A 72,089-nucleotide genomic window follows, 5' to 3' on the forward strand; every position below is an offset into this window, starting at 1 on the left:
TTCTGTTGGGATTTATGATCGATCTAGTGAAGTTAGTTACTTGACTATTTAAATAGAATAATACATATGTATACTGAAATATTTAACATTTTTTGCCTAATCAATTAATCTTTCTAAATTTGGTTGTGACATCAAAGGTAAGGGTATGTTATTATTTTGATTCTTGTCTACCAAATTTATTGTTATATGGAATATTATATTTTGCTAAGTTGTTTAACTAGCACTTGTGAGCTCTATTCACTTTGAATGTTTCTATCTTGATGTAGGCCAAAAAAAGAATGATGAACAAAACTTGAGGTTTTTGCTTAACTTGATGCAGTGAATACATACAGTAAAAAGATCACCAATGAGATGGATTGAACTTTAAGCTTTTGTTGAACTTGTTGACAGCAAAATAACAATGTGGTACCTTGTGGAGTATGAGTAGTACATGGAATCATTGGAGTTAGCTATAGGTAGGGTTTAGATGAAGAGCATGCAGTAGCAGATGGGATATGACAATGCTTTGGATATGATGTTGCCCTAGAGAGATGGTTTTGCAACAAGTTCCCAGGTCATGTGTCCTCCAGTTGGGTGCAATTACCAAAATATCCTCCATATATCTCTCTTGTCCACAAGCACTGACACTCTGTAGGGTTAATTAGTACAGTAGCAAGTGTTGAGAATTGTAAACCCAATCTATCTGACTCTTAGTTGGTTCCAATATTTTGTTTTTTTGGGTATATAATAACTGATTTATGCCGTTGTAACTTTTTCGCTTATTTACATTTAGATTTTAGTGACTTGTATTACAGAGTATTATTATTTGGAAGTGATATGTACACAACTATATTTTACACATACATAATCAAACACGCTTTACAGTGTTGTACTTTACAATACTGTGAAATATATTTGGTTGTGTATGTGTAAAAAGTGGTTGTGTACACATATCATCACCCATTATTATTACTAAGTAATCCTAGTTACTACTACGTAAATTATTATTATTATTATTACTTGCTACTAATTTGCCTTGTACTATGAATGGTACGTACTGCTTCTGTATTGTGAAGTTATGACTTAGATAACTCGTATCGGTACTGCCCTTGGTACCGTGGTTGAATCCGTGGCGCCGTTGGGTCCGCGGTTGTAAACCGTGATGGTTTTTTTGTTGAACGACATTTGAAATCACGGACTGTTGCACGGTGTAACGTTTGAAGTTGCAGACTTTGGAAACGGTAAAATAATTTGAACTGCACATAGAGGCTATATATACATGCATGAACACAAACACAACACACTACAAATCATTTTCAATATATAAAACACACACACAGTCACACTTCTTCTGTTAAAAAATACACACACTCAAACATCAAACTCATGGCTCGTTGTCTTGTTTCGATGGATGTTTGGTACGGGGATCACTAAGAGAAGATTGGAAGATGTATATGGACGGGCAGTGCAAGTTGTTCGAGTCACTCGATATCACCTACTGGGACACGGGGCGTTTGTTTGACTACATACGCGAACATGTTGACTTCGAGGCCTCAAATTTTGCTTGGTGTGATCCAGAAACCGATAAGTTTGAGTTTATCATGACTGAAAAAGAATGTCATGAAATTGTCTGGAGAGCCTTACTCAAATGCAACCGAATCGAGTTGCATTGTATTGGTATTTGAACCCGATAATTCAACACCCGACCTCATCCTCACTACCTATAGTGACCCGAACTTTTCCATGTTTATATATATTAATTGAGATTGATATTTACATGATTAAATGTTTCCAACATGTTAAGCAATCAAACTTGTTAAGACTTGATTAATTGAAATATGTTTCATATAGACAATTGACCACCCAAGTTGACCGGTGATTCACGAACGTTAAAACTTGTAAACACTATATGATGACATATATATGGATATATATATAGTTAACATGATACTATGATAAGTAAACATATCATTAAGTATATTAACAATGAACTACATATGTAAAAACAAGACTACTAACTTAATGATTTTTAAACGAGACATATATGTAACGATTATCGTTGTAAAGACATTTAATGTATATATATCATATTAAGAGATATTCATACATGATAATATCATGATAATATAATAATTTAAAATCTCATTTGATATTATAAACATTGGGTTAACAACATTTAACAAGATCGTTAATCTAAAGGTTTCAAAACAACACTTACATGTAACGACTAACGATGACTTAACGACTCAGTTAAAATGTATATACATGTAGTGTTTTAATATGTATTTATACACTTTTGAAAGACTTCAATACACTTATCAAAATACTTCTACTTAACAAAAATGCTTACAATTACATCCTCGTTCAGTTTCATCAACAATTCTACTCGTATGCACCCGTATTCGTACTCGTACAATACACAGCTTTTAGATGTATGTACTATTGGTATATACACTCCAATGATCAGCTCTTAGCAGCCCATGTGAGTCACCTAACACATGTGGGAACCATCATTTGGCAACTAGCATGAAATATCTCATAAAATTACAAAAATATGAGTAATCATTCATGACTTATTTACATGAAAACAAAATTACATATCCTTTATATCTAATCCATACACCAACGACCAAAAACACCTACAAACACTTTCATTCTTCAATTTTCTTCATCTAATTGATCTCTCTCAAGTTCTATCTTCAAGTTCTAAGTGTTCTTCATAAATTCCAAAAGTTCTAGTTTCATAAAATCAAGAATACTTTCAAGTTTGCTAGCTCACTTCCAATCTTGTAAGGTGATCATCCAACCTCAAGAAATCTTTGTTTCTTACAGTAGGTTATCATTCTAATACAAGGTAATAATCATATTCAAACTTTGGTTCAATTTCTATAACTATAACAATCTTATTTCAAGTGATGATCTTACTTGAACTTGTTTTCGTGTCATGATTCTGCTTCAAGAACTTCGAGCCATCCAAGGATCCATTGAAGCTAGATCCATTTTTCTCTTTTCCAGTAGGTTTATCCAAGGAAATTAAGGTAGTAATGATGTTCATAACATCATTCGATTCATACATATAAAGCTATCTTATTCGAAGGTTTAAACTTGTAATCACTAGAACATAGTTTAGTTAATTCTAAACTTGTTCGCAAACAAAAGTTAATCCTTCTAACTTGACTTTTAAAATCAACTAAACACATGTTCTATATCTATATGATATGCTAACTTAATGATTTAAAACCTGGAAACACGAAAAACACCGTAAAACCGGATTTACGCCGTCTTAGTAACACCGCGGGCTGTTTTGGGATAGTTAATTAAAAACTATGATAAACTTTGATTTAAAAGTTGTTATTCTGAGAAAATGATTTTTATTATGAACATGAAACTATATCCAAAAATTATGGTTAAACTCAAAGTGGAAGTATGTTTTCTAAAATGGTCATCTAGACGTCGTTCTTTCGACTGAAATGACTACCTTTACAAAAACGACTTGTAACTTATTTTTCCGACTAGAAACCTATACTTTTTTGTTTAGATTCATAAAATAGAGTTCAATATGAAACCATAGCAATTTGATTCACTCAAAACGGATTTAAAATGAAGAAGTTATGGGTAAAACAAGATTGGATAATTTTTCTCATTTTAGCTACGTGAAAATTGGTAACAAATCTATTCCAACCATAACTTAATCAACTTGTATTATATATTATGTAATCTTGAGATACCATAGACACGTATACAATGTTTCGACCTATCATGTCGACACATCTATATATATTTCGGAACAACCATAGACACTCTATATGTGAATGTTGGAGTTAGCTATACAGGGTTGAGGTTGATTCCAAAATATATATAGTTTGAGTTGTGATCAATACTGAGATACGTATACACTGGGTCGTGGATTGATTCAAGATAATATTTATCGATTTATTTCTGTACATCTAACTGTGGACAACTAGTTGTAGGTTACTAACGAGGACAGCTGACTTAATAAACTTAAAACATCAAAATATATTAAAAGTGTTGTAAATATATTTTGAACATACTTTAATATATATGTATATATTGTTATAGGTTCGTGAATCAACAGTGGCCAAGTCTTACTTCCCGACGAAGTAAAAATCTGTGAAAGTGAGTTATAGTCCCACTTTTAAAATCTAATATTTTTGGGATGAGAATACATGCAGGTTTTATAAATGATTTACAAAATAGACACAAGTACGTGAAACTACATTCTATGGTTGAATTATCGAAATCGAATATGCCCCTTTTTATTAAGTCTGGTAATCTAAGAATTAGGGAACAGACACCCTAATTGACGCGAATCCTAAAGATAGATCTATTGGGCCTAACAAACCCCATCCAAAGTACCAGATGCTTTAGTACTTCGAAATTTATATCATATCCGAAGGGTGTCCCGGAATGATGGGGATATTCTTATATATGCATCTTGTTATTGTCGGTTACCAGGTGTTCACCATATGAATGATTTTTATCTCTATGTATGGGATGTGTATTGAAATATGAAATCTTGTGGTCTATTGTTACGATTTGATATATATAGGTTAAACCTATAACTCACCAACATTTTTGTTGACGTTTTAAGCATGTTTATTCTCAGGTGATTATTAAGAGCTTCCGCTATCGCATACTTAAATAAGGACAAGATTTGGAGTCCATGCTTGTATGATATTGTGTAAAAACTGCATTCAAGAAACTTATTTTGTTGTAACATATTTGTATTGTAAACCATTATGTAATGGTCGTGTGTAAACAGGATATTTTAGATTATCATTATTTGATAATCTACGTAAAGCTTTTTAAACCTTTATTGATGAAATAAAGGTTATGGTTTGTTTAAAAATGAATGCAGTCTTTGAAAAACGTCTCATATAGAGGTCAAAACCTCGCAACGAAATCAATTAATATGGAACGTTTTTAATCAATAAGAACGGGACATTTCAGTTGGTATCCGAGCGTTGGTCTTAGAGAACCAGAAAATTTGCATTAGTGTGTCTTATCGAGTTTGTTAGGATGCATTAGTGAGTCTGGACTTCGACCGTGTTTTCTTTAAAAATGATTGCTTAACATTTTTGTTGGAAACTATATATTTTTAACATATGAATATTATGTGATATATTAATCTCTTAACGTGTTTGATATTATGTGATAGATGTCTACCTCTAGAACAAGTCCCATTGACTCACCTAATAATAATGAAGAGTCAAATGTAAATTGGAATGATTTGTGGACTGATTCACAAGTTCCCGAAGAGGAACCGGAAGAAGAGTCGGAACCGGAAGAAGAATCGGAACCGGAAGAAGAATCGGAACCGGATGAAGAAATAGAACCGGTGGGGGAAATAATAAAACGGTTAAGTAAAAGAAAATCCTCAACCAACCGACCAAAGTTAATTATGGTCAATGGTGTTTCCGCCAAGGAAGCAAAATATTGGGAGGATTACCAATTCTCCGATGAATCGGATTCCGACGAGAATTCCGATGATGTTATAGAAATTACCCCAACTGAATTTAAAAAGGCAAAAGAAAATAATAAGGGAAAGGGCATAAAAATAGAGAAATCTAATTCCAACCCCGATGAACTTTATATGTATCGTCAACCCCCGAAGTCCTTAAGTTGTAACAATGACCCGGGAACCTCTAAACCACCAGGTTTTTCTAAACCAATGTGGACAACGACGGCTCGTATTAGGGGAACATCATATATCCCTATAAACTTGGCAAAACGAACCAAAACCGAAGAAGAAGAAACGAGCGAGTCAGAATAAGATAGTTGTATTCGTGTGGTGTAATATATGTAATATAGTGTTCTTATGCTTTATGATATATGTAAAAATTGCTTGTATTAATAAGTATTTTTTTATGAAACTAACTCTTGTCTATTTTACAGTTTAAAAACACAAAATGGATAGACAACCCAATATTTTAAGAGACCTACCCGGAGACATGATTGATGAAATCTTGTCTAGAGTCGGCCAGAATTCTTCGGCACAACTATTTAAGGCGAGATCAGTTTGTAAGACATTCGAAGAACGTTCCAAGAATGTCTTGGTTTATAAGAGACTTTCGTTTGAAAGATGGGGGATATCACATTGGGAAACCCATAAGTTACGATGTGTTTACTTTGACGCATATATTGCGGGGAACCCAAATGCTATTTTACGCAACGGGTTAAGAAATTATTTTGACTCAATATATCCGAATATTGGACTTCGTGATTTAGAAAAAGCGGCTAACATGCAACATAAAGAAGCATGTTATGCTTACGGATTAGTAATGTTCGCTTCTCACCAAAGTGAGAACAAGAACATCGGGCTACAACTATTAAACAAAACGTTTCCACAAGTGACGGAGTCGGTAATTGGGGTAAGAAATGAGGTTTTTAGATTATTACGGGACTGTTGGACATTACGTAACCCTCGTCCCTTTGATGACGTTACAACACGCTGTCTTATCAACGGCCATAACGGTTATGTTGCACAAGACCAAGGATGGGAAGTAGTCCTAGTAAAACCAGAATGCATGACTTGTTTCTGGACGTATGAATTACGTGTCTTTATTGCCTTTGCCGAACGACTTGTGTACTAGCTAGAATTGTCTTCACAACTATCTTGTATCAAAGTTATTGTGTGCTATATTTCATGCTTTATGTAAAATAAGCGGTATTGTAAGTTTGTAAAATATTGTATAAAAGTTTGAACGCGAAATATTATTATAATCAGTTTTTCATATAGAATTGTAGTAGTTGAATTGTATATTAGCTACTAAGTATGAACTTATCGGGTAGGTACTACCCGAATTTAAACTTATAAAACGCTAATATGAAGAAAAAGCTTTTATAAATGAGTTCATATTATGCTACAAAATACTATTAACTACTCTTAATATTCTGTATGATTAACTTGTTCCATTTAACTATTTTGAAGGAAATGGCACCGACTACTCGACACACCGTGAATATGAATGAAGAGGAATTCCGTACTTTTCTAGCTTCAAACATAGCCGCAGTACAGGCTGCGCTACATACCAACAATAACCTTGGATCTAGCAGTACAGGAAATCGTGTAGGATGCACCTACAAAGAATTCACTGCCTGCAAACCTTTGGAATTTGATGGAACCGAAGGACCGATCGGATTGAAACGGTGGACCGAGAAGGTTGAATCGGTGTTTGCCATAAGTAAGTGTACTGAAGAGGACAAAGTGAAGTACGCTACGCATACCTTCACAGGTTCTGCGTTAACATGGTGGAATACCTATCTAGAGCAAGTGGGACAAGATGATGCGTACGCACTACCGTGGTCAGCATTCAAGCACTTGATGAACGAGAAGTACCGTCCCAGAACCGAGGTCAATAAGCTCAAGACAGAACTTAGAGGGTTACGAACCCAAGGATTTGATATTACCACGTACGAAAGACGATTCACAGAATTGTGCCTATTGTGTCCGGGAGCATTCGAAGATGAGGAAGAGAAGATCGACGCGTTTGTGAAAGGATTACCGGAAAGAATCCAAGAAGATATAAGTTCACACGAGCCCGCCTCCATACAACAGGCATGTAGAATGGCTCACAAACTAGTGAACCAGATTGAAGAAAGAATTAAAGAACAGACTGCTGAAGAGGCCAATGTGAAGCAAGTCAAAAGAAAGTGGGAGGAAAACGGTGATAAGAATCACCAATACAACAACAACAGCAATTACAACAATAATCGCAACAATTATCCCAACAATCGCAACATCAATCGCAACTACAACAAACGGCCCAACAACAACAACAACAACAACAACAACAACAGAAACTACAACAATCATCCCAACAACAATAATAACCGCAACAACAACAACAATCAGAAGCAGCTATGCCAAAGGTGTGAAAAGAATCACTCGGGGTTCTGCACCAAATTTTGCAACAAGTGTAAAAGAAATGGTCATAGCGCGGCGAAGTGTGAGGTCTACGGACCAGGGGCTAATAGAACGAAAGGAACAAATGGTGTCGGAACGAGTAATGGCGGAGCAAGTAGTGTCGGAGCAAGTTATGCCAATGTAGTTTGTTATAAATGTGGAAAACCAGGCCACATTATTAGAAATTGCCCGAACCAGGAGAACACGAATGGACAAGGCCGTGGAAGAGTTTTCAATATTAATGCGATAGAGGCACAGGAAGACCCGGAGCTTGTTACGGGTACGTTTCTTATTGACAATAAATCTGCTTACGTTTTATTTGATTCGGGTGCGGATAGAAGCTATATGAGTAGAGATTTTTGTGCTAAATTAAGTTGTCCATTGACGCCTTTGGATAGTAAATTTTTACTCGAATTAGCAAATGGTAAATTAATTTCAGCAGATAATATATGTCGGAATCGAGAAATTAAACTGGTTAGCGAAACATTTAAGATTGATTTGATACCAGTAGAGTTAGGGAGTTTTGATGTGATAATCGGTATGGACTGGTTGAAAGAAGTGAAAGCGGAGATCGTTTGTTACAAAAATGCAATTCGCATTATACGAGAAAAAGGAAAACCCTTAATGGTGTACGGAGAAAAGGGCAACACGAAGCTACATCTTATTAGTAATTTGAAGGCACAAAAACTAATAAGAAAAGGTTGCTATGCTGTTCTAGCACACGTCGAGAAAGTACAAACTGAAGAAAAGAGCATCAATGATGTTCCCATTGCAAAAGAATTTCCCGATGTATTTCCGAAAGAATTACCGGGATTACCCCCACATCGATCCGTTGAATTTCAAATAGATCTTGTACCAGGAGCTGCACCAATAGCTCGTGCTCCTTACAGACTCGCACCCAGCGAGATGAAAGAACTGCAAAGCCAATTACAAGAACTTTTAGAGCGTGGTTTCATTCGACCAAGCACATCACCGTGGGGAGCTCCTGTTTTGTTTGTCAAGAAGAAAGATGGTACATTCAGGTTGTGTATCGACTACCGAGAGTTGAACAAACTTACCATCAAGAACCGCTACCCACTACCGAGAATCGACGACTTATTTGATCAACTACAAGGCTCGTCTGTTTATTCAAAGATTGACTTACGTTCCGGGTATCATCAAATGCGGGTGAAAGAAGATGATATTCCAAAGACTGCTTTCAGAACACGTTACGGTCATTACGAGTTTATGGTCATGCCGTTTGGTTTAACTAATGCACCAGCTGTGTTCATGGACCTTATGAACCGAGTGTGTGGACCATACCTTGACAAGTTTGTCATTGTTTTCATTGATGACATACTTATTTACTCAAAGAATGACCAAGAACACGGTGAACATTTGAGAAAGGTGTTAGAAGTATTGAGGAAGGAAGAATTGTACGCTAAGTTTTCAAAGTGTGCATTTTGGTTGGAAGAAGTTCAATTCCTCGGTCACATAGTGAACAAAGAAGGTATTAAGGTGGATCCGGCAAAGATAGAAACTGTTGAAAAGTGGGAAACCCCGAAAACTCCGAAACACATACGCCAGTTTTTAGGACTAGCTGGTTACTACAGAAGGTTAATCCAAGACTTTTCCAGAATAGCAAAACCCTTGACTGCATTAACGCATAAAGGGAAGAAATTTGAATGGAATGATGAACAAGAGAAAGCGTTTCAGTTATTGAAGAAAAAGCTAACTACGGCACCTATATTGTCATTGCCTGAAGGGAATGATGATTTTGTGATTTATTGTGATGCATCAAAGCAAGGTCTCGGTTGTGTATTAATGCAACGAACGAAGGTGATTGCTTATGCGTCTAGACAATTGAAGATTCACGAACAAAATTATACGACGCATGATTTGGAATTAGGCGCGGTTGTTTTTGCATTAAAGACTTGGAGGCACTACTTATATGGGGTCAAAAGTATTATATATACCGACCACAAAAGTCTTCAACACATATTTAATCAGAAACAACTGAATATGAGGCAGCGTAGGTGGATTGAATTATTGAATGATTACGACTTTGAGATTCGTTACCACCCGGGGAAGGCAAATGTGGTAGCCGATGCCTTGAGCAGGAAGGACAGAGAACCCATTCGAGTAAAATCTATGAATATAATGATTCATAATAACATTACTACTCAAATAAAGGAGGCGCAACAAGGAGTTTTAAAAGAGGGAAATTTAAAGGATGAAATACCCAAAGGATCGGAGAAGCATCTTAATATTCGGGAAGACGGAACCCGGTATAGGGCTGAAAGGATTTGGGTACCAAAATTTGGAGATATGAGAGAAATGGTACTTAGAGAAGCTCATAAAACCAGATACTCAATACATCCTGGAACGGGGAAGATGTACAAGGATCTCAAGAAACATTTTTGGTGGCCGGGTATGAAAGCCGATGTTGCTAAATACGTAGGAGAATGTTTGACGTGTTCTAAGGTCAAAGCTGAGCATCAGAAACCATCAGGTCTACTTCAACAACCCGAAATCCCGGAATGGAAATGGGAAAACATTACCATGGATTTCATCACTAAATTGCCAAGGACTGCAAGTGGTTTTGATACTATTTGGGTAATAGTTGATCGTCTCACCAAATCAGCACACTTCCTGCCAATAAGAGAAGATGACAAGATGGAGAAGTTAGCACGACTGTATTTGAAGGAAGTCGTCTCCAGACATGGAATACCAATCTCTATTATCTCTGATAGGGATGGCAGATTTATTTCAAGATTCTGGCAGACATTACAGCAAGCATTAGGAACTCGTCTAGACATGAGTACTGCCTATCATCCACAAACTGATGGGCAGAGCGAAAGGACGATACAAACGCTTGAAGACATGCTACGAGCATGTGTTATTGATTTCGGAAACAGTTGGGATCGACATCTACCATTAGCAGAATTTTCCTACAACAACAGCTACCATTCAAGCATTGAGATGGCGCCGTTTGAAGCACTTTATGGTAGAAAGTGCAGGTCTCCAATTTGTTGGAGTGAAGTGGGGGATAGACAGATTACGGGTCCGGAGATTATACAAGAAACTACCGAGAAGATCATCCAAATTCAACAACGGTTGAAAACCGCCCAAAGTCGACAAAAGAGCTACGCTGACATTAAAAGAAAAGATATAGAATTTGAAATTGGAGAGATGGTCATGCTTAAAGTTGCACCTTGGAAAGGCGTTGTTCGATTTGGTAAACGAGGGAAATTAAATCCAAGGTATATTGGACCATTCAAGATTATTGATCGTGTCGGACCAGTAGCTTACCGACTTGAGTTACCTCAACAACTCGCGGCTGTACATAACACTTTCCACGTCTCGAATTTGAAGAAATGTTTTGCTAAAGAAGATCTCACTATTCCGTTAGATGAAATCCAAATCAACGAAAAACTCCAATTCATCGAAGAACCCGTTGAAATAATGGATCGTGAGGTAAAAAGACTTAAGCAAAACAAGATACCAATTGTTAAGGTTCGATGGAATGCTCGTAGAGGACCCGAGTTCACCTGGGAGCGTGAAGATCAGATGAAGAAGAAATACCCGCATCTATTTCCAGAAGATTCGTCAACACCTTCAACAGCTTAAAATTTCGGGACGAAATTTATTTAACGGGTAGGTACTGTAGTGACCCGAACTTTTCCATGTTTATATATATTAATTGAGATTGATATTTACATGATTAAATGTTTCCAACATGTTAAGCAATCAAACTTGTTAAGACTTGATTAATTGAAATATGTTTCATATAGACAATTGACCACCCAAGTTGACCGGTGATTCACGAACGTTAAAACTTGTAAACACTATATGATGACATATATATGGATATATATATAGTTAACATGATACTATGATAAGTAAACATATCATTAAGTATATTAACAATGAACTACATATGTAAAAACAAGACTACTAACTTAATGATTTTTAAACGAGACATATATGTAACGATTATCGTTGTAAAGACATTTAATGTATATATATCATATTAAGAGATATTCATACATGATAATATCATGATAATATAATAATTTAAAATCTCATTTGATATTATAAACATTGGGTTAACAACATTTAACAAGATCGTTAATCTAAAGGTTTCAAAACAACACTTACATGTAACGACTAACGATGACTTAACGACTCAGTTAAAATGTATATACATGTAGTGTTTTAATATGTATTTATACACTTTTGAAAGACTTCAATACACTTATCAAAATACTTCTACTTAACAAAAATGCTTACAATTACATCCTCGTTCAGTTTCATCAATAATTCTACTCGTATGCACCCGTATTCGTACTCGTACAATACACAGCTTTTAGATGTATGTACTATTGGTATATACACTCCAATGATCAGCTCTTAGCAGCCCATGTGAGTCACCTAACACATGTGGGAACCATCATTTGGCAACTAGCATGAAATATCTCATAAAATTACAAAAATATGAGTAATCATTCATGACTTATTTACATGAAAACAAAATTACATATCCTTTATATCTAATCCATACACCAACGACCAAAAACACCTACAAACACTTTCATTCTTCAATTTTCTTCATCTAATTGATCTCTCTCAAGTTCTATCTTCAAGTTCTAAGTGTTCTTCATAAATTCCAAAAGTTCTAGTTTCATAAAATCAAGAATACTTTCAAGTTTGCTAGCTCACTTCCAATCTTGTAAGGTGATCATCCAACCTCAAGAAATCTTTGTTTCTTACAGTAGGTTATCATTCTAATACAAGGTAATAATCATATTCAAACTTTGGTTCAATTTCTATAACTATAACAATCTTATTTCAAGTGATGATCTTACTTGAACTTGTTTTCGTGTCATGATTCTGCTTCAAGAACTTCGAGCCATCCAAGGATCCATTGAAGCTAGATCCATTTTTCTCTTTTCCAGTAGGTTTATCCAAGGAAATTAAGGTAGTAATGATGTTCATAACATCATTCGATTCATACATATAAAGCTATCTTATTCGAAGGTTTAAACTTGTAATCACTAGAACATAGTTTAGTTAATTCTAAACTTGTTCGCAAACAAAAGTTAATCCTTCTAACTTGACTTTTAAAATCAACTAAACACATGTTCTATATCTATATGATATGCTAACTTAATGATTTAAAACCTGGAAACACGAAAAACACCGTAAAACCGGATTTACGCCGTCTTAGTAACACCGCGGGCTGTTTTGGGATAGTTAATTAAAAACTATGATAAACTTTGATTTAAAAGTTGTTATTCTGAGAAAATGATTTTTATTATGAACATGAAACTATATCCAAAAATTATGGTTAAACTCAAAGTGGAAGTATGTTTTCTAAAATGGTCATCTAGACGTCGTTCTTTCGACTGAAATGACTACCTTTACAAAAACGACTTGTAACTTATTTTTCCGACTAGAAACCTATACTTTTTTGTTTAGATTCATAAAATATAGTTCAATATGAAACCATAGCAATTTGATTCACTCAAAACGGATTTAAAATGAAGAAGTTATGGGTAAAACAAGATTGGATAATTTTTCTCATTTTAGCTACGTGAAAATTGGTAACAAATCTATTCCAACCATAACTTAATCAACTTGTATTATATATTATGTAATCTTGAGATACCATAGACACGTATACAATGTTTCGACCTATCATGTCGACACATCTATATATATTTCGGAACAACCATAGACACTCTATATGTGAATGTTGGAGTTAGCTATACAGGGTTGAGGTTGATTCCAAAATATATATAGTTTGAGTTGTGATCAATACTGAGATACGTATACACTGGGTCGTGGATTGATTCAAGATAATATTTATCGATTTATTTCTGTACATCTAACTGTGGACAACTAGTTGTAGGTTACTAACGAGGACAGCTGACTTAATAAACTTAAAACATCAAAATATATTAAAAGTGTTGTAAATATATTTTGAACATACTTTAATATATATGTATATATTGTTATAGGTTCGTGAATCAACAGTGGCCAAGTCTTACTTCCCGACGAAGTAAAAATCTGTGAAAGTGAGTTATAGTCCCACTTTTAAAATCTAATATTTTTGGGATGAGAATACATGCAGGTTTTATAAATGATTTACAAAATAGACACAAGTACGTGAAACTACATTCTATGGTTGAATTATCGAAATCGAATATGCCCCTTTTTATTAAGTCTGGTAATCTAAGAATTAGGGAACAGACACCCTAATTGACGCGAATCCTAAAGATAGATCTATTGGGCCTAACAAACCCCATCCAAAGTACCGGATGCTTTAGTACTTCGAAATTTATATCATATCCGAAGGGTGTCCCGGAATGATGGGGATATTCTTATATATGCATCTTGTTATTGTCGGTTACCAGGTGTTCACCATATGAATGATTTTTATCTCTATGTATGGGATGTGTATTGAAATATGAAATCTTGTGGTCTATTGTTACGATTTGATATATATAGGTTAAACCTATAACTCACCAACATTTTTGTTGACGTTTTAAGCATGTTTATTCTCAGGTGATTATTAAGAGCTTCCGCTATCGCATACTTAAATAAGGACAAGATTTGGAGTCCATGCTTGTATGATATTGTGTAAAAACTGCATTCAAGAAACTTATTTTGTTGTAACATATTTGTATTGTAAACCATTATGTAATGGTCGTGTGTAAACAGGATATTTTAGATTATCATTATTTGATAATCTACGTAAAGCTTTTTAAACCTTTATTGATGAAATAAAGGTTATGGTTTGTTTAAAAATGAATGCAGTCTTTGAAAAACGTCTCATATAGAGGTCAAAACCTCGCAACGAAATCAATTAATATGGAACGTTTTTAATCAATAAGAACGGGACATTTCACTACCCGCACAACAGTAGCAATGAGGGTTACGTGAGTGATGACACGATCGGGTCGTATAAAACTTGTTTTTTAAGGACTTTGTAGTCGTTTTTTTTTTTAATTTTAGGACTTTGTAATGTTTTTTTTTAGGAATTTGTAATGTTTTCTTTTTTAATTTTTAAGAATTTGTAATTTTTTTTTATATCTATTTTAAGGAATTTGTAATATTTTTTTATTGATAAAATGTTAATTTTTTAGAATTTTAAATGTTATATATAAGTTAAATATATAAAAGTTTAATATAAAAAAATAGAAGGTGAGACCAAGTGATGTGTACGTCATGGATGTTAGCAGTTTAGTGGTTGGTTAATGATGAGAAGTAAGTGCTGATGTGACGCTGATGTGGCAGTCAGTTATCTTATGACGGACCGTCATGGTTAAGAGTGGTCTTATGAATTGGTATATAAGAGCTCTAGGAGTGAACCAAATTGTCACCGTTAAAGAGATTTAACACCAGGGACACCGGTGCGCATGACTCCCCTCCGGTGTTAAATAATCGTTAAATTGATGTTAAATACATTACCGTTACCAGGCTAACGCTGTGTTAAAAGATTTAACATCGGGGACACCGGTGCACACGACTCTCCTCCAGTGTTAAATCACCGTTAAATCACCAACCAAACAAATAATATTATTAAAAAACAATTAATTAATGATTTAACACTGAGATTTAACACTGAAGGATTTCCTCTGTTTTGACCTCAGTGTTAAATCCTAGTGTTAAGCTTAACACCGAGATTTAATACTGAACGACTCCTGATACCTCTGTGTGTTCTTTCTTACATTGTCTTTGTTTTCATTTGTCTTTTATTCTGGAGGGTTTTTGATAATATATCTTCTGGAAATAGATAAATTTCAGATTAAGTTACACATTAAGTGATCAAGAAATAATTTTACTTATTGAATTATAAATTATTTAGAAACAGGCCATTAAGTGAAAAGTAAACAGATCCTAACTCACAAGCATACGTGTGAAAATTGTTTTTGTACCTTGATTTTTTAAGCAAACAATATATATATATATATATATATATATATATATATATATATATATATATATATATATATATATATATATATATATATATATATATATATATATATATATATATATATATATATATATATATATATATATATATATATGTATATATATATATATATATATATATATTGTAACACCGACAAATTTTTTTTTTTTTTAAACACAGCGGAAGACTTTATTAACAAACACACTATAAGTCGCGTCATTACATTAATCTGAGTAATTAAGTTTAAGTTTACACAACGGTGTTACGTTATCACAAAACATTATTTATACAAAAGACCACATCAGAGTTGGGTTGTCAAACATGTCTTCTGCAACAGCACCCATCCCGACTAGCAGTACCTAAACCTGCAAGGGGGAAAACATGTGGGGGATTAGCGCACCGCTAAGTGAATGGAATCTATCTAACAGATATAGCTTAAGCCACACACAAGCTATATACAAACAACAATACATACTAACCACCAACTAGCATACAATAAGACAATACGAGGATCGGCGGCTTGTACGAGCACACGACTCCCAGCTGATCGGGCCTGAGTCTACCGATAGTCCCTGCTACTCAATTCACAGTATAGTTATCCAGATGCAGGGGGTGCATCGTTCACACTATACTCCACAATTAGTAGCCTATGGACCCAACCTCCCCTAGGCACGGTTGACCTCATACGGACTCTAACCTCTCCTAGGCACGGTCTCGAGTCCCCAGTCTCCCTAGGCCCGACTGGTGCCATTCACACAGTGTACACAAAATTCACATACAACATCAGGCAACGATATTATTATTCTAACATGGCAATTTCTACACTATGCATGGTAAAAGAGTCAACCACAGTAGCATGATATGCTACTTAAACTCTATCCGTAGATAGACTCACTCACCAATTACCAGCAACTGCTCAGTTATTATTTCTGAGCTTCTTCCTTGTCCTTATCTCCTGAGAACAGCAAAAACCAAGTTAGAATAGTGTTCCCATCAAGATTAGACACACTGACAGCGAATTATAGCAAATTAGTAAAAATTTGCGTCCGCTAAAATTTTCATGCTTAACACTTATGCACTTTCAAAATTTACATCCTGAACACCAAAATACAAACGGGCAGCATAACGGCTAGAATTCCACACTTAGTAAGAATTTCACTGTCTAAGACCATCGGTCGATGGTCCCATCCATCGGCCGATCGTCAACACACCATCGGTCGATGGTCTCCCCCAATCGGTCGATCGTCAAAATTACATCCGCTGGTCAGAAATCATACACCATCGGTCGATGGTCTCGTCCATCGGCCGATCGTCCTCACCATCGGTCGATGGTCAACGACCATCGGCCGAAGGTAGTTCATCAGCTGCAACAGCAGCAAAGTGACGGGTTTCAACCCAAAATCACCAAATCTCGACTTTGGACACGTTTTTGACCTCAAAACTGGTTACATCTTTTACACTAGACATTTAGAAACATAATCCCACAACTTTTATGCACAAACAACAACAAATTGAACCAATTTTACACAAAACCTCATTTTAACAAAAACTAACTTAAAAACCCATTTAATCACAGATTTGATCATGAAATTTTACAAACTTTACCTTGTTAGAATCACAATGACACAAGGAACGTTTTGACACCAAAATCAAGCTTCAATTCGAGATCAAATGATTTAGGGTTGTTTGAAAGGATGAAGATGAGGTTAGGTGAGAGTGAGAATGGGAGGAAGGTTCAGGAACAAAATGAGGGGAATTAGCTGCCTCTACACTTATTTTGGGGTTAAAACCCATACCCCACAACACACGGGTATTTACCAGTTATCTGATATCTTTCGCACAAGATTAGGTAGCCCAAACGAGGTCCAAATAAAATAAACAAACCTGTTCTGGGACCCTTGTCACAAGCTGGTCACAACACAATTATAATAAAACACTAATAAAATAATTAAAATAAAAGCACTTAAGACTTAGCACAAACCCTAAGTGCAAAATAGTCCACTTACAACTAGCCCGGGTTTCAGTCTGTTACAAATCCACCCCCCTTAAGGAGATTCCGTCCTCGGAATCTGGTCTTGGTCAAACAAATGAGGGTAGCGGTTTCTCATCAACTCTTCCGTTTCCCACGTAAGATTAGAACCCAAACTGTGTTTCCACTCAATCAACACCATCGGTATCTCTTTATATCTCAACTTAGTCACCTTTCGGTCAACTACACGGACCGGCTCTTCTACCAATTTCCTATTCAAATCGACCCTTAAATCTTCTAAAGGAAGAAGTTGCGTTTCATCATCGACTTTACACTTACGAAGATAACACACGTTAAATGTATTATGAATACCGGCTAACTCTGGTGGAAGATCTAATACCACAGTCTGATCATTCAACACTTCACTGATCTGGAAAGGACCAATAAATCTCGGTGCTAACTTACCACGTTTACCGAATCTGATAACCCCTTTCCACGGCGAAACTTTCAGATACACTCGTTCACCCACATTAAAGGTTACCGGACGTCTACGCGGATCAGCATACATTTTCTGCCTATCTCTAGCGGCTTTCAACTTTTCTCTCGCAATTGCAACTTTTTCGGCTGTCATTTGAACAATTTCGGGACCTGCAAACTGCTTCTCCCCGGCTTCTAACCAACAAGTCGGAGTTCTGCAACGACGACCGTACAACATTTCATAGGGCGGCATTCCTATACTCGAATGATATGAATTATTATACGCGAATTCGACCAACGGTAAATGTGTATCCCACGAACCACCGTATTCTAACACACAAGCCCTTAACATATCCTCCAAAGTCTGTATCGTTCTTTCACTCTGACCATCTGTCTGAGGATGATAAGCTTTACTTAAATTCACACGTGTACCCAAATTTTGTTGAAGACTGTTCCAAAAATTCGACACAAATCTGGAATCTCTGTCTGAAACGATCGATAATGGCACACCATGTCGACTAACTATCTCGTTTATATACAATTCAGCTAACTCACTTAACGAAGCTGTTTCACGAGTAGCAAGAAAATGAGCACTTTTAGTTAGGCGATCCACTATTACCCAAATCATATCATGTCTTTTCTGAGTTCGAGGTAATTTGGTCACAAAATCCATCGTTATATGTTCCAATTTCCACTCTGGAATCTGTAACTGACGTAACAAACCATAAGGTTTCTGATGTTCGGCCTTCACTTGAGCACATATATGACACTTTTCGACATAACGGGCGATATCTGATTTCATTGTTGGCCACCAATACACTGTTTTCAAATCATGATACATCTTATTACTACCCGGATGTAGTGTCAATCTGGATTTGTGAGCTTCCGTCATGATTAAATCCCTCAAATCTCCAAGCTTAGGCACCCAAACACGATTGTTTAAGGTCTTTAGTCCACGTGAGTCATCAATTAAGTCCACTTTTCGTTTGGTCATTTGTTCAGATTTAATATGTTCGTCCTCTAAAGCACAGGCCTGAATGGTTTTTAAGCTGTTAATCAAATCTGAAGTTATATTCAAACGAAGAAATTTCACATTTTCACTTGACTTTTTACGACTTAGCGCATCTGCAACCACATTTGCCTTACCCGGATGGTATTTAATTTCACAATCGTAATCTTTGATCAACTCTTGCCATCGTCTCTGACGCATATTCAATTCTTTCTGTGAGAAGATATACTGCAAACTCTTGTGATCTGTACATATAACACAATGGGTTCCATACAAATAGTGTCTCCACAGTTTCAAAGCAAACACTACTGCAGCCATTTCAAGCTCATGCACTGGATAATTCTTCTCATGAACTTTCAACTGTCGCGAAGCGTAGGCGATTACTTTATCTCTTTGCATTAATACACAACCCAACCCAGCATATGATGCATCACAGTATACCACGAAGTTTTCTGAACCTTCTGGTAAAGCTAACACTGGTGCCTGACACAGTAGCTGTTTCAAAATCTGAAAAGCCTTTTCCTGTTCATCAGTCCATCGAAAGGCTACATCTTTACGAGTCAACTTAGTCAACGGACCCGCTAATTTAGAAAAATCTTTGATAAACCTGCGATAATACCCAGCCAATCCCAGAAAACTCTTAATCTCAGTCGGAGTCTTCGGAGAATTCCAATTCATTACCGCTTCTATCTTTGTCGGATCAACTTTTATACCCTCGGTACAAATCACATGACCCAAAAACTGCACTTCACGTAACCAAAATTCACACTTTGAAAATTTTGCAAATAGTTGCCCACGTTTTAACAAGTTCAAAACCAACCTCAGATGTTCAGCATGTTCACTCTCTGTTTTCGAATACACCAATATGTCATCAATAAACACAATCACAAACTTATCTAAGAATGGACGACACACTCTATTCATTAGATCCATGAAGACTGCTGGCGCATTCGTCAACCCAAAAGGCATGACAAGAAATTCATAATGACCATACCTTGTTCTGAACGCTGTTTTCGGTATATCTGATTCAGCAACACGAACCTGATGATATCTGGATCGTAAGTCTATCTTAGAAAAGAATGAAGCACCCTGTAACTGATCGAACAAATCATCTATTCGAGGTAATGGATACTTATTCTTTACTGTTCTTTTGTTCAATTCACGATAATCAATACACATACGCATTGACCCATCTTTCTTTTTAACAAACAATACTGGAGCACCCCACGGTGAAGAACTCGGTCGGATAAACCCACGATCTAATAGTTCTTGAATCTGTGACATCATTTCACGGATTTCAGATGGCGCTAATCGGTATGGAGCTTTTGCAACTGGAGTTGTTCCAGGAACCAATTCAATCTTATATTCAACTTCCCTTACCGGCGGCAGACCTGGTAACTCATCTGGGAACACATCGGGAAATTCTGATACTATCGGAATATCGGCCACTGTTTTCTTTTCTTTCTTCGCATCAATCACATACGCAAGAAACGAATCACAACCCTTTTCCATCGACTTTTTCGCTTTCATCATGGTTATCAACGGAAGATTATACCCTCCCGGCTCCCCTCGGGCCACAACACGGGTTCCATCGGTCGAACGAAAGGTAATCATTTTCCTATCACACTTAATATTAGCCCTAAGCGAGCTTAACCAATCCATTCCTAATACTACATCAAAGCTAGGAATAGGTAACACTAAACAAGTCACCGGGAACGACTTCCCTTCGATCTCTATACAAACCCCAGACACATATGTTGTGACGGGTGTGGTCTTACCATCGGCTACTTCTACACTAACCGGCTTGGGTAACACAGTAGCTGGTAAATTCAACTTAGCACAGAAATCTAGGGACATAAAACACCTATTGGCACCACAATCAAACAATACGCGAGCAGGTATTGAGTTGATTAGAAACATACCGGTGATTACTTCGTCGGTTGCCACAGCATTTTCCACCGACATCTGAAAAGCTCTAGCCTCTGCTGTTGGAGGGTTCTTCCTCTTCTGCCCACTCGAGGCAGTTGACCCTCCAGCTGATGCTGAACGCGCCCCTGACCCTGACCCTGCCCCGGAACTACCACTCTTCGACGGACAACTAATTGCACGATGCCCTGGTTTGTGACAACTCCAACATACACTATTCGGATACGGGCATGCTGAAGACTCATGCCCAACAACACCACACTTTAAGCATCTTCTTGTAGCCTCGGAACACTGACCACTGTGAGAAGATCGACACGTGTGACACCAATTCCCTTTACCTGATCCAGATCCAGAACTATTCTGACCACTTTTACCCTTCGATTTAAACCCACTAGACTTCTTGGATTTAGATCCTGATTGACCAGATACTTGCCCACCTTGTTGTAGCACATTACCAAACATTCTGTTTCTGGCGGCCTGAACATCACTTTCTACCATCTTAGCCATCACAACCGCTTGAGACAACGACGTAGCCGTTCTAACAAAAGTTCGGTACTCTGGCAAAATGATATTAACAAAATGTTGTATACGAGACGCTTCGTCTGGCACCCACTGTTGTACAAACCTTAGTTTATCCATATACTTCTCTACTACCTCGTCGATCGTCATTTGAGGTGTCATCTTCATTTCAAGAAACTCAGTCTTGATTCGGTTCATATCAAAAGGATTACAATACTGTTCACACACCTTCCCATGAAACTGCTCCCATGTGATCATACTCACTTGCTCTTTTGATATACTAGAAATCAAAGAATCCCACCAAATCATAGCCCTACCTTTCAACAGTCTACTAGCATATGTTACCTTCAGCTCGGGTTCACACTGACACGCTTCAAATACCCTTTCAACTTCTCGTAACCAATTGAGAGTTACAGTCGGATCAGTACTTCCAGAGAACTCGGAGGGTTTGCAATCACGGAAGTTCTTATACGTACATCTTTTGGGTGGTTGCATGTAAGGTTGATGGAACATTTGCATTTGGTATGGATTCATCATCATGAGATTTTGGTAAGTAAAGGTGTTTTGTGGTGGCATATAATATTGGTTAGGTATTTGATTCTGAAACTGGTTCTGGGGCACATTAGGTATCGTTTGGGATTGCGCGGTTGGGAATCCAGGTGGTGTATCATCATTTCCAGAATGCCTTGCCAATTCAAGCTCATTAATTTTATCCTCGGCCTCTTTTAGCTTACTTTCTAATTGAAGGATGTAACTACTCTGATCATCATCAGACTCAACACCCTCTTCTGGTGCTCTAAATGTTTCGGGGTTGGATGGGCCAGTTGCGTTTCTATCAGCCATACCTGTGCTACAAAACAGCTTACACAAAAGCTTAGTGGATAACAGTTAGTTCAATCACAACTAACACACGTATATCCTATTTTCACTTAGCCCCCACTCCCACAGACATGTTTGACTTGCCTCAGGGTTTGGGAACAAAATACGCGCACGTATTTGCTGCCAAACCATGCTCTGATACCAACTTGTAACACCGGCAATTTTTTTTTTTTTTAAAAACACAGCGGAAGACTTTATTAACAAACACACTATAAGTCGCGTCATTACATTAATCTGAGTAATTAAGTTTAAGTTTACACAACGGTGTTACGTTATCACAAAACATTATTTATACAAAAGACCACATCCGAGTTGGGTTGTCAAACATGTCTTCTGCAACAGCACCCATCCCGACTAGCAGTACCTAAACCTGTAAGGGGGAAAACATGTGGGGGATTAGCGCACCGCTAAGTGAATGGAATCTATCTAACAGATATAGCTTAAGCCACACACAAGCTATATACAAACAACAATACATACTAACCACCAACTAGCATACAATAAGACAATACGAGGATCGGCGGCTTGTACGAGCACACGACTCCCAGCTGATCGGGCCTGAGTCTACCGATAGTCCCTGCTACTCAATTCACAGTATAGTTATCCAGATGCAGGGGGTGCATCGTTCACACTATACTCCACAATTAGTAGCCTATGGACCCAACCTCCCCTAGGCACGGTTGACCTCATACGGACTCTAACCTCTCCTAGGCACGGTCTCGAGTCCCCAGTCTCCCTAGGCCCGACTGGTGCCATTCACACAGTGTACACAAAATTCACATACAACATCAGGCAACGATATTATTATTCTAACATGGCAATTTCTACACTATGCATGGTAAAAGAGTCAACAACAGTAGCATGATATGCTACTTAAACTCTATCCGTAGATAGACTCACTCACCAATTACCAGCAACTGCTCAGTTATTATTTCTGAGCTTCTTCCTTGTCCTTATCTCCTGAGAACAGCAAAAACCAAGTTAGAATAGTGTTCCCATCAAGATTAGACACACTGACAGCGAATTATAGCAAATTAGTAAAAATTTGCGTCCGCTAAAATTTTCATGCTTAACACTTATGCACTTTCAAACTTTACATCCTGAACACCAAAATACAAACGGGCAGCATAACGGCTAGAATTCCACACTTAGTAAGAATTTCACTGTCTAAGACCATCGGTCGATGGTCCCATCCATCGGCCGATCGTCAACACACCATCGGTCGATGGTCTCCCTCAATCGGTCGATCGTCAAAATTACATCCGCTGGTCAGAAATCATACACCATCGGTCGATGGTCTCGTCCATCGGCCGATCGTCCTCACCATCGGTCGATGGTCAACGACCATCGGCCGAAGGTAGTTCATCAGCTGCAACAGCAGCAAAGTGACGGGTTTCAACCCAAAATCACCAAATCTCGACTTTGGACACGTTTTTGACCTCAAAACTGGTTACATCTTTTACACTAGACATTTAGAAACATAATCCCACAACTTTTATGCACAAACAACAACAAATTGAACCAATTTTACACAAAACCCCATTTTAACAAAAACTAACTTAAAAACCCATTTAATCACAGATTTGATCATGAAATTTTACAAACTTTACCTTGTTAGAATCACAATGACACAAGGAACGTTTTGACACCAAAATCAAGCTTCAATTCGAGATCAAATGATTTAGGGTTGTTTGAAAGGATGAAGATGAGGTTAGGTGAGAGTGAGAATGGGAGGAAGGTTCAGGAACAAAATGAGGGGAATTAGCTGCCTCTACACTTATTTTGGGGTTAAAACCCATACCCCACAACACACGGGTATTTACCAGTTATCTGATATCTTTCGCACAAGATTAGGTAGCCCAAACGAGGTCCAAATAAAATAAACAAACCTGTTCTGGGACCCTTGTCACAAGCTGGTCACAACACAATTATAATAAAACACTAATAAAATAATTAAAATAAAAGCACTTAAGACTTAGCACAAACCCTAAGTGCAAAATAATCCACTTACAACTAGCCCGGGTTTCAGTCTGTTACATATATATATATATATATATATATATATATATATATATATATATATATATATATATATATATATATAGGGGATGGATCTTGGGAAAGTTACATGTAAGGGGAAGTAATTTTTTTGTTTTTCTTAAAAAAAAATTACAAATATACAATAATTATGATTAGGTGAAAATATGAACATTTAAAATTTCTTTTTTGTGTGATAAATGTTATTATTTTGACAACGTTTTTTTTTTTTTCAATTTATGTGAAATTTTTATTTCAAAATTTAGCCCGATTTAGAGTTTAGGGTTTAATGTTTTAGGTTTAGCCATTAAACTCTAAACCGTTCAGGTTAAAAACTCAACCTAAACCTTAAATTGTAATTTCTAAACTCTAATTTCTAAACACTAATTTGCAAACTTAATTTTGAAATAACATTCATCACGATGAATGTTATTTTTTTGAGCGTTTTCCAAGTTAAAATAATAACATTTATCACAAATTGTCTTTTTTAAATGATCATATATTTACCTAATATTAATGAAATAAAAAGAAAATTTTAAAACGAAAAAAAAAATTATTTCTCTTTTCTCCCGTACATTTTACTTCTCTCTGGATCCTCCATATCTATCTATCTATAGTATAATATAAATCTCTAAAATAATGATGTCATAAATAAGGATTTTATTTAAGTTTTAAAAAATTCAAAATTAAAGAAAAAATTTCTAAGCCCCTCATGATGATTTCATTTAAATAATTTATATTTAATAAAAATATTAACATATTCATTGTATAATATATGAAGAATTGTGTACAACCTTATGATAAAAACACCCCCATGATCATATGTACAATATTTGAAACATTACTTTACGGTAAACACCTCCATAACCATATGTACAATATTCGAAGCATTATGTACAACCTTATAATAAAACATCTTCATGATCATATGTACAAATCTTAAAACAAATTGTACAATCCTTTACAAAATACACCATTAACACATGTACAAATTTTGAAGCATATTGTACAATTTTCATATAATTGTACTTTGAATTTTTTTTAAAAACATAAAGAGACATTAGTTATTACTAATAAATATTATAAAAAATATAAATACTCAATTTTAAAGCAAACTTTATTATATATTATTATTATTATTATTATTATTATTATTATTATTATTATTATTATTATTATTATTATTATTATTATTATTATTATTATTATGATTATCATTATTCAAAAATATGGGTTGTCTTTACGGAATTTATTACGTTACATATGTATACGAAATACATGTCTCAATAAAATGTTGTAATGTAGTTTTTTATGTAAAGGAAAATAGTAATTGTGAAAAAAAAATTGGAAGAAGGTCGTTGGAGAAATAAATGTAGCTCATTTATTATGACCAAGTTTATCAACATGTTTTGTAAAAACAACGACCAGTTTCTTAGTCGGAATCTGTGGTTGCACGGGTCATTAATTACTAAATGATTTTAGCATTTATGTTCACTTAATACCTAAAACATAGCATTAAACTGTTTCGTTTAAACAAACTTATATATATGGGGTATGATCAAGAGGGCAAAGTCGTGGGCTTTTCTGAAGACTTTGGCTTTGCAATGTTTTATTTCTTTTTCTTTCCTAATCTTTGTTTTAGTTGCAGGAGCTATAATTTTCTTTTTAGTTGTAGTTGAAGAATGAAGAAGGATGAATATCAAAAGCGATGAAGAAACGGATGGGGCAAGATATTATAAGAAATATTATTTAGGTTATAAGTTAGTGCTAAAAAAACTAGGTTAAAATTATTTTTAAATAGTAGGTCGAAATTTATTACAAGTTAGTCAAATTTATTTCATATATTTTGTTATTTAAATATTAACTAAAATGATTTTACATGTAAATAATAATATAAGAATTAAATAATATTAATTAAATAATATTAAATGTGTTAAAAATAATTAAATAATAATTTAGACACTTAACGATTTCGCCACTTATACTTTCAGTGTTTAATCGCGATATCTACCTGGACATTTAATTTGACACCGAGTTTCAATGTTACGCCTCCTTGTGCTCTAACCAAGTGGGGAAAGTGGCGGGATTTATTTTTGACCACCCATTCGCCTTCTAAAATTTACGATCATGTCCTACATCATTGTCCCTCTAAAATGGACGGAGTGACATTTTCGTCATTTTGACCATTTTTTTTGAAAAAGTAAAATATATATATTTTTTTTCATAAGACTCACTCCACCACAACTGTCCATATTAATATTTTAGAATGTCTTGTTACAATATCTAATGTGTATTCCAATCATTCAGAAAAATAAAGTCAGTGAGATTTTGTAAAATTATACTAACATTTTCAGTGAATGTTTAACTGATTTCATGCGCATTGTTATTATTTTTAAAAAAAATATATATATTATCTTCTAAACATATTCTCTTCTCTTCTATAATTTCATCCACATTGTTATTATTATTTTCCAAGAATAATATTGTTATTATTATGTTCAATGAATAATATTCTTTCTAAAAATATTACTTATTTTTTCCTAGAAAATCAATATCTTTAACAAATAATATTTCTAAGTTTTTCCTAGAAATTACTTTTTCAAAGAATTGTAATTTTAAAAAAGATTACTACTCAGTTATGCCTAATAAGTAAATATAATTTTCAAACAATAGTATTTTTATCGGACATTAAAATTACTAGTTCTTGCTCAGAAAATTGACATTCTTTATCACTAGGGAACACACCCTCGCAAACAAACAACATCTGCACGTCTCTATGTGAGACAAGCGGAACCGGCACTCCCCGCCTCACAATCATCCATAAAGTGAAATAATCCACTGACAATTTCCACGATCACGTTTCTCGACAGGGAAAATACAGCAACCACCACAATATCTAACTTGTGCCAACTCAATAGTACTATCCGAGTTTCATAGCAACCTAGATTTACATTATGAGAGCACCCACAACGACAACTTCATTCTCTCACTTCGAGATCTTAAGCTTCACACTTTGTCTCATACCGCACTTTAGTACTACACGACCGCCTTACATACTAAGTCTTACACTTCACTTGATCTAACACCACCGAAGCTTCCTCGGGCGGCAGTAAAAACTACCCCACTTAGGAATCGACTCCACACTCTCACCGCCAAGATGATAACATCCCGCGGAATTGTCATTCCACGACATACATGACCAATCTCATCATTGGTCATAAACATCAAATCACCATGAGTCACTTCAGGCTCTCAGAGCCGACATACCCATTCACTTGAAATTTCGTACACGCGATGACATCGCACCTTCATACCACAAATCACCATTTACAGTTCTTCATCGTTCGCAAAGCGAACTCCACCAAAGTCCCACATACGCCTCTATGCCTAGGCATATGCCACTCCACTTAATCATTCGTTCATCTCAGTCAAGATCACCAATTGCTCACTCTCATGGAGAAGAATGATCAATCCGACACAATAATTGCGTCGACCGCAATATCAACACTTCATCATAACCTTCGGTCTAACCGACCATTAAGTCCATCACCGGCTCACCGGCGATCTCTACCCGTCTATCACTTAAGAAAAACAAGATTCGCTCATCCGTCACTTCATAAGGAGTATTTACCGCAATGCTCTTAAACTTCGACCTTCGTAACCGTCGATTTACTATCACCCGTCGATCACTATTGTAATCTCCGTTGCTTCCAAGCGTATCTCATGGGAACCCTAAGCACAAAGGGATCACACCATCACCGGAGTTGAACATTACACTAGAAGGTATAAGAAGGCACCTGACGCAGTGTCATGCAGACCGTAGTGACCCGAAGTTTTCCATGTTTATATATATATTAAATGAAATTGTTATTTACATGATTAAGTGTTTCTAACATATTAAGCAATCAAACTTGTTAAGACTTGATTAATTGAAATAGGTTTCATATAGACAATTGACCACCCAAGTTGACCGGTGATTCACGAACGTTAAAACTTGTAAAAACTATACGATGACATATATATGGTTATATATATAGTTAACATGATATTATGATAAGTAAACATATCATTAAGTATATTAATAATGAACTACATATGTAAAAACAAGACTACTAACTTAATGATTTTGAAACGAGACATATATGTAACGATTATCGTTGTAACGACATTTAATGTATATATATCATATTAAGAGATATTCGTACATCATAATATCATGATAATATAATAATTTAAAATCTCATTTGATATTATAAACATTGGGTTAACAACATTTAACAAGATCGTCAACCTAAAGGTTTCAAAACAACACTTACATGTAACGACTAACGATGACTTAACGACTCAGTTAAAATGTATATACATGTACTGTTTTAATATGTATTCATACACTTTTGAAAGACTTCAAGACACTTATCAAAATACTTCTACTTAACAAAAATGCTTACAATTACATCATCGTTCAGTTTCATCAACAATTCTACTCGTATGCACCCGTATTCGTACTCGTACAATACACAGCTTTTAGATATATGTACTATTGATATATACACTCCAATGATCAGCTCTTAGCAGCCCATGTAAGTCACCTAACACATGTGGGAACCATCATTTGGAAACTAGCATGAAATATCTCATAAAATTACAAAAATATGAGTAATCATTCATGACTTATTTACATGAAAACAAAATTACATATCCTTTATATCTAATCCATACACCAACGACCAAAAACACCTACAAACACTTTCATTCTTCAATTTTCTTCATCTAATTGTTCTCTCTCAAGTTCTATCTTCAAGTTCTAAGTGTTCTTCATAAATTCTACAAGTTCTAGTTTCATAAAATCAAGAATACTTCCAAGTTTGCTAGCTTACTTCCAATCTTGTAGAGTGATCATCCAACCTCAAGAAATCTTTCTTATTTACAGTAATATATCTTTCTAATACAAGGTAATACTCATATTCAAACTTTGATTCAATTTCTATAACTATAACAATCTTATTTCGAGTGAAAATCTTACTTGAACTGTTTTCGTGTCATGATTCTGCTTCAAGAACTTTCAAGCCATCCAAGGATCCTTTGAAGCTAGATCCATTTTTCTCATTTCCAGTAGCTTTATCCAGAAAACTTGAGGTAGTAATGATGTTCATAACATCATTCGATTCATACATATAAAGCTATCTTATTCGAAGGTTTAAACTTGTAATCACTAGAACATAGTTTAGTTAATTCTAAACTTGTTCGCAAACAAAAGTTAATCCTTCTAACTTGACTTTTAAAATCAAGTAAACACATGTTCTATATCTATATGATATGCTAACTTAATGATTTAAAACCTGAAAACACGAAAAACACCGTAAAACCGGATTTAAGCCGTCGTAGTAGCACCGCGGGCTGTTTTGGGTTAGTTAATTAAAAACTATGATAAACTTTGATTTAAAAGTTGTTCTTCTGGGAAAATGATTTTTCTTATGAACATGAAACTATATCCAAAAATCATGGTTAAACTCAAAGTGGAAGTATGTTTTCTAAAATGGTCATCTAGACATCGTTCTTTCGACTGAAATGACTACCTTTATAAAAATAACTTGTAACTTATATTTCCGACTATAAACTTATACTTTTTATGTTTAGATTCATAAAATAGAGTTCAATATGAAACCATAGCAATTTGATTCACTCAAAACGGATTTAAAATGAAGAAGTTATGGGTAAAACAAGATTGGATAATTTTTCTTGTTGTAGCAACGTGAAAATTGGTAACAAATCTATATTAATCATATCCTAGCTAACTTATATTGTATTATACATGTATTCTAATATATTATGTAATCTTGGAATACCATAGACACGTATGCAAATGTTTTGACATATCATATCGACCCATGTGTATATATTATTTGGAACAACCATAGACACTCTATATGCAGTAATGTGGGAGTTAGCTATACAGGGTTGAGGTTGATTCCAAAAATATATATACTTTGAGTTGTGATCTAGCCTGAGACGTGTATACACTGGGTCGTGGATTGATTCAAGATAATATATATCAATTTTTTTCTGTACATCTAACGTTGGACAACTAGTTGTAGGTTACTAACGAGGACAGCTGACTTAATAAACTTAAAATATCAAAATGTATTAAAAGTGTTGTAAATATATTTTGAACATACTTTGATATATATGTACATATTTGTTATAGGTTCGTGAATCGACCAGTGGCCAAGTCTTACTTCCCGACGAAGTAAAAATCCGTGAAAGTGAGTTATAGTCCCACTTTTAAAATCTAATATTTTTGGGATGAGAATACATGCAGGTTTTATAAATGATTTACAAAATAGACACAAGTATGTGAAACTACATTCTATGATTGAATTATCGAAATCGAATATGCCCCTTTTTATTAAGTCTGGTAATCTAAGAATTATGGAACAGACACCCTAATTGACGCGAATCCTAAATATAGATGTATTGGGCCTAACAAACCCCATCCAAAGTACCGGATGCTTTAGTACTTTGAAATTTATATCATATCCAAAGGGTGTCCCTGAATGATGGGGATATTCTTATATATGCATCTTGTTAATGTCGGTTACCAGGTGTTCACCATATGAATGATTTTTATCTCTATGTATGGGATGTATATTGAAATATGAAATCTTGTGGTCTATTGTTACGATTTGATATATATAGGTTAAACCTATAACTCACCAACATTTTTGTTGACGTTTAAAGCATGTTTATTCTCAGGTGAATATTAAGAGCTTTCGCTGTTGCATACTAAAATAAGGACAAGATTTGGAGTCCATGGTTGTATGATATTATGTAAAAACTGCATTCAAGAAACATATGTCGATGTAATATATTTCTATTGTAATGTTGTAATGGTCGTGTGTAAACAATATATTTTAGATTATCATTATTTGATAATCTACGTAATGCTTTTGAAACCTTTATTAATAAAATAAAGGTTATGGTTGTTTTAAAAATGAATGCAGTCTTTGAAAAACGTCTCATATAGAGGTCAAAACCTCGCAACGAAATCAATTAATATGGAACGTTTATAATCAATATGAACGGGACATTTCAGTTGGTATCCGAGCGTTGGTCTTAGAGAACCAGAATTTTGCATTAGTGTGTCTTATCGAGTTTGTTAGGATGCATTAGTGAGTCTGGACTTAGACCGTGTTTACTTGAAAAATGATTGCTTAACAAATTTTGTTGGAAACTATATATTTTTAACATGTGAATATTATGTGATATATTAATCTCTTAACGCATTTGATATTATGTGATAGATGTCTACCTCTAGAACAAGTCCCATTGACTCATCTAATAATAATGAAGAGTCAAATGTAAATTGGAATGATTCGTGGACTGATTCACAAGTTCCCGAAGAGGAACCGGAAGAAGAGTCGGAACCGGAAAAAGAATCGGAACCGGAAGAAGAATCGGAATCGGAAGAAGAAATAGAACCAGTGGGGGAAATAATAAAATGGTTAAGTAGAAGAAAATCCTCAACCAACCGACCAAAGTTAATTATGGTCAATGGTGTTTCCGCCAAGGAAGCAAAGTATTGGGAGGATTACCAATTCTCCGATGAATCGGATCCCGACAAAGATTTCGATGATGTTATAGAAATTACCCCAACACAATTTAATAAGGCAAAAGAGAACAATAAGGGAAAGGGCATAAAAATAGACAAATTTGATTCCAAACACGATGAACTTTATATGTATCGTCAACACCCGTATTTCTTAAGTTGTGACAATAACCCGGGAACCTCTAAACCACCAGGTTTTTCTAAACCAATGTGGAAAATGACGGCTCGTATTAGGGGAACATCATATATCCCTAGAAACTTGGCAAAATGAACCAAAACCGAAGAAGAAGAAACGAGCGAGTCGGAATAAGATAGTTGTATTCGTGTGGTGTAATATTTGTAATATAGTGTGCTTATGCTTTATGATATATGTAAAAATTGCTTGTATTAATAAGTATTTTTTTATGAATCTAACTCTTGTCTATTTTACAGTATAAAAATACAAAATGGATAGACAACCCAATATTTTAAGAGACCTACCCGGAGACATGATTGATGAAATCTTGTCTAGAGTCGGTCAGAATTCCTCGGCACTACTATTTAAGGCGAGATCAGTTTGTAAGACATTCGAAGAACGTTCCAAGAATGCCTTGATTTATAAAAGGCTTTCGTTTGAAAGATGGGGGATATCACAATGGGAAATCCATAAGTTACGATGTGTTTACTTTGACGCATATATTGCGGGGAACCCAAATGCTATTTTACGCAACGGGTTAAGAAATTATTTTGACTCAATATATCCGAATATAGGACTTCGTGATTTAGAAAAAGGTGCTAACATGCAACATAAAGAAGCATGTTATGCTTACGGGTTAGTAATGTTCGCTTCTCACCAAAGTGAGAACAAGAACATCAGACTACAACTATTAAACAAAACGTTCCCACAAGTGACGGAGTCGGTAATTGGGGTAATAAATGAGGTTTTTAGGTTATTACGAGACTGTTGGTCATTACGTAACCTTCATCCTTTTGATGACGTTACAACACATTGTCTTACTATCGGTCACAACGGTTATGTTCCACAAAACCAAGGATGGGAAGTGGTATTAGTAAAACTAGAATGCATGACTTGTTTCTGGACGTATGAATTACGTGTCTTTATTGCCTTTATTGAACGCCTTATTTGTTAACTAGAATTATCTTCGCAACTACTTTGTATCAAAGTTTTATGTGCTATATTTCATGCTATATGTAAAAAAAAGCGGTATTGTAAGTTTGCAAGTTATTGTATAAAGGTTTGAATATGATATTTTTTTGTTGTGATTAGTTTTTCATATAGAATTGTAGTAGTTGAAATGGTATGTTAGTTACTAAGTATGAACTTAACGGGTAGGCACTACCCGAATTAAAGAGTATAAAATGCTAATATGAAGAAAGAGCTTTTATAAATAAGTTCATATTACGCTACGAAATACTATTGACTACTCTTGATATTCTATATGATTAACTCGTTTCATTTGACTATTTTGAAGGAAATGGCACCGACTACTCGACACACCTTGAATATGAGCGAAGAGGAATTTCGTGCCTTTCTTACTTCAAACATAGCCGCAGTACAAGCTGCACTACATACCAACAATAACCTTGGATCTAGCAGTACAGGAAATCGTGTAGGATGCACCTACAAAGATTCACTGCCTGCAAACCTTTGAAATTTGATGGAACCGAAGGACCGATCGGATTGAAACGGTGGACCGAGAAGGTCGAATCGGTGTTTGCCATAAGTAAGTGTACTGAAGAGGACAAAGTGAAGTACGCTACGCATACCTTCACAGGTTCTGCGTTAACATGGTGGAATACCTATCTAGAGCAAGTGGGACAAGATGATGCTTACGCACTACCATGGTCAGCATTCAAGCACTTGATGAACGAGAAGTACCATCCCAGAACCGAGGTCAATAAGCTCAAGATAGAACTTAGAGGGTTACGAACCCAAGGATTTGATATTACCACGTACGAAAGACGATTCACAGAATTATGCCTATTGTGTCCGGGAGCGTTCGAAGATGAGGAAGAGAATATCGACGCGTTTGTGAAAGGATTACCGGAAAGAATCTAAGAAGATATAAGTTCACACGAGCCCGCCTCCATACAACAGGCATGTAGAATGGCTCACAAACTAGTGAACCAGATTAAAGAAAGAATTAAAGAACAGACTGCTGAAGAGGCCAATGTGAAGCAAGTCAAAAGAAAGTGGGAGAAAAACGGTGATAAGAATCACCAATACAATAACAACAGCAATTACAACAATAATCGCAACAACTATCCCAATAATCGCAACATCAATCGCAACTACAACAAACGGCCCAACAACAACAACAACAACAACAACAACAGCAACTACAACAATCATCCCAACAACAATAATAACCGCAACAACAACAACAATCAAAAGCAGCTATGCCAAAGGTGTGAAAAGTATCACTCGGGGTTCTGTACCAAATTTTGCAACAAGTGTAAAAGAAATGGTCATAGCGCGGCGAAGTGTGAGGTCTACGGACCAGGGGTTAACAGAACGAAAGGAACAAATGGTGTCGGAACAAGTAATGGCGGAGCAAGTAGTGTCGGAGCAAGTTATGCCAATGTAGTTTGTTATAAATGTGGAAAATCGGGTCACATTATTAGAAATTGCCCGAACCAGGAGAACACGAATGGACAAGGCCGCAGAAGAGTTTTCAATATTAATGCGGCAGAGGCACAGGAAGACCCGAAGCTTGTTACGGGTACGTTTCTTATTGACAATAAATCTGCTTACGTTTTATTTGATTCGGGTGCGGATAGAAGCTATATGAGTAGATATTTTTGTGCTAAATTAAGTTGTCCATTGACGCCTTTGGATAGTAAATTTTTACTCGAATTAGCAAATGGTAAATTAATTTCAGCAGATAATATATGCCGGAATCGAGAAATTAAACTGGTTAGCGAAACATTTAAGATTGACTTGATACCAGTAGAGTTAGGGAGTTTTGATGTGATAATCGGTATGGACTGGTTGAAAGAAGTGAAAGCAGAGATCGTTTGTTACAAAAATGCAATTCGCATTATACGAGAAAAAGGAAAACCCTTAATGGTGTACGGAGAAAAGGGCAACACAAAGCTACATCTTATTAGTAATTTGAAGGCACAAAAACTAATAAGAAAAGGTTGCTATGCTGTTCTAGCACACGTCGAGAAAGTACAAACTGAAGAAAAGAGCATCAATGATGTTCCCGTCACAAAAGAATTTCCCGATGTATTTCCGAAAGAATTACCAGGATTACCCCCACATCAATCCGTTGAATTTCAAATAGATCTTGTACCAGGAGCTGCACCAATAGCTCGTGCTCCTTACAGACTCGCACCCAGCGAGATGAAAGAACTGCAAAGCCAATTACAAGAACTTTTAGAGCGTGGTTTCATTCGACCAAGCACATCACCGTGGGGAGCTCCTATTTTGTTTGTCAAGAAGAAAGATGGTACATTCAGGTTGTGTATCGACTACCGAGAGTTGAACAAACTTACCATCAAGAACCGCTACCCACTATCGAGAATCGACGACTTATTTGATCAACTACAAGGCTCATCTGTTTATTCAAAGATGGACTTACGTTCCGGGTATCATCAAATGCGGGTGAAAGAAGATGATATTCCAAAGACTCCTTTCAGAACACTTTACGGTCATTACGAGTTTATGGTCATGCCGTTTGGTTTAACTAATGCACCAGCTGTGTTCATGGACCTTATGAACCGAGTGTGTGGACCATACCTTGACAAGTTTGTCATTGTTTTCATTGATGACATACTTATTTACTCAAAGAATGACCAAGAACACGGTGAACATTTGAGAAAGGTGTTAGAAGTATTGAGGAAGGAAGAATTGTACGCTAAGTTTTTAAAGTGTGTATTTTGGTTGGAAGAAGTTCAATTCCTCGGTCACATAGTGAACAAAGAAGGTATTAAGGTGGATCCTGCAAAGATAGAAACTGTTGAAAAGTAGGAAACCCCGAAAACTCCGAAACACATACGCCAATTTTTAGGACTAGCTGGTTACTACAGAAGGTTCATCCAAGACTTTTCCAGAATAGCAAAACCCTTAACTGCATTAACGCATAAAGGGAAGAAATTTGAATGGAAGGATGAACAAGAGAATGCGTTTCAGTTATTGAAGAAAAAGCTAACTACGGCACCTATATTGTCATTGCCTGAAGGGAATGATGATTTTGTGATTTATTGTGACGCATCAAAGCAAGGTCTCAGTTGTGTATTAATGCAACGAACGAAGGTGATTGCTTATGCGTCTAGACAATTGAAGATTCACGAACAAAATTATACGACGCATGATTTGGAATTAGGCGCGGTTGTTTTTGCATTAAAGACTTGGAGGCACTACCTATATGGGGTCAAAAGTATTATACATACCGACCACAAAAGTCTTCAACACATATTTAATCAGAAACAACTGAATATGAGGCAGCGTAGGTGGATTGAATTGTTGAATGATTACGACTTTGAGATTTGTTACCACCCGGGGAAGGCAAATGTGGTAGCCGACGCCTTGAGCAGGAAGGACAGAGAACCCATTCGAGTAAAATCTATGAATATAATGATTCACAATAATCTTACTACTCAAATAAAGGAGGCGCAACAAGGAGTTTTAAAGAGGCAAATTTAAAGGATGAGATACCCAAAGGATCGGAGAAGCATCTTAACATTCGGGAAGACGGAACTCGGTATAGGGCTGAAAGGATTTGGGTACCAAAATTTGGAGATATGAGAGAAATAGTACTTAGAGAAGCTCATAAAACCAGATACTCAATACATCTTGGAACGAGGAAGATGTACAGGGATCTCAAGAAACATTTTTGGTGGCCGGGTATGAAAGCCGATGTTGCTAAATACGTAGGAGAATGTTTGACGTGTTCTAAGGTCAAAGCTGAGCATCAGAAACCATCAGGTCTACTTCAACAACCCGAAATCCCGGAATAGAAATGGGAAAACATTACCATGGATTTCATCACTAAATTGCCAAGGACTGCAAGTGGTTTTGATACTATTTGGGTAATAGTTGATCGTCTCACCAAATCAGCACACTTCCTACCAATAAGAGAAGATGACAAGATGGAGAAGTTAGCACGACTGTATTTGAAGGAAGTCGTCTCCAGACATGGAATACCAATCTCTATTATCTCTGATAGGGATGGAAGATTTATTTCAAGATTCTGATTACAGCAAGCATTAAGAACTCGTCTAGACATGAGTACTGCCTATCATCCACAAACTGATGGGCAGAGTGAAAGGACGATACAAACGCTTGAAGATATGCTACGAGCATGTGTTATTGATTTCGGAAACAGTTGGGATCGACATCTACCGTTATCAGAATTTTCCTACAACAACAGCTACCATTCAAGCATTGAGATGGCGCTGTTTGAAGCACTTTATGGTAGAAAGTACAGGTCTCCGATTTGTTGGAGTGAAGTGGGGGATAGACAGATTACGAGTCCGGAGATAATACAAGAAACTACCGAGAGGATCATCCAAATTCAACAACGGTTGAAAACCGCCCAAAGTCGACAAAAGAGCTACGCTGACATTAAAAGAAAAGATATAGAATTTGAAATTGGAGAGATGGTCATGCTTAAAGTTGCACCTTGGAAAGGTGTTGTTCGATTTGGTAAACAAGGGAAATTAAATCTAAGGTATATCGGACCATTCAAGATTATTGATCGTGTCAGACCAGTAGCTTACTGACTTGAGTTACCTCAACAACTCGCGGCTGTACATAACACTTTCCACGTCTCGAATTTGAAGAAATGTTTTGCTAAAGAAGATCTCACTATTCCGTTAGATGAAATCCAAATCAACGAAAAACTTCAATTCGTCGAAGAACCCGTCGAAATAATGGATCGTGAGGTTAAAAGACTTAAGCAAAACAAGATACCAATTGTTAAGGTTTGATGGAATGCTCGTAGAGGACCCGAGTTCACCTGGGAACGAGAAGATCAGATGAAGAAGAAATACCCGCATTTATTTCCAGAAGATACGTCAACACCTCCAACTGCTTAAAATTTCGGGACGAAATTAATTTAACTGGTAGGTACTGTAGTGACCCGAAGTTTTCCATGTTTATATATATATTAAATGAAATTGTTATTTACATGATTAAGTGTTTCCAACATATTAAGCGATCAAACTTGTTAAGACTTGATTAATTGAAATAGGTTTCATATAGACAATTGACCACCCAAGTTGACCGGAGATTCACGAATGTTAAAACTTGTAAAAACTATACGATGACATATATATGGTTATATATATAGTTAATATGATATTATGATAAGTAAACATATCATTAAGTATATTAATAATGAACTACATATGTAAAAACAAGACTACTAACTTAATGATTTTGAAACGAGACATATATGTAACGATTATCGTTGTAACGACATTTAATGTATATATATCATATTAAGAGATATTCGTACATCATAATATCATGATAATATAATAATTTAAAATTTCATTTGATATTATAAACATTGGGTTAACAACATTTAACAAGATCGTTAACCTAAAGGTTTCAAAACAACACTTACATGTAACGACTAACGATGACTTAACGACTCATTTAAAATATATATACATGTAGTGTTTTAATATGTATTCATACACTTTTGAAAGACTTCAAGACACTTATCAAAATACTTCTACTTAACAAAAATGCTTACAATTACATCCTCGTTCAGTTTCATCAACAATTCTACTCGTATGCAGCCGTATTCGTACTCGTACAATACACAGCTTTTAGATGTATGTACTATTGGTATATACACTCCAATGATCAGCTCTTAGTAGCCCATGTGAGTCACCTAACACATGTGGGAACCATCATTTGGCAACTAGCATGAAATATCTCATAAAATTACAAAAATATGAGTAATCATTCATGACTTATTTACATGAAAACAAAATTACATATTCTTTATATCTAATCCATACACCAACGACCAAAAACACCTACAAACACTTTCATTCTTCAATTTTCTTCATCTAATTGATCTCTCTCAAGTTCTATCTTCAAGTTCTAAGTGTTCTTCATAAATTCTACAAGTTCTAGTTTCATAAAATCAAGAATACTTCCAAGTTTGCTAGCTTACTTCCAATCTTGTAGAGTGATCATTCAACCTCAAGAAATCTTTCTTATTTATAGTAAGATATCTTTCTAATACAAGGTAATACTCATATTCAAAATTTGATTCAATTTCTATAACTATAACAATCTTATTTCGAGTGAAAATCTTACTTGAACTGTTTTCGTGTCATGATTCTGCTTCAAGAACTTTCAAGCCATCCAAGGATCCTTTGAAGCTAGATCCATTTTTATCATTTCCAGTAGATTTATCCAGAAAATTTGAGGTAGTAATGATGTTCATAACATCATTCGATTCATACATATAAAGCTATCTTATTCGAAGGTTTAAACTTGTAATCACTAGAACATAGTTTAGTTAATTCTAAACTTGTTCGCAAACAAAAGTTAATCCTTATAACTTGACTTTCAAAATCAATTAAACACATGTTCTATATCTATAATATATGCTAACTTAATGATTTAAAACCTGGAAACACGAAAAACACCGTAAAACCGGATTTATGCCGTCGTAGTAGCACCGCGAGCTGTTTTGGGTTAGTTAATTAAAAACTATGATAAACTTTGATTTAAAAGTTGTTTTAATGGGAAAATGATTTTTCTTATGAACATGAAACTATATCCAAAAATCATGGTTAAACTCAAAGTGGAAGTATGTTTTCTAAAATGGTCATCTAGACATCGTTCTTTCGACTAAAATGACTACCTTTATAAAAACGACTTGTAACTTATATTTCCTACAATAAACCTATACTTTTTCTGTTTATATTCATAAAATATAGTTCAATATGAAACCATAGCAATTTGATTCACTCAAAACGGATTTAAAATGAAGAAGTTATGGGTAAAACAAGATTGGATAATTTTTCTTGTTGTAGCAACGTGAAAATTGGTAACAAATCTATATTAATCATATCCTAGCTAATTTATATTGTATTATAAATGTATTCTAATATATTATGTAATCTTGGGATACCATAGACACGTATGCAAATGTTTTGACATATCATATCGACCCATGTGTATATATTATTTGGAACAACCATATACACTCTATATGCAGTAATGTGGGAGTTAACTATACAGGGTTGAGGTTGATTCCAAAAATATATATACTTTGAGTTGTGATCTATCCTGAGACGTGTATACATTGGGTCAAGGATTGATTCAAGATAATATATATCAATTTTTTTTCTGTACATCTAACGTTGGACAACTAGTTGTAGGTTACTAACGAGGACAGCTGACTTAATAAACTTAAAACATCAAAATATATTAAAAGTGTTGTAAATATATTTTGAACATACTTTGATATATATGTACATATTTGTTATAGGTTCGTGAATCGACCAGTGGCCAAGTCTTACTTCCCGACGAAGTAAAAATCTGTGAAAGTGAGTTATAGTCCCACTTTTAAAATCTAATATTTTTGGGATGAGAATACATGTAGGTTTTATAAATGATTTACAAAATAGACACAAGTACGTGAAACTACATTCTATGGTTGAATTATCGAAATCGAATATGCCCCTTTTTATTAAGTCTGGTAATCTAAGAATTAGGGAACAGACACCCTAATTGATGCGAATCCTAAAGATAGATCTATTGGGCCTAACAAACCCCATCCAAAGTACCAGATGCTTTAGTACTTCGAAATTTATATCATATCCGAAGGGTGTCCCGGAATGATGGGGATATTCTTATATATGCATCTTGTTAATGTCGGTTACCAGGTGTTCACCATGTGAATGATTTTTATCTCTATGTATGGGATGTATATTGAAATATGAAATCTTGTGGTCTATTGTTATGATTTGATATATATAGGTTAAACCTATAACTCACCAACATTTTTGTTGACGTTTAAAGCATGTTTATTTTCAGGTGAATATTAAGAGCTTCCGCTGTTGCATACTAAAATAAGGACAAGATTTGAAGTCCATGTTTGTATGATATTATGTAAAAACTGCATTCAAGAAACATATGTCGATGTAATATATTTCTATTGTAAACCATTATGTAATGGTCATGTGTAAACAGTATATTTTAGATTATCATTATTTGATAATCTACGTAATGCTTTTGAAACCTTTATTGATAAAATAAAGGTTATGGTTGTTTTAAAAATGAATGCAGTCTTTGAAAAACGTCTCATATAGAGGTCAAAACCTCGCAACGAAATCAATTAATATGGAACATTTATAATCAATATGAACGGGACATTTCACAGACTCCCACCACAATCTATCGAGATTTAGAACTCGATCTTTAGGTTATATACACCTGATGTCACCCATCTCTCCACAATAATGATCCGAAGTCATACCTACCCGACGAACCTTACGGTTTATTGTCTTATCGAAAGTTCCTAGCAATCACACGCTACTCGCAAATTCTACAAGGCTAAACGATATAGCCTAACGAAGCCCTTCATTTAACACTAAGGAGATGCTCGGGAACACCAAGTCTTACACCCTTCTACATATCGGCACAACCATAACAACAAGGGGTATTCCGTTAGGAATGTTACCCTATAATCCACAACACATTAACATACTAACGCAAACATTGTCATATGGGTCCTACTCCCATGAGTTTAACGACCTGAAGACTCCTCGATTAGCCAATTCCAAGGAGACTCATAACTAGAATCCTTACACGATTCTCTAACCACACTCTCTACCTAGTGTAACCCAATACCACAATCATTAGACTCGTTGCATCTCATTAGGGAATTCAAGTCCTCGACGCACACACACGCACACATAAATCGGTCACCTTACTTACGATGTGTAACTACAACCAATGACAATCTCAATAATGCACCCACTACTTAGGGTGACAAAGCACACACCAAACTCGTGAGTCCACCCACTCACCTTAGATAGTCGAAACCACCGTAACACTTCCCGACTCACAATGAACTCGATGTGACAACAAGCACATCGCCCGAGACAACTACATTCTAGGAACCCATAAAAGATTCCTAATTCATCCCGAATCAACCCAACCAAACCATGTTTCCTCCGTTCGGTACTCGTTATGTCATGCTTGGTGTTAAGATACACGGTTGTAATAATGGTGAACAGTCACTATTACAATTGCGTACCTTACCATTTTCACATGGTCACACAAAGTACTTTACCCGGACTGACGCGACATTCACACAAAATAACACGCTATAACTCCTAGTACCCGAATGACCAAAGTCCTTACGGTGAACTTGATCACTTAAAATAGCCAAACATCCGAATCTCTCCAATAGATTCGTCTCTAGGACACCGCACCAATAGATACCTGTATATATACACCTATGTACAATATAATAATAAATGCACATAATCACAACATTAAAGTCATCCCACTAGTTAAGGATTTATCGTCAAAGCAACCTCCTAGTCAACCTACAACACAAAACAGGATCAACAACTTTCTAAGGTAAACGCAAATTTTCCAACAAAGTAAATTCCATTATACCAATTCCCATTTAACGACGTACAAATTTAACGTACAACAAATGTATATAAGTTTACAAAACGGTTTCAATAACCTATACAACCACACTGTGTAATTTCTACCCAAATGTTCATTTAGATGAGTTAGGACTCTATAACCCAACCTGATACCAAGAGCATAATCCTGAGGACTACTAAATCCCCAATCCGCGTCCAAATATCCAAAAGCTACCCCCATCGAGCTCAAGCTGTGACGACCTAGAGATTTCTGATCAAATTTAAACCTAATCTTTATATGATATCGACAAGATAAGTAAAGTCTATAATATTAAGTCACGAAATTTTTTTTTTTTTGAACTATTGCAATATATTCATTTGACCTCAGGCTGATCCCGACGATTCACGAACTATCGTTTGTAAATAAAGGTGTATATATATATATATATATATATATATATATATATATATATATATATATATATATATATATATATAATGAGTATATATAAAAATGTGAAATAAGAGGAAATAATATTTAGATATATAATAAATATATAGATAACACAGTAGCAATGTATTCATATCTATATATATACTATATGATGTAATTAATATGCAAACACAATCATACAAAAATGTATAGATACTAAATATATAAGATAAATGTTATTATATAATATCGAATTACATAATTAATAAATGGTAATACTAATATACTAAATTTAAATACAAGTTTAATTATAATTGTTATATTAATTGTCATTACTAATATTTATATCATTAAAAATTATATAAAAATTATTACATATAAATTGTTATATTATTATTACTCTAATTGTTATTGATATTTATATTAATATTAAATTGTTATGTTAATATAATATATAGATATAAAGTTGATATATATTTAATTTGTTATATCATTATTATTTTTATTATAATTTTAATATGTTTATTATTGATATTGTTACTAAAAATTTCTATTTCTTAATTAAAGTTATCATTTCATAATCTTTATTACTTTTATCATATTTATAATATTACTAGTATTATTTTAGTATTAATATTGTTATTTTTGTGACATTAAAATTATTATGATTATTATTTACAGAATTATATTATTAACTATTATTATTATTATATATTATATTTTATAAAAAAAATCCAAGAAAAGGAATCGAATTTGTTATAACTGATACATCAAACGGATTTTTCAAATTATTTTATTAATGCAAGCTGGTATGAACGATTCCTTTTATCTCCACAATCAAACAAAAGCTGTTAAAGTCTGCTTAATTATCTCTGATTGATTTTTGCTGTCGATTGAATCTACAATAAAATAAATGAATTACTCAGTATTATTATCACGTTCAACCAACTGCACATTCACATTATCAATTATCAATCAAAAGCTCGCTGTACCAATTTTTTTTAACAGAAACAGGCAAGAACAGACGAGGCCCTGTTCTTGTTTCTTTTTCACAAGGTCTCGATTTTTTACTTAATTTCAAATTGTGTAAATGCTATCTTGTTAGCAATCTCACAATCAAACTAACTGCACAGTACAAAGTTCCAATTCATTATATTGATTGAGAATTCTTGAGTCAAAGGTTTTGGTTTTCAAAGTCAAACTGATTGTTTTCTTTAAAATTCGAATTCATCTGGATGTTTTAAGTGAAATTAACGACACAGAAAGTTTTAATGAGGGATTTGAAACTTATTTCATATTGTAACTTTGGTCTATAACGTAATCGTTTTCAAAATCAACAATTTTTTTATATACCCGTCGCTACAGCAACTGCAAGATGTATAATTTTTTTTTATTTACGAAGTCTGTTAAATTAAATTGTTGTTTTATCAAACGTTTCTGTTTTGGTTTAGTAATAAAATCCCAATCCTTAATTTTCCATTCGGTTTGAATATTCTCTGATCGATCATTGAAAGGGAGGAGATGAAGGGGATTTAAATATACGGGTTATATATTTATAAAAAGGGTATAAATCAGAAAACAGGCGACAGCCTGAATGGTTAAGGAGTTAGTCGGGTGTGCGAGAGGTCAGGGGTTCGAGCCCGGGGGACGGCAGTTTTTTTTTTGGGAACTTATTTTTAAAGGTAGCCATTTTATTATTATTACTATTATTATCATTATTATTATTATTATTTTTATTATGATTATTGTTATTATTATTTATTAGTTATTATTATTGTTATGACTATTGTTATAATTCTTATTATAAACTCAAATTATTATTAATAAAGTTAATATCATTATATAATTATTAATATCTTTGTTATTAGTATTATTAGGAATATTACTATAAATAGTATTAATGTGATTAATAAGATTATTGTTATTATTATTATTTTAGTTAATATTATGTAATATCATTAAGTATTAAATGTATTATTATTATCATTATGATACCAAACATATTATTAACATAAACACATATTAAAAGTTGATAAGATAGAAATTATAGAAATTAGTTATAGGTATACGAATACTTGTAAAAATTATGATTTTAGTACAAATTAATGTATTACAAAACTATAGGCAGTAGCGTAGTGTAGTGACCCGAACTTTTCCATGTTTAAATATATATATTAAATGAAATTATTATTTACATGATTAAGTGTTTCCAATATGTTAAGCAATCAAACTTGTTAAAACTTGATTAATTGAAATAGGTTTCATATAGACAATTGACCACCCAAATTGACCGGTGATTCACGAACGTTAAAACTTGTAAAAACTATACGATGACATATATATGGTTATATATATAGTTAACATGATTTTATTATAAGTATGTACCTCATTAGGTATTTTAACAATGAGTTATATACATAAAAATGAGACTATTAATTTAAGAAACTCGAAAACGATATATATAACGATTATCGTTATAACAACGTCTTACTAGGTACATATGAATCATATTAAGATATTGATACACTTGGTTAATTATGTTAAATTATAAGTAAATATATTATTAAGTATATTAACAATGAAATACATATGTAAAAATAAGACTACTAACTTAATGATTTCGAAACGAGACATATATGTAACGATTATCGTTGTTACGACATTTAACTGTATATATATCATACTAAGATATATTATATATCATAATATCATGATAATATAACAATTTAACATCTCATTTGTTATAATAAACAATGGGTTAACAACATTCAACAAGATCGTTAACCTAAAGGTTTCAAAACAACATTTACATGTAACGACTAACGATGACTTAACGACTCAGTTAAAATGTATATACATGTAGTGTTTTAATATGTATTCATACACTTTTGAAAGACTTCAAGACACTTATCAAAATACTTCTACTTAACAAAAATGATTACAATTACATCCTCGTTCAGTTTCATCAACAATTCTACTCGTATGCACCCGTATTCGTACTCGTACAATACACAGCTTTTAGATGTATGTACTATTGGTATATACACTCCAATGATCAGCTCTTAGCAGCCCATGTAAGTCACCTAACACATGTGGGAACCATCATTTGGCAACTAGCATGAAATATCTCATAAAATTACAAAAATATGAGTAATCATTCATGACTTATTTACATGAAAACAAAATTACATATCCTTTATATCTAATCCATACACCAACGACCAAAAACACCTACAAACACTTTCATTCTTCAATTTTATTCATCTAATTGATCTCTCTCAAGTTCTATCTTCAAGTTCTAAGTGTTCTTCATAAATTCCAAAAGTTCTAGTTTCATAAAATCAAGAATACTTCCAAGATTGCAAATTTACTTCCAAGTTTTCTAAATCCATTCCAAGTAATCATCCAAGATCAAGAAACCTTTGTTACTTACAGTAGGTTATCTTTATAATACAAGGTAATAATCGTATTCAAACTTTAATTCAATTTCTATAACTATAACAATCTTATTTCGAGTGGAAATCTTACTTGAAATTGTTTTTGTGTCATGATTCTGCTTCAAGAACTTTCAAGCCATCCAAGGATCCTTTGAAGCTAGATCTATTTTTCTCATTTCCAGTAGGTTTATCCAAGGAACTTGAGGTAGTAATGATGTTCATAACATCATTCGATTCATACATATAAAGCTATCTTATTCGAAGGTTTAAACTTGTAATCACTAGAACATAGTTTAGTTAATTCTAAACTTGTTCGCAAATAAAAGTTAATTCTTCTAACTTGACTTTTAAAATCAACTAAACACATGTTATATATCTATATTATATGCTAACTTAATGATTTAAAACCTGGAAACATGAAAAACACCGTAAAATCGGATTTACGCCGTCGTAGTAACACCGCGGGCTGTTTTGGATTAGTTAATTAAAAACTATGATAAACTTTGATTTAAAAGTTGTTATTCTGGGAAAATTATTTTTATTATGAACATGAAACTATATCCAAAAATTATGGTTAAACTCAAAGTGGAAGTATGTTTTCTAAAATGGTCATCTAGACGTCGTTATTTCGACTGAAATGACTACCTTTACAAAAACGACTTGTAACTTATTTTTACAACCATAAACCTAGAATTTTTCTGTTTAGATTCATAAAATAGAGTTCAATATGAAACCATAGCAATTTGATTCACTCAAAACGGATTTAAAATGAAGAAGTTATGGGTAAAACAAGATTGGATAATTTTTCTCATTTTAGCTACGTGAAAATTGGTAACAAATCTATTCCAACCATAACTTAATCAACTTGTATTGTATATTATGTAATCTTGAGATACCATAGACACGTATACAATGTTTCGACCTATCATGTCGACATATCTATATATATTTCGGAACAACCATAGACACTCTATATGTGAATGTTGGAGTTAGCTATACAGGGTTGAGGTTGATTCCAAAATATATATAGTTTGAGTTGTGATCAATACTGAGATACGTATACACTGGGTCGTGGATTGATTCAAGATAATATTTATCGATTTATTTCTGTACATCTAACTGTGGACAACTAGTTGTAGGTTACTAACGAGGACAGCTGACTTAATAAACTTAAAACATCAAAATATATTAAAAGTGTTGTAAATATATTTTGAACATACTTTGATATATATGTATATATTGTTATAGGTTCGTGAATCAACCAGTGGCCAAGTCTTACTTCCCGACGAAGTAAAAATCTGTGAAAGTGAGTTATAGTCCCACTTTTAAAATCTAATATTTTTGGGATGAGAATACATGCAGGTTTTATAAATGATTTACAAAATAGACACAAGTACGTGAAACTACATTCTATGGTTGAATTATCGAAATCGAATATGCCCCTTTTTATTAAGTCTGCTAATCTAAGAATTAGGGAACAGACACCCTAATTGACGCGAATCCTAAAGATAGATCTATTGGGCCTAACAAACCCCATCCAAAGTACCGGATGCTTTAGTACTTCGAAATTTATATCATATCCGAAGGGTGTCCCGGAATGATGGGGATATTCTTATATATGCATCTTGTTAATGTCGGTTACCAGGTGTTCACCATATGAATGATTTTTATCTCTATGTATGGGATGTGTATTGAAATATGAAATCTTGTGGTCTATTGTTACGATTTGATATATATAGGTTAAACCTGTAACTCACCAACATTTTTATTGACATTTAAAGCATGTTTATTCTCAGGTGAATACTAAGAGCTTCCGCTGTTGCATACTAAAATAAGGACAAGATTTGGAGTCCATGTTTGTATGATATTGTGTAAAAACTGCATTCAAGAAACTGATTTCGATGTAACATATTTGTATTGTAAACCATTATGTAATGGTCGTGTGTAAACAGGATATTTTAGATAATCATTATTTGATAATCTACGTAAAGCTTTTTAAACCTTTATTTATGAAATAAAGGTTATGGTTTGTTTTAAAAATGAATGCAGTCTTTGAAAAACGTCTCATATAGAGGTCAAAACCTCGCAACGAAATCAATTAATATGGAACGTTTTTAATCAATAAGAACGGGACATTTCAGGTGGTATCCGAGCGTTGGTCTTAGAGAACCAGAAAATTTGCATTAGTGTGTCTTATCGAGTTTGTTAGGATGCATTAGTGAGTCTGGTCTTCGACCGTGTTTTCTTTAAAAATGATTGCTTAACATTTTTGTTGGAAACTATATATTATTAACATGTATATATTATGTGATATATTAATGTCTTAACATGTTTGATATTGTGTTATAGATGTCTACCTCTAGCACAAATCCCATTGACTCACCTAATAATAACGAAGAGTCGAATATATATTGGACTGATTCACAAGTTCCCGAAGAAGAACCGGAAGAAGAATCAGAACCGGAAGAAGAATCAGAACCGGGAGAGGAGGAACTGGAGGAGGAAATAGAACCGGTGGGGGAAATAATAAAACGGTTAAGTAAAAGAAAATCCTCAACCAACCAACCAAGGTTAATTATGGTCAATGGTGTTTCCGCCACGGAAGCAAAATATTGGGAGGATTACCAATTCTCCGATGATTCGGATTCCGACGAGAATTCCGATGATGTTATAGAAATTACCCCAACTGAATTTAAAAAGGCAAAAGAAAATAATAAGGGAAAGGGCATAAAAATAGAGAAATCTAATTCCAACCCCGATGAACTTTATATGTATCGTCAACCCCCGAAGCCCTTAAGTTGTAACAATGACCCGGGAACCTCTAAACCACCAGGTTTTTCTAAACCGTTGTGGAAAACGACAGCTCGTATTAGGGGAACATCATATATCCCTAGAAACTTGGCAAAACGAACCAAAACCGAAGAAGAAGAAATGAGCGAGTCGGAATAAGATAGTTGTATTCGTGTGGTGTAATATATGTAATATAGTGTGCTTATGCTTTATGATATATGTAAAAATTGCTTGTATTAATAAGTACTTTTTTTTATGAATCTAACTCTTGTCTATTTTACAGTATAAAAACACAAAATGGATAGACAACCCAATATTTTAAGAGACCTACCCGGAGACATGATTGATGAAATCTTGTCTAGAGTCGGTCAGAATTCTTCGGCACAACTATTTACGGCGAAATCAGTTTGTAAGACATTCGAAGAACGTTCCAAGAATGTCTTGGTTTATAAGAGACTTTCGTTTGAAAGATGGGGGATATCACATTGGGAAACCCATAAGTTACGATGTGTTTACTTTGACGCATATATTGCGGGGAACCCAAATGCTATTTTACGCAACGGGTTAAGAAATTATTTTGACTCAATGTATCCGAATATAGGACTTCATGATTTAGAAAAAGCGGCTAACATGCAACATAAAGAAGCATGCTATGCTTACGGGTTAGTAATGTTCGCTTCTCACCAAAGTGAGAAAAAGAACATCGGGCTACAACTATTAAACAAAACGTTCCCACAAGTGACGGAGTCGGTAATTGGGGTAAGAAATGAGGTTTTTAGGTTATTACGAGACTGTTGGTCATTACATAACCCTCGTCCCTTTGACGACGTTACAACACGCTGTCTTATCAACGGCCATAACGGTTATGTTCCACAAGACCAAGGATGGGAAGTAGTCCTAGTAAAACCAGAATGCATGACTTGTTTCTGGACGTATGAATTACGTGTCTTTATTGCCTTTACTGAACGACTTGTGTACTAGCTAGAATTATCTTCACAACTATCTTGTATCAAAGTTATTGTGTGCTATATTTCATGCTTTATGTAAAATAAGCGGTGTTGTAAGTTTGTAAAATATTGTATAAAAGTTTGAACGCGAAATATTATTATAATCAGTTTTTCATATAGAATTGTAGTAGTTGAATTGTATATTAGCTACTAAGTATGAACTTAACGGGTAGGTACTACCCGAATTTAAACTTATAAAACGCTAATATGAAGAAAAAGCTTTTATAAATGAGTTCATATTATGCTACGAAATACTATTAACTACTCTTAATATTCTGTATGATTAACTTGTTCCATTTGACTATTTTGAAGGAAATGGCACCGACTACTCGACACATCGTGAATATGAATGAAGAGGAATTCCGTACTTTTCTAGCTTCAAACATATCTGCAGTACAGGCTGCGCTACATACCAACAATAACCTTGGATCTAGCAGTACAGGAAATCTTGTAGGATGCACCTATAAAGAATTCACTGCCTGCAAACCTTTGGAATTTGATGGAATCGAAGGACCGATCAGATTGAAACGGTGGACCGAGAAGGTAGAATCGGTGTTTTCCATAAGTAAGTATACTGAAGAGGACAAAGTGAAGTACGCTACGCATACCTTCACAGGTTCTGCGTTAACATGGTGGAATACCTATCTAGAGCAAGTGGGACAAGATGATCCGTACGCACTACCGTGGTCAGCATTCAAGCACTTGATGAACGAGAAGTACCGTCCCACAACCGAGGTCAATAAGCACAAGACAGAACTTAGAGGGTTACGAACCCAAGGATTTGATATTACCACGTACGAAAGACGATTCACAGAATTGTGCCTATTGTGTCCGGGAGCGTTCGAAGATGAGGAAGAGAAGATCGACGCGTTTGTGAAAGGATTACCGGAAAGAATCCAAGAAGATATAAGTTCACACGAGCCTGCCTCCATACAACAGGCATGTAGAATGGCTCACAAACTAGTGAACCAGATTGAGGAAAGAATTAAAGAACAGACGGCTGAAGAGGCCAATGTGAAGCAAGTCAAAAGAAAGTGGGAGGAAAACGGTGATAAGAATCACCAATACAACAACAACAGCAATTACAATAATAATCGCAACAATTATCCCAACAATCGCAACATCAATCGCAACTACAACAAACGGCCCAACAACAACAACAACAACAACAACAACAACAACAACAACTACAACAATCATCCCAACAACAATAACAACCGCAACAACAACAACAATCAGAAGCAGCTATACCAAAGGTGTGAAAAGTATCACTCGGGGTTCTGAACCAAATTTTGCAACAAGTGTAAAAGAAATGGTCATAGCGCGGCGAAGTGTGAGGTCTACGGACCAGGGGTTAACAGAACGAAAGGAACAAATGGTGTCGGAATGAGTAATGGCAGAGCAAGTAGTATCGGAGCAAGTTATGCCAATGTAGTTTGTTATAAATGTGGAAAACCGGGCCACATTATTAGAAATTTCCCGAACCAGAAGAACACGAATGGACAAGGTCGCAGAAGAGTTTTCAATATTAATGCGGCAGAGGCACAGGAAGACCCGGAGCTTGTTACGGGTACGTTTCTTATTGACAATAAATCTGCTTACGTTTTATTTGATTCGGGTGCGGATAGAAGCTATATGAGTAGAGATTTTTTGTGCTAAATTAAGTTGTCCATTGACGCCGTTGGATAGTAAATTTTTACTCGAATTAGCAAATGGTAAATTAATTTCAGCAGATAATATATGCCGAAATCGAGAAATTAAACTGGGTAGCGAAATATTTAAGATTGATTTGATACCAGTAGAGTTAGGGAGTTTTGATGTAATAGTTGGAATGGACTGGCTGAAGAAGGTGAAAGCAGAGATCGTATGTTATAAAAATGCAATTCGCATTGTACGAGAAGAAGGAGAACCCTTAATGGTGTACGGAGAAAAGGGCAACATGAAGCTACATCTTATTAGTAATTTGAAGGCACAAAAACTAATAAGAAAAGGTTGCTATGCTGTTCTAGCACACGTCGAGAAAGTACAAACCGAAGAAAAGAGCATCAATGATGTTCCCGTCGCAAAAGAATTTCCCGATGTATTTCTGAAAGAATTACCGGGACTACCTCCACATCGATCTGTTGAATTTCAAATAGATCTTGTACCAGGAGCTGCACCAATAGCTCGTGCTCCTTATAGACTCGCACCCAGCGAGATGAAAGAACTGCAAAGCCAACAGCAAGAACTATTAGAACGTGATTTCATTCGACCAAGCACATCACCATGGGGAGCTCCTGTTTTGTTTGTCAAGAAGAAGGATGGTACATTTAGGTTGTGTATTGACTACAGAGAGTTGAACAAACTTACCATCAAAAACCGTTATCCACTGCCGAGAATTGACGACTTATTTGATCAACTACAATGCTCGTCGGTTTATTCGAAGATCGATTTACGTTCTGGATATCATCAAATGCGAGTAAAGGAGGATGATATTCCAAAAACTGCTTTTAGGACGCGTTATGGTCATTACGAGTTTATGGTTATGCCATTCGGATTGACTAACGCACCAGCTGTGTTCATGGACCTTATGAACCAAGTGTGTGGGCCATATCTTGACAAGTTTTTCATTGTTTTCATCGATGACATACTTATTTACTCAAAGAATGATCAAGAGCACGAAGAACATTTGAGAAAAGTGCTAGAAGTATTGAGGAAAGAAAAACTGTAAGCTAAGTTTTCAAAGTGTGCATTTTGGTTGGACGAAGTTCAATTCCTCGGTCACATAGTGAACAAAGAAGGTATCCAGGTGGACCCGGCAAAGATCAAAACCGTTAAAAAGTGGGAAACCCCAAAAACTCCGAAGCATATACATCAATTTTTAGGATTGGCTGGTTACTACAGAAGATTCATCCAAGATTTCTCCAAAATAGCAAAACCCTTGACTGCATTAACGCATAAAGGGAAGAAATTTGAATGGAAGGATGAACAAGAGAAGGCGTTTCAATTATTGAAGAAAAAGCTAACTACGACACCTATATTGTCATTGCCTGAAGGGAATGATGATTTTGTGATTTATTGTGACGCATCAAAGCAAGGTCTCGGTTGTGTATTAATGCAACGGACGAAGGTGATTGCTTATGCGTCTAGACAATTGAAGATTCACGAGCAAAATTATACGACGCATGATTTGGAATTAGGCGCGGTTGTTTTTGCATTAAAGACTTGGAGGCACTACTTATATGGGGTCAAAAGTATTATATATACCGACCACAAAAGTCTTCAACATATATTTAATCAGAAACAACTGAATATGAGGCAGAGTAGGTGAATTGAATTGTTGAATGATTATGACTTTGAGATTCGTTACCACCCGGGGAAGGCAAATGTGGTTGCTGACGCCTTGAGCAGAAAGGACAGAGAACCCATTCGAGTAAAATCTATGAATATAATGATTCACACTAACGTTACTACTCAAATAAAGGAGGCGCAACAAGGAGTTTTAAAAGAGGGAAATTTAAAGGATGAAATACCCAAAGGATCGGAGAAGCATCTTAATATTTGAGAAGACGGAACCCGGTATAGGGATGAAAGAATTTGGGTACCAAAATTTGGAGATATGAGAGAAATGGTACTTAGAGAAGCTCATAAAAACAGATACTCAATACATCCTGGAACGGGGAAGATGTACAAGTATCTTAAGAAACATTTTTGGTGGCCAGGTATGAAAGCCAATATTGCTAAATATGTAGGAGAATGTTTGACGTGTTCTAAGGTCAAAGCTGAACATCAGAAACCATCAGGTCTACTACAATAACCTGAAATCCCGGAATGGAAATGGGAAAACATTACCATGGATTTCTTTACTAAATTGCCAAGGACTGCAAGTGGTTATGATACTATTTGGGTAATAGTTGATCGTCTCACCAAGGCAGCACACTTCCTACCAGTAAGAGAAGATGACAAGATGGAGAAGTTAGCATGACTGTATTTGAAGGAAGTCGTCTCCAGACATGGAATACCAATCTCTATTATCTCTGATAGGGATGGCAGATTTATTTCAAGATTCTGGCAGACATTACAGCAAGCATTGGGAACTCTTCTAGACATGAGTACTGCCTATCATCCACAAACTGATGGTCAGAGCGAAAGGATTATACAAATGCTTGAAGACATGCTACGAGCTTGTGTTATTGATTTCGAAAACAGTTGGGATCGACATCTACCGTTAGCAGAATTTTCCAACAACAACAGCTACCATTCAAGCATTGAGATGGCGCCGTTTGAAGCACTTTATGGTAGAAAGTGCAGGTTTCCAATTTGTTGAAGTGAAGTGGGGGATAGACAGATTACGGGTCCGGAGATAATACAAGAAACTACCGAGAAAATCATCCAAATTCAACAAAGATTGAAAACCGCCCAGAGTCGACAAAAGAGCTACGCGGACAGTAAAAGAAAAGATATAGAGTTTGAAATTGGAGAAATGGTCATGCTTAAGGTTTCACCTTGGAAAGGCGTTGTTCAATTTGGTAAACGGGGGAAACTAAATCCAAGGTACATTGGACCATTCAAGATTATAGATCGTGTCAGACCAGTAGCTTACCAACTGGAGCTACCTCAACAACTCGCGGCTGTACATAACACTTTCCACGTCTCAAATTTGAAGAAATGTTTTGCTAAAGAAGATCTCACTATTCCGTTGGACGAAATCCAAATCAATGAAAAACTTCAATTCATTGAAGAACCCGTCGAAATAATGGATCGTGAGGTTAAGAGACTTAAACAAAACAAGATACCGATTGTTAAGGTTCGATGGAATGCTCGTAGAGGACCCGAGTTCACCTGGGAGCGTGAAGATCAAATGAAGAAGAAATACCCGCATTTATTTCCAGAAGATACGTCAACACCTCCAACTGCTTAAAATTTCGGGACGAAATTTATTTAACGGGTAGGTACTGTAGTGACCCGAACTTTTCCATGTTTATATATATATTAAATGAAATTGTTATTTACATGATTAAGTGTTTCCAACATGTTAAGCAATCAAACTTGTTAAGACTTGATTAATTGAAATAGGTTTCATATAGACAATTGACCACCCAAGTTGACCGGTGATTCACGAATGTTAAAACTTGTAAAAACTATACGATGACATATATATGGTTATATATATAGTTAACATGATTTTATTATAAGTATGTACCTCATTAGGTATTTTAACAATGAGTTATATACATAAAAATGAGACTATTAATTTAAGAAACTCGAAAACGATATATATAACGATTATCGTTATAACAACGTCTTACTAGGTACATATGAATCATATTAAGATATTGATACACTTGGTTAATTATGTTAAATGATAAGTAAATATATTATTAAGTGTATTAACAATGAAATACATATGTAAAAATAAGACTACTAACTTAATGATTTCGAAACGAGACATATATGTAACGATTATCCTTGTAACGACATTTAACTGTATATATATCATACTAAGATAGATTATATATCATAATATCATGATAATATAACAATTTAACATCTCATTTGTTATAATAAAGAATGGGTTAACAACATTCAACAAGATCGTTAACCTAAAGGTTTCAAAACAACATTTACATGTAACGACTAACGATGACTTAACGACTCAGTTAAAATGTATATATATGTAGTGTTTTAATATGTATTTATACACTTTTGAAAGACTTCAAGACACTTATCAAAATACTTCTACTTAACAAAAATGATTACAATTACATCCTCGTTCAGTTTCATCAACAATTCTACTTGTATGCACCCGTATTCGTACTCGTACAATACACAGCTTTTAGATGTATATACTATTGGTATATACACTCCAATGATCAGCTCTTAGCAGCCCATGTAAGTCACCTAACACATGTGGGAACCATCATTTGGCAACTAGCATGAAATATCTCATAAAATTACAAAAATATGAGTAATCATTCATGACTTATTTACATGAAAACAAAATTACATATCCTTTATATCTAATCCATACACCAACGACCAAAAACACCTACAAACACTTTCATTCTTCAATTTTCTTCATCTAATTGATCTCTCTCAAGTTCTATCTTCAAGTTCTAAGTGTTCTTCATAAATTCCAAAATTTCTAGTTTCATAAAATCAAGAATACTTCCAAGATTGCAAGTTTACTTCCAAGTTTTCTAAATCCATTCCAAGTAATCATCCAAGATCAAGAAACCTTTGTTACTTACAGTAGGTTATCTTTATAATACAAGGTAATAATCATATTCAAACTTTAATTCAATTTCTATAACTATAAGAATCTTATTTTGAGTGGAAATCTTACTTGAAATTGTTTTCGTGTCATGATTCTGCTTCAAGAAGTTTCAAGCCATCCAAGGATCCTTTGAAGCTAGATATATTTTTCTCATTTTAAGTAGGTTTATCCAAGGAACTTGAGGTAGTAATGATGTTCATAACATCATTCGATTCATACATATAAGGCTATCTTATTCGAAGGTTTAAACTTGTAATCACTAGAACATAGTTTAGTTAATTCTAAACTTGTTCGCAAATAAAAGTTAATCCTTCTAACTTGACTTTTAAAATCAATTAAACACATGTTCTATATCTATATGATATGCTAACTTAATGATTTAAAACCTGAAAACACGAAAAATACCGTAAAACCGGATTTACGCCGTCGTAGTAACACCGCGGGCTGTTTTAGGTTAGTTAATTAAAAACTATGATAAACTTTGATTTAAAAGTTGTTATTCTGGGTAAATGATTTTTATTATGAACATGAAACTATATCCAAAAATTATGGTTAAACTCAAAGTGGAAGTATGTTTTCTAAAATGGTCATCTAGACGTCGTTCTTTCGACTGAAATGACTACCTTTACAAAAATGACTTGTAACTTATTTTTCCAACTATAAACCTATACATTTTCAGTTTAAATTCATAAAATATAGTTCAATATGAAACCATAGCAATTTGATTTACTCAAAACGGATTTAAAATGAAGAAGTTATGGGTAAAACAAGATTGGATAATTTTTCTCATTTTAGCTACGTGAAAATTGGTAACAAATCTATTCCAACCATAACTTAATCAACTTGTATTGTATATTATGTAATCTTGAGATACCATAGACACGTATACAATGTTTCGACCGATCATGTCGACACATCTATATATATTTTGGAACAACCATAGACACTCTATATGTGAATGTTGGAGTTAGCTCTACAGGGTTGAGGTTGATTCCAAAATATATATAGTTTGAGTTGTGATCAATACTGAGATACGTATATACTGGGTCGTGGATTGATTCAAGATAATATTTATCGATTTATTTCTGTACATCTAACTGTGGACAACTAGTTGTAGGTTACTAACGAGGACAGCTGACTTAATAAACTTAAAACATCAAAATATATTAAAAGTGTTGTAAATATATTTTGAACATACTTTGATATATATGTATATATTGTTATAGGTTCGTGAATCAACCAGTGGCCAAGTCTTACTTCCCGACGAAGTAAAAATCTGTGAAAGTGAGTTATAGTCCCACTTTTAAAATCTAATATTTTTGGGATGAGAATACATGGAGGTTTTATAAATGATTTACAAAATAGACACAAGTACGTGAAACTACATTCTATGGTTGAATTATCGAAATCGAATATGCCCCTTTTTATTAAGTCTGGTAATCTAAGAATTAGGGAACAGACACCCTAATTGACGCGAATCCTAAAGATAGATCTATTGGGCCTAACAAACCCCATCCAAAGTACCGGATGCTTTAGTACTTCGAAATTTATATCATATCCGAAGGGTGTCCCGGAATGATGGGGATATTCTTATATATGCATCTTGTTAATGTCGGTTACCAGGTGTTCACCATATGAATGATTTTTATCTCTATGTATGGGATGTGTATTGAAATATGAAATCTTGTGGTCTATTGTTACGATTTGATATATATAGGTTAAGCCTATAACTCACCAACATTTTTGTTGACGTTTAAAGCATGTTTATTCTCAGGTGAATACTAAGAGCTTCCGCTGTTGCATACTAAAATAAGGACAAGATTTGGAGTCCATATTTGTATGATATTGTGTAAAAACTGCGTTCAAGAAACTGATTTCAATGTAACATATTTGTATTGTAAACCATTATGTAATGGTCGTGTGTAAACAGGATATTTTAGATTATCATTATTTGATAATCTACGTAAAGCTTTTTAAACCTTTATTTTTGAAATAAAGGTTATGATTTGTTTTAAAAATGAATGCAGTCTTTGAAAAACATCTCATATAGAGGTCAAAACCTCGCAACGAAATCAATTAATATGGAACGTTTTTAATCAATAAGAACGGGACATTTCACGTAGAAAGTTGTCACGAAGATTATGATGATTAGGAATATAAAGCTTTTAATAATATTATTATTATGATTATAAATATAGAAATCTTGGAATAAAGATTAGTAAGAAAATGGGAAAAATTAAAATTTATTAAATTATGATTTAAAGGAATTGGTAAAATTATTATAACTATTGTTATTATAATACAAATTAGTATTATCAAAATTAACAAATTCATAAACAAATGATCTTTATATAAAAGGTATATTTATTATACTTAACTTAACTATATTAATATTACTATATATAAAATAAAGATATAAAAATAAATTAATGAAACATATAAATTATTAAAAATAACAATTATATCACTAATAATAATAAATAAAGTTATTCGGTAACAAGAATATGTTTTAATACATGTATGAATGATATAGGTTCGTGAATCCGAGGCCAACCCTGCATTGTCAATATCGTAATATGTATTTTTACTACAAAATACAGTATGGTGAGTTTCATTTGCCTTTTTACCCTTTATATTTTTGCGACTAAGAATACATGTGCTTTTATAACTGTTTTACGAAATAGACACAAGTAAATGGAACTAAATTCTATGGTGGAATTATTAAAATCGAATATGCCCCTTTTTATTAAGTCTGGTAATCTAAGAATTAGGGAACAGACACCCTAATTGACGCGAATCCTAAAGATAGATCTATTGGGCCCAACAAGCCCCATCCAAAGTACCGGATGCTTTAGTACTTCGAAATTTATATCATGTTCGAAGGAGGATCCCGGAATGATGGAGATATTCTTATATGCATATTGTGAATGTCGGTTACCAGGTGTTCACCATATGAATGATTTTTGTCTCTATGCATGGGACGTATGTTTATGAGAATTGGATATATAAAATCTTGTGGTCTATTAAAACTATGAAATGATTCTTTATGATAAACTAATGAACTCACCAACCTTTTTGGTTGACACTTCAAAGCATGTTTATTCTCAGGTATGAAAGAAGTCCTCCGCTGTGCAATTGCTCATTTTAAAGATATTACTTGGAGTCATTCATGACATATTTCAAAAGACGTTGCATTCGAGTCGTTGAGTTGATCAAGATTATTATTAAGTCACTTATAGTTAGATATATTATAAAATGGTATGCACGCCGTCAACTTTTGATGTAATGAAAGATTGTCTTTTCAAAAATGAATGCAATGTTTGTAAAATGTATCATATAGAGGTCAAGTACCTCGCGATGTAATCAACTGTTGTGAATCATTTGTAATCGATATGGATTTCGTCCGGATGGATTAGGATGGGTCTTTACAGTTGGTATCAGAGCGGTGGTCATAGCGAACCAGGTCTTGCATTAGTGTGTCTAACTAGGAGTTGTTAGGATACATTAGTGAGTTTGGACTTCGACTTGGTAGTTGTTAGGTTATATTAATAAGTCTGGACTTGAACCTGGTCTGCATGTCAAAAAGTTTTGCTTATCATTTGGTGTCGAAAATTATCTGCTTATCATTCTTAGTTTAGACACGTCTTGCTGCATTGATTGCATGAATAGTGTATGGACAAAATTCATATCTTAGCGTATCTGCTAAATCATATCTTATCGTATCTATTATTGTAAACTTTGCCTGACATATCTCGTAAATTCCGTCGTAATCTACGAAACATTTTGCTCTATATATATATAGATATTCTATATAGTTAGAGTACCATCCAATATTCAAGAATCAATCCCTTATTCAAATCGTACGAAATGGAATTCATCATTAGTTCAAGTCCCTCAGATTCCGAAATGGAATCTCCCTCAAGCTCCGAAAGCAGTGTGACCAGAATGGATTGACCAATCAGCCATCATCTATTTTGGATGAATTGGGGATGGGTTCGTAGCCTCCTCAATCATTGGAGACAAGAAGAAGGTGATTCTTTCCATCCGCCACATTGCCCTCTTGGCGAAGAACCTGAAGCACTTACCGGTGAACCTATCCAAAACACCATTTTCTCTCTTATTTCCAGAGTGTCTCGTCACGACTACATACTACATCAAATTCTAGATTTTATTTATCCGCTTGTCTGACCCGACAATCACCCCGGTGTGATAGAAGAAGTCAACGAGCTTCGCGCTCGGGTAGTGGCTTTGGAAAATATGGTGCAAAGGTTACAAACATCAGCAACAGCACCAGCAACATAACCATTACCACCACCAACAACAACAGCATCGCAAACCTCAACTTCAAAATCTTTCCCACGAGCATCGATGTCTTATGCCCTGTAGATACCAAGGAATACCAACAACCACAAACGATGAAGTATTGATTCATAACTTCATTGGAGAAATGTTCTGCAGCAATTATGTAATCTCTAAAGTCTTAGAGATTATCTATTCTAGCCCTAACCGTAAATCAGATGAATGAACCAAAATGATAGGAGGAAGAATAGAAATTTTGACAAGAATGGCGCGTGATTTATAAGCTAGAAGTACCGTTAGCATCATCAGCACAGTCAGTGCCGTCAACATCGTCAGAATCAGCAGCACCTAAACATCACAAACTCCGTCAGTTCAATAATCACCGTGGACATCATTACGAATCAACAACGAGAATATTGTATCAATGAGTTATGAAGAATTAACTCAAGCCTTCCGAAGAATTTATATGTAAATCTTACATATATATAAATTTTGAAATCATCATAAATCTTCCGTACTAAGCTATTATGTGTGAATTTTAACTACTTGATTAATTCATATTACTAATATGCTATGATTACATTCTTTGTCAGCAAACTTAACCATCGTTAACTACAATCTCTGTTTTAAATTCAACGAATTCTATCTCATAATAAATCAAATGTATTATTCAAATATATGTTGATTTTACACTTTCATCATCGATGTACTCGAAACTTTTCAGATGACATCATTCGTACCTTGCGAAGTTCACAAGGATTCCACGAACACCAACATCATGCATCAATAAATAATGAAGTGTTGATTGATAATTTCAAATACATTGAGGAAATAATCCGTAAAGTTATGTAATCTCTAAAGTTTTAGAGATTATTTATTCTAGTTCCAACCAGAAAACTAAATGAGTTTAATATTATGTTAACTCATTAAATCCATGATTACATCTGAAGAAAATATATATGTATATATGTTTTCATAAAGATTGTAATTAAAAATTCTTTCGTATAAACTGTTAATGGTGAAAATATTTTAACGGGTAGGTAATACCCTAGAAATATTTAGATTTCACATTAATAAATTACACTGTACATTCTTCCAGTTTGAGTCAATAGTCATTTACTATCCTACTTACATCAATAGATATACGTATCTGTTCACCGCAGAATAACCATTTTCATTCAATTTCATATTTGGATTTTGATCTATCAGAATCCAACAAGTCGCATAATGAAGAAAACATTTGACAAAATAAAAATTGATTAGAAACAGACTAATTAACAATATAAATTTTTTTTAAGAAACCACGCTAACAAAATTCTAGCTAACTGTTCCTAGCTAACTGATTACATTTTATTTATCGCAGTTTATTTATCGCAATTTAATTATGACAATTTTATTTATCGTCATTTAATTTCTGTTATTTACTTTACGCACTTTATTTATCGTCATTTAATTTCTGTTATTTATTTTACGCAATTTAAATATCGGGACACGTATACAAGGTTTTGACATATCATATCGATACATCTATATATATTATTTGGAATCACCATAGACACTCTATATGCAGTAATGATCGAGTTCTCTATACATGGTTGAGGTTGATTCTCAAATAATATATATAGTTTGAGTTGTGATCGAGTCTGAGACATCTACACGGGTCACGATACATATTATTTAATTCGAATATTATATATTAAACTATATGAGAATTATTAAATTGCTAACTGTGGACTATCAACCGAGGACCAACATTGGACAATTAAAATGAATTAAAATATTGATTATAACATATGAAACTAAACAATTCTTCAAGTTTGCCACTTGATTTCATCTTAAACCTCAATCGTATTTTTACGATTGCAAATCTGCATTCAAATCTTTCATGATTCTTGAAAACACCTCAATCGAGAGGATGAACTAACCGCACTTCGTCTATAGAAGAAAAGATTGATGCATATAGTTATGCATCTGAAGAAAAAAAACTCTCGAAAACTGAGTAAACGTTTAACACATAGTTGTGTGCTAATTCCTTAGTGTTATTATTACCCAAAATAACATAATAATTCCTTTCAAAGTAGCGAATCTTGTCACAGCTCCAGCAAGACAACTTCGACTATTCATTCGAAACAACCTTATTATAACCTTGATATATATGCGTGCTCTTTTATTGTTACCGGGGAACCTTTCATATTCTACCATATTACAAGCAGATGTACCAGCAACCTCGTTGCTTCTTGGTTTAAATCTCTCTGATAAATCATTATATTTATTCATTGAAACCTTATCATATACTCATCTGCATCTTGTAACGAGAACTGCCATACCAATTATCGGGAGTCAGCAATCAGTACTTTGAAAACGGACAACATATCTACATCAACAGTTATATGTATAACATTTATCTTTTAGAATTATGGTCTTTTATTCTGAAATTCTGAACAGCACTCAGTCAACAAATCAATACTCTAAATGCTGAAAAAGCTGAATGAAGCAGCAGAAACTGTAGACAACCGTAAACGACCTTAATCGTCAGAAGTTTAATGATAAGAATAGTATGTTGGAAAAGCTCAGAAAAATTGGAACTGGAAAATGGATTGAGCTAACCACGAAGGAGACCAAGGATAAACACAAGGACCAAACTCTGTATTTAAAGAATCTGATGATTCTGTTTCTGATGAAATCTTTAGCGAATACCTTGCTTCCGAATCTAAACCCTTACGGATAAATCTTCTTCATCATCCATCGATATTAGAAATTCCAAGATATCATCGTATCTTTCATTATAAATATTCTCCATATTTCTGAAGATATTTTCATAACTGTTCTTATCTGAAATCATTAATCTCATCATGCTATCAGTGTTACATCATATAGAAACTGTTAGTTTCTATATTCTGTAAACTTTCTAGCTTAAAATATGAATGTTATTGAAGTAATGTTGGGAACTGATTCATGAGTTAGTATAATATAATGACACTTGATCAACGTGATTATATTACAGTAAGTCATGCTGAGTTTCTAATGAAACGTGATGATGGTTCACAGTAGATCATACCATCATCATGTGCCATGTTACATAACTCTTTCATTCTACTTAACCTTCGAACATATCAAGGAAAATATATTCTTGATAGTTCTATCTTCTGTAATTCTGGTAATTTAACCAATCAAATGGTGCTATTACAATTCTTCTGCTTAGTATATTATGATCATTCAAAATTTCATACATATGAATTCTGGACCATTATTCGCTTGACTTGGAGTCGGGAAGAGAAAAAAAGAGCATGGAGCTCCGAAATATAAAAGAAAATATAAAGCCTAATAACAACATGGAAATTACAAACCGTGTATATCAATGTTTATCGCAACATAAAGACACGGGAGAATTAAAAACACTATAACCCCAAGGGCGAAGTAGAAGAAAACAGATTCATCAGGGGGGAGTTGAAAAAGAAGAATGACAGATACGATAGTCAGGATAAGGACAAGGATTAGAACTGGATTAAGCATTACTATAATCTTTTGGGTATATGAACTGAGAAAGAAGGTGTAGGAGTGGTGAAAACTAATGGAACGAAAGAGTTTAATTTATAATGGAAATATCAGACAGAGTAATCGAGGCAGATCACCGTATTTAATTATAGAGATTTTAATCTCCTTATTCGCTAAAGAATCAAATCTCTCAGATTTCGAAGATTTTCTTTAAATCCCTTGAATTCCGGAATTCAACCAAGACAACGTCAAAAATTAAGACGCACCTTATTTTCTAAATTTCATCGTGACTACAGCAAAAGTTAAATCTCTATCTCAATCTTTTGTGAGAGCTTCATTTGTACACTTCGAGTAATAAAATTATATTATCCATATTACTCAACAGTAATAAAAACTCTATTTGTCATCTCATATTAGTCAGAAAAATATTCTTATTATTAGCCATGACAATCACACTCAAATTTCGGGAGGAAATTTCTTTAACGGGTAGGTACTGTGATGACCTGGAGATTTCCGATCAAATTTAAACCTAATCTTTATATGATATCGACAAGATAAGTAAAGTATATAATATTGAGTCACGAATTTTTTTTTTTTTTGAACTATTGCAATATATTCATTTGACCTCAGACTGATCCCGACGATTCACGAACTATTGTTTGTAAATAAAGGTGTGTGTATATAAATATATATAAACACATATATATATATAATGAGTATATATAAAAATGTAAAATAAGAGGATATAATATTTAGATATATAATAAATATATAGATAACACAGTAGCAATGTATTCATATCTATATATATACTATATGATGTAATTAATATGCAAACACAATCATACAAAAATGTATAGATACTAAATATTAGATAAATGTTATTATATAATATCGAATTACATAATTAATAATTGGTAATACTAATATACTAAATTTAAATAAAAGTTTAATTATAATTGTTATATTAATTGTCATTACTAGTATTTATATCATTAAAAATTATATAAAAATTATTACATATAAATTGTTATATTATTATTACTCTAATTTTTATTGATATTTATATTAATATTAAATTGTTATGTTAATATAATATATAGATATAAAGTTGATATATATTTAATTTGTTATATCATTATTATTTTTATTATAATTTTAATATGTTTATTATTGATATTGTTACTAAAAATTTCTATTTCTTAATTAAAGTTATCATTTCATAATCTTTATTACTTTTATCATATTTATAATATTACTAGTATTATTTTAGTATTAATATTGTTATTTTTGTTACATTAAAATTATTATGATTATTATTTACAGAATTATATTATTAACTATTATTATTATTATTATATATTATATTTTATAAAAAAATCCAAGAAAAGGAATCGGATTTGTTATAACTGATACGTCAAAAGGATTTTTCAAATTATTTTATTAATGCAAGCTGGTACGAACGATTCCTTTTATCTCCATAATCAAACAAAAGCTGTTAAAGTCTGCTTAATTATCTCTGATTGATTTTTGCTGTCGATTGAATCTACAATAAAACAAATGAATTACTCGGTATTATTATCACGTTCGACCAACTGCACATTCACATTATCAATTATCAATCAAAAGCTCGTTGTACCAATTTTTTTTTTAACAGAAACCGGCAAGAACAGACGAGGCCCTGTTCTTGTTTCTTTTTCACAAGGTCTCGATTTTTTACTTAATTTCAAATTGTGTAAATGCTATCTTGTTAGCAATCTCACAATCAAACTAACTGCACAGTACCAAGTTCCAATTCATTATATTGATTGAGAATTCTTGAGTCAAATGTTTTGGTTTTCAAAGTCTAACCGATTATTTTCTTTAAAATTCGAATTCATCTGGATGTTTTAAGTGAAATTAACGACACAGAAAGTTTTGATGAGGGATTTGAAACTTATTTCGTATTGTAACTTTGGTCTATAACGTAATCGTTTTCAAAATCAACAATTTTTTTTATATACCCGTCGCTACAGCAACTGCAAGCTGTATAATTTTTTTTTATTTACGGAGTCTGTTAAATTAAATTGTTGTTTTATCAAACGTTTCTGTTTCGGTTTAGTAATAAAATCCCAATCCTTAATTTTCCATTCGGTTTGAATATTCTCTGATCGATCATTGAAAGGGAGGAGATGAAGGGGATTTAAATATACGGGTTATATATTTATAAAAAGGGTATAAATCAGAAAACAGGCGACAGCCTGAATGGTTAAGGAGTTAGTCGGGTGTGCGAGAGGTCAGGGGTTCGAGCCTGGGGGACGGCATTTTTTTTTTTTTTTGGAAGCTTATTTTTAAAGGTAGCCATTTTATTATTATTACTATTATTATCATTATTATTATTATTATTATTTTTATTATGATTATTGTTATTATTTTTTATTATTTATTATTATTGTTATTACTATTGTTATAATTATTATTATAAACTCAAATTATTATTAATAAAGTTAATATCATTATATAATTATTAATATCTTTGTTATTAGTATTATTAGGAATATTACTCTAAAGAGTATTAATGTGATTAATAAGATTATTGTTATTATTATCATTTTAGTTAATATTATGTAATATCATTAAGTATTAAATGTATTATTATTATCATTATAATACCAAATATATTATTAACATAAACACATATTAAAAGATGATAAGATAGAAATTATAGAAATTAGTTATAGGTATACGAATACTTGTAAAAATTATGATTTTAGTACAAATTAATGTATTACAAAACTATAGGCAGTAGCGTAGAAAGTTGTCACGAAGATTATGATGATTAGGAATATAAAGCTTTTAATAATATTATTATTACGATTATAAATATAGAAATCTTGGATATAAAGATTAGTAAGAAAATGGGAAAAATTAAAAATTATTAAATTATGATTTAAAGGTATTGGTAAAATTATTATAACTATTGTTATTATAATACAATTTAGTATTATTATCATTATTAATATCATTAATTCTATTAACATTATTATTATTGTCACTTTTATCAATATAATTATATAATATCATTATTTTACTAACCATAGTATTATCAAAATTAACAAATTCATAAACAAATGATCTTTATATAAAAGGTATATTTATTATACTTAACTTAACTATATTAATATTACTATATATAAAATAAAGATATAAAAATAAATTAATGAAACATATAAATTATTAAAAATAACAATTATATCACTAATAATAATAAATAAAGTTATTTGGTAACAAGAATATGTTTTAATACATGTATGAATGATATAGGTTCGTGAATCCGAGGCCAACCCTGCATTGTCAATATCGTAATATGTATTTTTACAACAAAATACAGTATGGTGAGTTTCATTTGCCTTTTTACCCTTTATATTTTTGGGACTGAGAATACATGCACTTTTATAACTGTTTTACGAAATAGACACAAGTAAATGGAACTACATTCTATGGTGGAATTATCGAAATCGAATATGCCCCTTTTTATTAAGTCTGGTAATCTAAGAATTAGGGAACAGACACCCTAATTGACGCGAATCCTAAAGATAGATCTATTGGGCCCAACAAGCCCCATCCAAAGTACCGGATGCTTTAGTACTTCAAAATTTATATCATGTCCGAAGGAGGATCCCGGAATGATGGGGATATTCTTATATGCATATTGTGAATGTCGGTTACCAGGTGTTCACCATATAAATGATTTTTGTCTCTATGCATGGGACGTATGTTTATGAGAATTGGATATATGAAATCTTGTGGTCTATTAAAACTATGAAATGATTCTTTATGATAAACTAATGAACTCACCAACCTTTTTGGTTGACACTTCAAAGCATGTTTATTCTCAGGTATGAAAGAAGTCTTCCGCTGTGCAATTTCTCATTTTAAAGATATTACTTGGAGTCATTCATGACATATTTCAAAAGACGTTGCATTCGAGTCATTGAGTTCATCAAGATTATTATTAAGTCAATTATAGTTAGATATATTATAAAATGGTATGCACGCCGTCAACTTTCGATGTAATGAAAGATTGTCTTTTCAAAAATGAATGCAATGTTTGTAAAATGTATCATATAGAGGTCAAGTACCTCGCGATGTAATCAACTGTTGTGAATCGTTTGTAATCGATATGGACTTCGTCCGGATGGATTATGACGGGTCTTTACACAAGCGCTCCTACGCATCTAGTCTAACAACTAGCTAGATTCACAATCACAATACATGTAAAAAGGTAAATGATAACTCCTAAATTATACAGTTTTTTGATAACATTTTGAGGAGTTATCTTAGTATTTTAAAGAAATTTTAATCCTAAAACACACTAAAATGGGTAAAATGGGAAAAAGGTATTTCTAATGATTTTATCAAAGTTATGTATCAAACAATATCAAAAACAGAGAAAATTGCAGAAAAGGCTATGAAGCCGCCAGCCTTTAGTCCAGGAAGCCGTCGGCTTTGGAGTTAAATACTCCAGAATGTTCCAGAATCTCTGTAAACTTGAAAGAACTTGTTGACCAAGTAAAACAGCAAAGGAAGCCGCCGGCTTCATCCTGAAGCCGTCGGCCTAATGGACACGGTTTCTCGACTTGTCGACCAAGTTCACTGAAGCCAGAAACAAAATTAGAAAGATTTTTCAGATCACTGAGGCCTTCGGCCTTGCACCAAGCCGCCGGCTTAATTATGACGGTTAAAAGATTTGTGCTTGTGGATTAAGTTAAACTTGTAGAAGGAGTCATCGACGTAAGGCAAGCCGCCGACTTCCCACTGAAGTCGCCGGCTTGGCCACCGTTTCTGAATATTATAAATAGAGGTCTCTGGTCTCAGTTTTCATATGTAATTCATAGTTCAATAATTCAATAATTCTGTTAGTTCGTTTTTCTTTTAGGGTTTTTCCTAAACCCTTAGATTAGATTTATTCATTGTAATCAAGAATCATTCAAGTTTAATTCAAGTTTCTTACATCTACCTTTTTAAGGTATGATTGTATCTTTATTTTATTGTTTAATCTATTTTATTTACTGTAATTGTTTCAGTTCGTCTTCTGCTATGAACTAAACGTTCATAGTGGTTACGTGGATGAAAACTGAACTTCATCTGGGAATCAGATGAAGCCGCCGTCCTCACCATCCCAAGCCACCGGCTTGGCTGGAAGGAAGCCGCCGGCTTCGTGTGCTTTATCCGTACAATTTCTGGTTCTTTTCCAGATCTGTATGGTCGAGTTTCCGTAATAATGTTCAAATTGTTTCGAATCTGTTTTGCTTAAATACACTTGTTTGCCATGCTTAATGATTAGTACTTGATTAGTACTTGATTCGATGATCTATTATTCGATTCATGCTACTTGTTTAGATCTAGTCCATCAAACTTGTTAAATTGGATTGCATGCAACTAAGTTAAAAAGCTTAATAGTAATAGACTTGTTTAATTGGAATTACGCTTATATAATAGAGTTTGATTTTGTTAGGCTTAATCGAAGAATCTTCGTTTGAATTTGTTTAATTAATGATTGCATGAGAACTTAGTAGTGATTGACTTTCAGCTAGTAACTTGAGTTGATCTACTTGGTGTTTAATAGCTTATATGATTTGTCAGTCTATTTGCATGTTGATCCTCATCACAACATTAATGTGTATCATGTAATTGAATTAAACTTGAAGAATTAAGATTTTAGTTATGTACATCACATATCTAGCATATGCTTTAAGTCCTACTTGTTGAATGATATGCGACACTTAGCTTAACCTATTAAGGGATGATAATTGGTCTATGATTATTATTCTGCTTTGTGTTAATATAAGTTATGAAACTTGCCTAATATGATTCACGTATGAGTTAGTTGTTCATGTAACTGCTTTTACTTTTATCTGTTTATTTTGAATCTTCAATTCCTTGTTTTATTTTATTACTTTGTTTATCTTTCAAAACATCTCTTTCCTAAGAGATAAGAATCTATCCCATAAAAGACATAAAAATCTATCTTTAATTCTTTAATAAGAATTAAACTATTTAAATAAAATAACTCTTATCCGCATCTACGCTCTCTTGGGACGATAACCTAAAATACTATATCTGATCGGGTTTTGTTGCTCGTTAGGGTGTTAAAGTGTCTTAAATAAAAGGTTTTATAAATTTAAAAGTTGAATAATAAGTTAAGCACTATTGCATACACTTTTAAACACATCAGTAAACCACGAGAGGGGTAAGCATAAAGCTTAGTGAATGCAATAATTACACATATACATATATAATCTACTTATTTACAAACACTTACACAAATACCGCATACAAGCTAGCAATTCAACAGCCATGCAATCACAATGCATAAACTATATATCCACAATTCACAATAAGCTAGCATCACCAATAGCATATATTCATCAGAATATAAAATGTTAAATAAATAACACACACACAATATGGTTAACCACACCCACGCTATGGTGCTACCAGCTCTTTGGTTCACACCATACGTCACATGCTATGGCGCTACCGGTTCTTTGGCTCACACCACTACACATTTGTCATGATGCAACCGGCTCTTTGGTTCACATCATAACACCGAGTCATACTCATGCTAAGGTGCTACCGGCTCATTGGTTCACACCCTAACAACTCGTGCTATAGTGCTACCGGCTAGTTCGTTCACACTACAACACACATGCCATGATGCTACCGGCTCTTTGGTTCACATCATAGCACCCTTTCGCACATGATGTGACACTACCGGCTCTTTGGTTCATACCATAGCACACAAATAAATGCACTATATACATACACGTATAATTATTCTACTCACCTTGGAATGCCCGCACAAGTCATGTATAACATGATCTTCGTCCTCAAATCCGAGCAAGTAACTCCCTATATCACACATAGGCACAATATACACATAAATATACATTCTCTAAAAGAGAACCCGACACAATCATCCTTTAGCCGAGAGATCACACCTTGCTTGCCAAAAACCCGCCAATTTAACACCTAAAGGACACAAACCAATTACCACTTCATGTGGTAATTCAAACCCACTCTACAAAGTACAATTTAGCCCAAATTATACTTTACACTAATTTAGACCAACCTAGGTCCTTACACTAAATGCTACTTAGATAGTGATCATTTCAAAGCGCCATTTACAAAAAACCCACAACACGTGCAATATTTATTGACCCATATTGCATTTGACCACGTTTGACTTGTTAAAACATCGCTTTGACTCAAAATCACTTCCCATGTGTGATTACTTTCAAAAATGCCATTTAACACTTAACACAAGTGTTCAAACATCCATTTGACTAAAACTAGTATCATCATCAAATTTGACCCATTTCAATTTACCCATTTTGACAAAAGTCACAAAACGCCCATAATCACTAACGGCTAGTGATTATATTTCCAAAACAGCAATTAACACCTAAACCAAGTATTTACACACTTGATTCACCAAATCTTGACTCAAAACTT

This window comes from Rutidosis leptorrhynchoides, chromosome 2 (assembly GCF_046630445.1).
Source record: "Rutidosis leptorrhynchoides isolate AG116_Rl617_1_P2 chromosome 2, CSIRO_AGI_Rlap_v1, whole genome shotgun sequence".
In the NCBI taxonomy this organism is placed as follows: domain Eukaryota; kingdom Viridiplantae; phylum Streptophyta; class Magnoliopsida; order Asterales; family Asteraceae; genus Rutidosis; species Rutidosis leptorrhynchoides.